Source organism: Eublepharis macularius, chromosome 12 (assembly GCF_028583425.1).
Source record: "Eublepharis macularius isolate TG4126 chromosome 12, MPM_Emac_v1.0, whole genome shotgun sequence".
Taxonomy (NCBI): domain Eukaryota; kingdom Metazoa; phylum Chordata; class Lepidosauria; order Squamata; family Eublepharidae; genus Eublepharis; species Eublepharis macularius.
In genome coordinates, this window is record NC_072801.1 from 70,635,204 (window position 1) to 70,706,893 (window position 71,690).

At 43.4% G+C, this 71,690-nt stretch overlaps 3 protein-coding genes and 1 non-coding gene across 4 annotated transcripts; 2 read left to right on the forward strand and 2 right to left on the reverse strand.

Moving 5' to 3' along the window:
- Positions 1–5,384: 5,384 nt before the first annotated feature.
- Positions 5,385–17,598, reverse strand: LOC129339760 (vomeronasal type-2 receptor 26-like). Its single transcript, XM_054994343.1, has 6 exons — positions 17,471–17,598; positions 13,885–14,062; positions 11,682–12,530; positions 8,971–9,198; positions 7,137–7,263; positions 5,385–6,286 (listed from the first exon to the last, which is right to left on the reverse strand). The coding sequence occupies exons 1-6, from the start codon at positions 17,530–17,532 to the stop codon at positions 5,385–5,387; spliced, it is 2,346 nt and encodes a 781-aa protein (XP_054850318.1). The 5' UTR covers positions 17,533–17,598.
- Positions 17,599–18,905: 1,307 nt separating this feature from the next.
- LOC129340748 (U6 spliceosomal RNA) lies at positions 18,906–19,012 on the reverse strand. Its single transcript, XR_008598053.1, has one exon. It is a non-coding gene; the product is annotated as a U6 spliceosomal RNA (small nuclear RNA).
- Positions 19,013–24,441: 5,429 nt separating this feature from the next.
- On the forward strand, positions 24,442–36,264 carry LOC129339761 (vomeronasal type-2 receptor 26-like). Its single transcript, XM_054994344.1, has 4 exons — positions 24,442–24,729; positions 29,412–30,281; positions 30,458–30,667; positions 35,317–36,264. Exons 1-4 carry the CDS (start codon positions 24,442–24,444, stop codon positions 36,262–36,264), a joined length of 2,316 nt encoding a protein of 771 aa, XP_054850319.1.
- A 7,807-nt stretch (positions 36,265–44,071) lies between these two features.
- On the forward strand, positions 44,072–54,362 carry LOC129339762 (vomeronasal type-2 receptor 26-like). The gene is made up of 6 exons (XM_054994345.1): positions 44,072–44,103; positions 45,367–45,658; positions 48,016–48,873; positions 51,160–51,387; positions 51,733–51,859; positions 53,458–54,362. The coding sequence occupies exons 1-6, from the start codon at positions 44,072–44,074 to the stop codon at positions 54,360–54,362; spliced, it is 2,442 nt and encodes an 813-aa protein (XP_054850320.1).
- Positions 54,363–71,690: the final 17,328 nt, after the last annotated feature.

Here is a 71,690-nt window from a genome sequence, read left to right on the forward strand (position 1 = left end):
GACTGAAGATTGGGAGCATCATCCATTTTGTTTCTTGTTTTCATGTACTTTCATGTACTTTCATGTACTTTGTCAAACCCAGGAACTGACCTTTGGAGTCTTTGTTTTAATGGCTAGGTGGGTTATCCCACCTCAGGGCACGGTTTACCTATAAAGATAGGGCCCTGGCCCATTCAAATTGTGCACGCTTCCTGAGTCCAAGCACTGCTCCCTTAGTGTTGCTTCCTTAAGTCTATCCCTCCCTCCTGGCCGAGAACACTGGTGTTTGAATCTCTCTTCCTCCATGGACCACGCTGCTCCTCTGATTGGTAAATATACTTCCCCCCCACACACACAAACACACTCTTTTCCAACTTCTGGCTAGCTTCCTAGGACTGTGTGTGTGTGTGTGTGTGTATCAACCATTTTCAATTAACTTCTTGTGTGTATGTTAGTTTTTCCTCTTTAAATAAAATTATTCTTTGACCTTAAAAGCACCAGTCTTGTCTGCTACCTTGGGGAGGGGACCTGGTAGAAATTGGTGGAGATTTCCCGCTTGTTACCCTTCTCGCATTGCCATTTTCCTTGCTGTTAATTCCCCACTCGTACTCACAAGGAGGCCCATTCCAGGTAACAAGCCCACCACCTCCCGAGGAAGCCCATTCCACTGAGGGACTGCTTTATATGTTTGTAGTCCACACGCAGTTTTTCTTTACGCCTGTGTTGAACAGTCAATGTAAGCACAGCTGTATGTGTGTTTTAAATCCCCTATTTATCTACATACTGGTCCTGAGTTGTAAAATGAACACATAATGGCTCCTTCTTACAGACAGGCATGCGTGTTCAATCTGACATGTGAACAAGGCTAGAATAAGGCAACCTCTTGTATGCATGGGTCTATGTGGAAACCAGAGCCACTGCCAAACAGACACTGCTTCATGGATCGCTTCGGAGTGCTTCATGGAGTGCATGGACCAGACTGGTTATGGCTAATCAGCAGGGAACAGCCTGACTCCTTCACGTGCTCAGAGGAAACGGCTGCCTAGGTTTCTGAAAATGTATGAGGATCCGTGTTGCAATTTAGGGTTGCCATCTCCAGGTTGAGAAATTCCTAGAGATTAGGAGGGGGTAAAGCCTGCAGAGGGCAGTTTTGAGGATGGGGGAGGACTTCACTGAGAGATCATTCCATACGGTCTATCCTCCAAAGCAGCTGTTTTCTCCAGAGGCTTGTATTTCTGTGGCCTGAAGATCAGTTGTCATACAAGAATAGCTCCATCCACCACCTGGAGGTTGGCAACCTTATTGCAAGAGGAGCCGAGTCTTTTGCCCCATGGTAACTCCCCTCCCGTGCAGGTCCTAAACAAGAGCAGGTGAGGAGGAAGAAGATAGCAACGTGGAGGCGGACAACTAGAATTCTGCTGAATTTGAGCAGGTCTTGATTTCCCCTTTTTTTTTTAACAGAACCCCCCAAATCCAACATCAAATCACAGATTGCAGCCTGGTCCTCAGACTGAACCATGAAAATCACTTATTCATGTCTTCGTGGCACTTCCACGGCACAAAAACGTAGTTCCAAAGCACAGGTCCTCCAGGATCCTTAGGAATTTTACATGAGTTCTACATGTGGCATTTGGGGGTGTTCTGCTCTAAACAACAGAATATCCATGAGGATCTTTGTAGATCTGCCTTTTACTGCCCCCCTTTTGATTGATTATTCTAGAGTATTACTGGGGGTGGGCAGAAACAGCACCACCTCCTGGCCTGGACCTGGGGGGAACTTGAGCTCCAGTGGAATCCCTGCATGGAATGCTTGAGGCGAGTCAGAATGTCAGGAAGAGTCTGTTGTGAGATCACCATAGAGATGTCAGTTGACGGAATCCCTGTGTCTTCTGATGGTCTCCAGCTATGGCAAAGGTAGGAACCCCTGACTGAAGCTCCCCCAAGAACAAGGACAAGCTGGGGGATAGGCTGAGTCCCCCCAGCCCCAGGAGTGGTCTGGAGAGTAAATGGAGGCAGGAAACATGGGGTGGAGTGGAGAGTTGAAAGGAAGGGTCACAAAGTGGACCCCAGCAGCCTCCTTTTCATTTGGAACAGCCACTGCCCAGACCGCTCATCCTGACCCCCCCCCCTTCCTGGGGTTTTGCCTCAGCCAGAGCATTGCAGCAGGTGGCTCTGCCTCTTTTCATGCTGTGCTGATCCCAGGAGACCCTTTCATTGGGGAGGGTAAGCAAATGGGCCCCTCTTCCCACCTGGCGGACCCTGCTCACTTTGGGGTGCTGTGGAGACAACATGGGGCTAAACCTGGCCCCATCTTGGCTCCGGATAAACCGGGCCCCATCATTTCCCAGGGTGGCTCTCAGAACAGAATTTTGGGGTGCCCCAGAGTTGCAGGGGAAAGGGGAAAGATTCCGAGATCTGCCCCCCCCCCAATAAAGCTTAGGGCAATCCAGAGTATAAGGAAGAGGCAGGTGCATCTTAACAAAAGGGGGGGTGCATGGCTAGAAAGAAAAACCCCTATTCAGGGATGGATTCTGCTGTGCAAAGGGAAATGCTGGAGGTATGGTGGCCATTTTCCAGTAGAGGAGGCCCTGGCAAGGAGTCTTTAGAATGAACTTTAAATTGCCCCACCTTTTCCCCAATGCCTGATGGCAATGCTGTAATGCTCTCAAAGCGATGCTGAGACCCTGCTCTGAAATTCCACAGGGAAGACCATCGCTTTGGAGGAGGTTCCTCAGATTGTTCTGCTGCTGCATGACAATGAATCATGTGAAAGAGGGTATGTCCGCTAGCACACACTGGGCATTGCCTCCTGCCACTTGTCATCAGCAGTGAAAATGAGCAGCGATACCACATCTATTTCTTTCTGTTTGTGGCCCAACTTGCTGCTCCAAATGGGCAAACAGCTTCTGGGCTTCCTCACTAGCTGAAATCACAATTCATTTTTTAGACTTCTAGCATTGGCATGCTTGGCTTGGAGTCCTGTAACCCTGGAATACAGAAACCTGAAACATGTTTCCCACTACCAAAAACCTCAGCCCCTTTGGATCCACACGTGGCCCTCCATTGCTATTCTCCTTTCTCTCCCAAGTTCTGTTTTACTCCAACCAATATTGCCTCATGAGTGTTTACGCACTTGTCCCTTTGAATTGCCTTGTCCCAACCGGAAACTACCCAACTCAGGTCAGCTTTCTCTTTGGGATTAGTTGAAAAGTTGCCACACACCTCTTTTGATATTCAGTGGTAGCACTGAGGTTCCTTTTTGGTTCAATGAAGCTGGTCTCTTTTGCACCGTTTTTGCAGTGTCAGGTGGGTGGTGGGGGGAGGCCATGCCGCGCTCCTGTTCTGTGGAGGCAAAATGTTCTTCGTTCCAGGCCGAGTGTTACAAACGTGGCTCAGAGCGTCCCCCTCTACCATCCCAAGCTGTCTGCCACTGCAAGGCTGCTGTGGAGACTGAAGGCTGGAATCCTGCCTCCTGTCACACATCTACTGGGGTCTCTCCCACCCCTCTACTTTTTCCCAGTGTGTCATGAGCCTCCTCCCTTTGCACCACTTTGGTGTAGTGGTTAAGAATGACAGTACTCTTCTCTGGTTAGGAAGAGGACCCCTCCCCTTGAAGCCAGCTGGGTGGCCTTGGGTCAGTCACAGCTCTTCCAGAGCTCTCTCACCTCCACCCCCCTCACAGATTGTTTGTTGTGGGAATAATAATGACATGCTCTGTAAACTGTTCTGAGAGGGTGTTCAGTTGTCCTGAAGGGCACTGTATAAATTGAATATTGTTATTTTCAAGTTTTTTTACCTGCTTTGAGAAGAGATGGAGCTCTTCAAGACACATCCATCACCATCAGCTTCGGCGCCACGCCCCCCCTACCTACCCTATATTTTATCTATTTATAGCTCACTGTATACTTTTAATCTATTAGTACTGCTTGTTGGTTTTTAGATGTAACTTGCACTGGCACACTGCCATAATAATAAATTTGAATTTGAACCCTGGAAAGTCTATTTCACCGACTGTACTTTTATGTGTGAAAAAGCACCCAGAATGAAATTCCACAACCCCAGGGTAAGGGTCTGGCACTATCACAAATCATGTCCAGTCACAAAGCTCTTCAGCAGCTGTTCGATTCAAACAGAGAAGAGACGAGCACATCCAAGGTGTGGCATATGAGTGACCACAGCTGTTGAAGACGGTCTGTTGATCTGCCAACTCCTTGCTATGAGGTTCTCTGCATTCCTAGTCATAGGACAACTTGCGTGAACAAATACAACAGACTCTAGAAATGGATTAGTGGCTTCCTCCAAGCAGACCAATTGAAAAGCAACACAAAATGCTTCAGTGCTGTACTCAGAGTTGCCAGTCTCCAGGTGGTGGCAGGAGATGTCCTGGAATGACAGCTGATCCCCAGGCCATAGAAATCAGTTCCCCTGGAGAAAATGGCTGCTTTGGAGGGTGGACTCTATGACATTATACCCCACTAAAATCCCCAACCCCAACCCCACCCCAAACTCCACTCCCTCCAGGCTCCCTCCAGACTCCACTTCCAAAATCTCCAGGAATTTACCAACCTGGAGCTGATAACCCTGGATTTAGGGGAAACTCTATTTCCAAGAGCAATTATTCTACATTGCAACCCAGCATTCCAGTCCAAGAACACTTCTGCTACTACTACCAGTCCCAGAGTAGTCTATCTGGGCTCAGAGATCTTTATTGCATTCTGGGCTCCAATTTTCTCCAAAGGGTCTCTCTGTGTACCTCTTTTGGAAGCCTGCTTTTAGTCCTAGGAGTTCAGACTTGTATGCATAGAATCCTTTCCCCCACTCCCAATTTTATCCCCGCAAGTTTCACAGCAATGTTAGTAATATTGTTGCTTAAGGGGAAAAAATGAGTGAATAAATCCAGTTTCAAAGCCAGGAATAGTCCACCATGTTTATTAAACTGAGAAATAACATTGTACCATACATTTTGCATTTGTAAGGAAATCTGAAAAGATTATGTAGAAATATATGATGCGTTACTTTATATTCCTTCCCAATTAACATCCACTTTTTCTTTGTCTATCTCTGATGAAGGGAGCTGTGTGACTCTCAAAAGCTTATACCCTGCAAATCTTTAAGATGCTACTGGACTAAAATACTGCTATTTCTACTATGTTTGTACTCTAAAGAAATTAATAATAGACTGGAAAAGATTAAACTGAAATACAGAAAAATAATTGATAGGGCAATGGAACAAGGTAATAAAGATTAGATTCAGTTGCATTGCCGAATGAGGAGCAGTATATTAAAAAAAAACATCACACAGAAGTAAATTCCATGGAATATAATGGGATGTGCCTATAAGTTTAACATTTCACCATTTATTATGATATATTTTGTAAGTTTATGGACATACCCTTTAAGATTGATTAACACTTTCTCCTTATTAGTTGCCCTCTGCTGTTAAGTTTAGGTCTGAGTATAATGATATAGCATTTAGGGGAAAAGATGCAGACCAATAACCCAGCACTGGAGGTTAAAATGGAGAAGATCTCCACGGCCACCATGTATTTTCCTTTTGAGCTCAAATATGTTGGGACAAAGGACAGCCAAACACTGCAGAAGACCAACATGCTGAAGGTGATGAACTTGGCCTCATTAAAACTGTCTGGTAACTTCCTGGCTAGGAAAGCCACAATAAAGCTGACTATGGCCATGAATCCCAAGAATCCCAGGACACAGTAAAACATGGTGACTGATCCTTCGTTACACTCCATTACAATTTTGTCAACCACTGAGCTCACGTCAAAATCTGGGAATGGAGGAGAGGTGGCCAGCCACAAAGTACAAATTATGCCTTGGACAAGGGAGCAGGAAAGAACAATGCAATTGGCCAGTTGCTTCCCCACCCATTTCCTCATCCTGGATCCTGGCTTGGTGGCCATGAAAGCCAGAACAACAATGATGGTTTTGGCCAAAACACATGAAACAGCTACTGAGAAGATGATGCCAAAAACACTTTGTCGAAGGAGACATGTTAGCTTTTCAGGTTGACCAATGAATAGAAGAACACAGAGGAAGGAGAGGAGGAGGGAGATTAGCAGGAGGTAGGTGAGGTTCCTGTTGTTGGCTTTAACTATAGGAGTATCCTGGTGCTTGATGAAGATTCCAAGCACCCAAACTGTGATGAAACAAAGAGAAAGGGCAGAAATAGCCAGGCTTATCCCCAAAGGTTCTTCGTAAGACAAGTAGCTTATAGTTTTGGAAATGCATGAGTCCTGCTTATCATTTGGATACTGACCTTCTGGGCACGGAAAACAGTCGTCCATGTCTGAAAAAGAAAACACGTGAACTCAAGGTAGTAATAAAGCAGTGTTTCAGAGTCATGATGAACCAAACCATAACAGAATCTGAAGGGCAGTTTTTCATACTTGTCATGGATTTATCTTCCCAAGAAGTGTACTCAGGGAAAATCCAGATTTAACTTAGTTCTTAAATTTCTTAAAGTTCTTAGAGAAAAGCTTAACCCCTTAATAGAAAAGATGATGTCTCGTCTTTCCTACCAATATCATGTTTTTCAGGACAGGGAGCACATGGCAAGCTGGCTGCCCCCTCAGCGGGACAGGCAAGTGGCATGGGCAGTCTCCCAGCTCTTTCTGCCATTCACCTGCCCGGCTGAGGGGGCGGCCATCTTGCCACGTGCTCCCTGACTTCCTGGGCAGGTGAATGGCCCGGGCAGACGCTCAGCCGCCTGCGCTGCCGCCAGCGCACTCCCGGCGGCTGGCAGCTGCTGCCGGCGCCCCCTCTTTGGTGGCACCGGGAGCAGACTACCCCCCACCCCCCCTTGATCCGGCCCTGCTGCCATGAGCTCAGTAGACGGCCTTGGGTAAGCCACTCCTCTCAGCCCCAAATCCCCAGCTATATTGTGGGGATAATAACAACACTAACTTGTTCACCACTCTGGGTGAAGCACTAATCTGTCTAGAAGAGCACTGTAAGTGCAGTTATTATTATTAATAATAATATGGCACAGGATATAGAATAAGCACATCAGTGGTGCTTTTATCATTACTAAATTGAGTATGACTTTCTGAACAACATTAGGGAATGTCTGACCTAGTGATGGGCATGTGTTGGATCACTTCCAATGCTTTAGACAACTCCATAGAATCATCTCTTACCTTTTTGGTTTGAAATCTTCCCTTGGGGGCATGGATGGCAATCATAGCAGCAAAATGGCTTCCCCTCCTTCTTTGTTTTACGATAACCCAAATGGCATTTGTCATTGCACAGAGAAAGAGGCCGTGTCTGTCCATAAATGAGGCAGGAGAATGTTTTAACATAAAGGACTAGGTTTTGAGAGGTTGTACCTCTCTTGTAAAATGGCAATTAGAAAATACATTGCTTCTAACCTAATATGAGCCCCTTGTGCAGAGTAGTAAGCTGCAGTACTACATCCCAAGCTTTGCTCACAACCTGAGTTCAATCCTGGCGGAAGCCGGGTTCAGGTAGCCAGCTCAAGGTTGACTCAGGGTGAAGCTACAAGTGACGAATGACACTTGAACGGCAAGTGTATTTCTCCCTGTTCACTTGCGCTCCACTCAATCCACTTGCTGTTCAAGTGTCATTCATCACTTGTAGCTTGGCCCTCAGTCTTCCATCCTTCCAAGGTCGGTAAAATGAGTACCCAGTTTCCTGGGGGTAAAGTGTAGATGACTGGGGAAAGCAATGGCAAACCACCCCATAACAAAAAGTCAGCTAAGAAAACGTCATGATGCGACGTCCCCCCCATGGGTCAGTAATGACTTGGTGCTTGCACAGGGGACTACCTTTACCTCACCTAATATGTTGGTGCTGCTGCTTCTAGAAAGCACTTGGCATGCAACTTCCAACAGGAAGTTCTGAAATTCTTGGCTTGTTTGTTTGTTTGTTTTAACCATGTACTAAAGACCTTGAGTTTCTCTACAGGATTTTTTTTCCAATTTTGGTTTACTACTATTTTCTAGTCTTTGATGCAATCTGCTCGTTTCCTTTAGGGATGCTGCAAATTTCACCACAAACCTATTCACCTCTTGAACTGATCATGTTAGAAGGTGTCCATAAGGTGTGAGCTGATTGCCTGATCTGTTGTTTTTATGCCAAACGGCCTCAAACGCTTGCCAAACTGGTTAACATCACGTTTTGGCAAAACTGCATATGCAAAGATGCTGCCAATTCAAAATGATTGTTGGCAATTTGAATTACTTAGATGAACACCAAAGATTCAATTTCATATTAAACGATAGCATTTATTTTCAATTGATTTAGATGCTTGCGGGGAAAGCAGAATATAAATTTAATTTATTAAATAAATAAATAAAATGATTTGTGAGTGGTCTAATTGTCTGCTTAAACAATTTTCTGCTGAATAAAGCAATTATACAGCAAGGCTATGGCTTAGTAGAATTTGGGCTTTGGGAGAACTTGCAAACACAAAATGTCAATTGTGCTGTACTGGATGGTTAGGAAGGAATAGAGTAGAGGACTATAGTAAAGCAACCTAATGAACACTAATTAACAGAAATACTGAACTGTAATCATGTTTGTGACTGGCGAACAAGACACAAACCGAATCGGTGGATGTTCAAGCACCCCTAATTTTCTTTGATTATATTTCAGTTTTTGGTTGAAACATTGTTACATGTAACTTTATTTACTCAACATACTTGTTCCAAATTAAGTTCCACAGTTTTGTTCACAATGAATTTGCTTCTTCATAAGAGTGCATAATGCATAAGATAATGAACAGGACTATACACTGTGCACAGTATCATAACCTCAAATGCCACAATTTAATAAAATATGTAATATAACTTAAGGATTTTGCCAGGAGAAAATGTGCAGTAGAACATCATGATTTGAATAAGTTTTATTTCATTAATGTAACAGAATCTCTTTCTGTGTCTGACCAAAAGCATCACTTTTTTAAATACCAAAGAAGCCAATTGATATAATAAAAATGTGTCCGGACACTACCTGGTTAAACAAGTGGGGCCATATGATGGCGTCTTCATAGATGGTGAACACTCTTTCTGGTGAAGTTTTTGGTTCTATTCTTCCAACTCTGGCTCTAAGAAAGGACCGGTTTGGGAATGTGACCCAGTTGATAATATCAAATCCAGATAACAACTCCCCATTTTGGTCAAAGGAAATCTTTTCCTCCAAGCTGTTGTTAAATGGGATGCTTCTCAGAATATGATGGAGCTACATTGGGGAGGGGGCAATCAGCTAACAAAAATGTACAAAGAGATATATATATATAACAATCTTTCAGAGTTGCCAGCTGTGAGAAATGATCCTGTTTTCATAAAAATGCATGCGCAAGAGAGCAGTAGGGTTGCCAAACCCAGTTTGAGAATTTTCTGGAGATTTATTTTTGGGGTGGGAACCTGTGGGGGGGATTGGGGGGAGGAAAGAGACCTCAGCAGGGTATAATTCCATATTGTCCGCCCTCCAAAGCAACCATTTTATCCAAGGGGACTGATCTCTGCAGTCTGGACATCGTTTTTAATTCCAGGAGATCCCCAGGCCCAACCTAGAGGCTGGAAAGCCAAGTTAGTAGCAGTAGTAAAAGCATTGATTGTTTCACTATATTGATTGCTTCAATATATTGTTCATTGTTCAATATATTGTTCATTGTATACATTACACTAGTCCTTGCGACCTTCTTTTAATAACTGTAATCCACTTTGAATCTCAGTGAGAAAGGTGGATGATAAATGATGATAAATGATGTCAATGAATAGATACGGTAGCATTAGGAATTTTAAAAAATACTCTATTTACTCAAAGGAAGACAACTTTTATTACTTCTCTCGGCTTTCTAAAAAAAGGGGGAGGTCGTCTGCTACTTGGGTATCCTCATGATTAGCTCAGTGGTGCTATGCTGAGATGGTGAAGGCTTGATGGGAGAGGCAGTTGCGCATTTGGACAATATTGGAGAAAGTGCAGCACAGAATAGCAGTGAAAGCCGTGGCAAATACTGCCTTCCTGGATGCTTTGACTTACAAAGGGAGAGGAGTCCATGAACTCACTGGCTTTGGCAACTGCAGCTCCTTGCTTGGAAAATTGTAAGAAGTGGTAGGAGCAGAGTGTGCGTATATGCTCCCAGGTTTTCCTCTGTTTGTTGTTCTATTTTCCCTTCAGCCTTTCCTTCTATTCTCCCTTATCTTTCTCCCTTCCTCCCCATGGGCTTTCCTTCATTTCTTTTCATTCTCCTTCTATGATTCTTTTGCAAATTGAGGAAGGAGATATTATGTTTGGCTCCACATCCTTGGTCAGCTCTTTGGGGTTTGGATCAGCCTCCAATGGAAGCCATTTTGTAGTGGTGCTCACCACCCCCTCAAAATTCCAATGGTGTCTGCTGGCTCAAAAAGTTGCTGAGCTAAGCTTTTGACTAGTAATTCAGCTCTTTAAAAGGTGCTGTTGAAAAAGCCAGGCTCTTAATTTTAAAAAAACAGACAAACATGATCTAATACTACTTATGGACAGCTATAACGTAAAGTTGTGTAAAAAGTGAAAGCAATGGTTTTCTTCTCTTGTTTATGTTGCTTATTGTATATGGGTTATGTCACGTGTGTGCCGTCAAGTTGCAACTGACTCAAGCCAACCCCAGCAAGGGGCTTTCAAGGCAAGTGAGGAGCAGAGGGGGTTTGCCATTGCCTTCCTCTGCAGAGTCTTCCTTGATCATCCCCATCCAAGTATCAACTCTGCTTAGCTTCTGATTTGACAAGATCTGGCTATAACAGGCCACCCTCTCTCCCATTGTATATAGATTACTACAGGACTTTTTTTCAGCAGGAACATGGTGGAACGGAGTTCCGGCACCTCTTGAAAATGGTGACATGGTTGGTGGCCCCGCCTCCTGCTCTCCAGACAGGGGGGAGTTTAGATTGTCCTACATGCCACTCCAGCAGCATGGAGGGCAATCTAAACTCCCCTCTGTCTGGAGAGCAGGGGGCGGGGCCACCAGCCATGTGACCATTTTCACCAAGAGCAATTTAAACTTTTAAAAACTTCCCCCTTGTTCCAGCTGACCCAAAGTGATGTCATTGTGCGGTCCTGGGAGCATGTGCGCACTTTGTGCACATGCTTGTAGTACCAGGGGTACTACCTCCCGCCAAGAGTTGCCCCCTGTGCTGGCAACCCACTGAGTTCCACCACCTCTTTTCCCAGAAAAAAAGCCCTAGATTACTATGCAATTTTTTTTAATCCTTTGATTACATGGCTATCTTTTTCTTAGGAGGGTTCATTTTAAATTCAGGGACATCAGCTTTTATGTATAATCTCTCTCTTCTTTTTTTTACGGGGGAGAGTCTAATATTCTGGGTTGTCTTCCATTTGAGTAAATGCAGTAGGTACTATATCATTATGATCAGTATAGTACCAACAATATACCAGACAATTTACCAAGTAAAACAAAAGAAAGGGGTACAGATTTGCTATTAATAGGAGTGGTGTTGATATACAACATTATGCATGTTCATCCTTTTTCCTATCTCTGCTGCTAAACAACAAGATGAGTAACTTGAGTTTCAATAACCATGACAGAAATAATTTGGCAATAAATTGGCTCTAAATATATCAGCCAAAACCTTGGATTTCAACATTCCAAGCTTGACAGTACTAAAGACCTTTCTTCTTGGTCTACAGGCTGCTGTCCTACAGAAATGTGCTCAGAATATTACCTGCCACAGGTTTGGAAGCTTCCATCGGTCTCCGGCCATCATTCCTCTATGTCTGGTTGAGAATGAATTCATGGCATGCAAAGCTTGTGACACGGCATAAATTGCATTGTAGATGTTGTGGCTATGACTAGTCATGATCAGTTCAAAAACTGAACTAGGTAGAGTCTCTAGCTTCTCCCGCCCGGTGCAGGTGTTTTGGTACTTCTTCTCTCCTGCGGAGTTGGGGAATGAACATGCAAATACCTGCTCCCAGAAGACATTGATAAAACTGTCTTCTTTTGCTGAAACGGGATTTCTCATATGAAGAAATTCCCTGAATCCTAATGGCTCTTTGAAATGAACTGCGAAGGACAGAGCACCATGGAGGAACTGTATGTCCCAATTTCTTTGAAAAGCAAGTGATGCAAAATCCATCTGCACTGTCAAAATCCAGACTTTTGTCATGATCGGCACCTCCTCAGATTCTGGAATCTGTAGCAACATTCTCAACATTATCATGGTCTGAACTTCACCATGCACGACAACTGCATTGGCCGTGCTTCGCAGGATAGCTTTGTATTTTTTTAACTCCCCTTCTGCTAAGACAGTTATATCACCGGAAAAAATTCCTCCTGGGAATTTGTCTATGAAGTCAATGCAGATACCCCATTGGGGAAACATGGGGAGCACATTCTGTGCAAATTTTTCTCCGTTGTCATCATCCAAGTAAAGGACACCGATCCACGTCCACTCAAAAAGCAACAATAACCGACATATGCCCTCATACTGAAGGGCCCCATTTGGGAACATTGGATAGAAGAAGCCTCCGTGATCTTTGCTGTTCCATGCTGGTGCAGAACCATATATAAACTAAGGAAAAAAATTGAAAAGAGATACTTCCCTAGTAAAACACGTTTTGTTGGAAGCGGTTCTACATTTGCTATATACTAATTTTTGACTCAAAATGAGATGCAATTCAAATTTCATTTTTTTTCTCAGTGAGCACTTCTGATGACCAGATAGTGTTTAATCCTCATCTCTACCAAGCCAACTCTTTGAGCTATTTCTTATGACACAGCCTTGTAATCTAGGGCTGCTTCCACACACGTTGGATAATCCACTTTCAACGCTCTTTAGTGAACATTTGGAATTGCTTTTCCATGTGTGAAACAAAAAATCCACTTCCAAAGGATTGCTAAAGTGCATTGAAAGTACATTATTCAACGTGTGTGGAAATGGCCTAAGTAGAAAGCCCTCCTGAATAATTCAGTTTTGCATAGATTGTGGAAAGCCAGTAGAATAGGATCTTTCCTGACCTTCTCAGGCAGGCCATTCCATAAGGTGGGGGCTACCATAGAGAAAGCACGTGTGCGGGCAGCTGTTGATTTTGCCCAACTGCAGGGTGGTATCTGCAGAAGGCCCTGACCAGATGAGTGAAGACGCCATGTTGGAACATGGGGGACAGACACAGATATGAGGGACCAAGGCCATGAGAAATGAGGATATGTAACCATACTTTGCGACCAGATCTATTTAAAAATCATACCCCACCCCACAATAAAAATTGTACACCTACCTCCAGCCCTGTTATAACTGTATAATCACACACAGTTCTTACCAAAAGAAGATAGTTCTGCCAGGAAAAAAAAACAAACTAGAATGGAGGATTTGCTTAGCCTTCTCTTCCATTCCTCCCATTAGCTACCCTGTAAAGATAGCTAACTTGGCTTCTGCATCCCAGAACCCCTGAAATGAGGAGAGACAGCTCCCAGCCCAGAAGGGAACAAAATCAACTTACCAAAAGTTCAGATGAATCCCAACGGTTCTTTTTCTTGCTGTTCAAATTTTGCTTAGTGTAGTGGTTAAGAGCAGCTGGACTCTAATCTAGAGAACTGGGTTTGATTCCCCCCTCCTCTGCCTGAAGCCAGCTGAGTGACCTTGGATCAGTCACAGCTCTCTCAGAACTCTCTCAGCCCCACCCACCTCACAGAGTGTTTGTCATGAAGATAATAATAACACTTTGTAAACATTTCTGACTGTGACATTAAGTTGTCCTGAAGGGTGGTATATAAATTGATGTTATTGTTGTTGTTGTTTGTGAAGAGTTATGCAAGGTATGCTACAATATTTTACTTGTGTGGGTTTCTTTCTCTGTGCCTTAAAACCGCATCTGAAAAATAAGAGCATACAAATGGCTTGTTCTGGTCCCATCTGTACATCTTACCTGAGGAATCTTGTAGGTAGATAGAATAGTTGCCATATGGAGGCAGATATCAAAATTAGGCCCTCCAATGACAGTGACCAGATTGTTCTGGGTGTCACACTTATAGTTAGGGATGAATTTTCCCCGTGTGGAGAGAAGTTCCATGGAGGCCAGATAGGCATTGTTTGCACTGAACCGGCTATTATAGATGTGGAAGCCCAGGGTGATATTGGATAAAATCCAGGGATTTTCATTAATCTCCTTAACGGCAAATACCAAAGCCAGAATGTGCTGGTAGACTTGAGTTAGGGATCTGTAATGAAAGTTAGATTTTGTATCACAGGGAATGTCCTTCAGAATATAGCTTTTGGCCACATTACAATTCTGTATCTCTTTCTTCAATATCTTGTCCTGAAATAGATTACATGGTAGTAGTCCATGCAATTTGGGTAAACGTGCTTGGACTTCAGCTTTCTCTTAATAGAAGCTCAATAGCAGCACTTATTTGCTATTCAACAAACAAAAGAAATCTATGGTGTTTGTTTGCTCTGTCCTATCTTGTCTTGCACTCATTGAGAAGGATGTTCAGTAACCCACCAGCTAGATGCACATCCAACTTGCAGGTCACAATTAGGGAGCTGATTCTGAACTGAGCTGTTTGGATGCATCGGAATATATTTGAATGCAAGAACAAAATGTAGAGCCTAAGCTCAAGGAGGCACGTATAAGGTTACAATAAAGCAACTATTATACTCACAATGATATATTGTTTCAATTATTTATCCGGTTTATTACCAACACCTCTTATCCAGTGTCACTAGCATGAAGAGTCCCATACACAAGGATTTTTACAACAGTCCATTCATAAATCTAATTCACAGAGTTAGTTCCATTAGTATCTAAATCCTTGTAGTAAACAGTTGTTCTAGTGTGGTACAGTGAAGGCGGCCACCCCACCCGAAAATAATCACACTGGAGAAGGTCGTTTGCTAACTGTTTACTACAAGGATTTAGATATTGGCTGGAAGAAGATTGCTGTCGAAACGAGCTGAAAGAAATGGGGCCGGCAAAGCTCGTAGCCAACCACTTGAAAATGCCGCCTTCACTGTAACACACTAGAACAAGTGGTAGTGTCAGACAGCATGCTGCAGGATTTGCTTTGTTTCCCACAAGGCATCCAGGATAATAAGAGTACTAATAAGAGTACAGGATAGTAAGAGGTGTTGGTAATAAACTGGATAAATAATTGAAACAATATACCATTGTGAGTATAATAGATACTTTATTGTAACCTTATATGTGCCTCCTTGATCTTAGGCTCTACATTTTGTTCTTGGTTATTAGGAGGATTCCCCCTGTGTTTTTGCTATATTTGAATGCATACATTGACAACCAGTGTGGTCAAGTGGTTAAGAATGTTAGACTAGGATCTGGGAGACACAGGTTCGAATTGCCCCTTTGCCATGGAAGCTTGCTGGGTGACACTGAGCAAGTTACACACTCTCAGCCTAACCTACCTAACAGGGTGGTTGTGAGGATAAAATGAGGAAGAGAGAAATGTCAGTATCAAGGAAGGAAGGAAGGAAGGAAGGAAGGAAGGAAGGAAGGAAGGAAGGAAGGAAGGAAGGAAGGAAGGAAGGAAGGAAGGAAGGAAGGAAGGAAGGAAGGAAGGAAGGAAGGAAGGAAGGAAGGAAATTTATAGGATTAGAGATAATATCTGCAGCTGCTGTCCCACTCCTTCACAACTCATCCATTGCTTCTAACACCTAATATTGTTAAAAAAGACTCCCAGACAAAACAAACACATTGGAGGTTTTTTTAAAAAAATATGAAACTTACTTCCTGACTGTCCTTATTGCCTTCAGTGTCTGCTCATTAACCTACCTAAATGTACGGTCAGTTCACCCAATACATGCTGGCAACAAAAATAGGAAATGTATCATTTGTAGGATTATTTAAAGGGTGTACTATTCAGCACAGATGCAAAGAGGAGATGAACTGTGAGTGATCCTTTGCTTATCAATTTGCCATTTCATTGATTAAAGGGAAAGAAAACATGAAGCAGAAACTAAAGGCTTTGTCTCTGCTGTCCAGGACGAAACAACATTAACTTTATCCCACTCACTGTTAACTATCAAAATATGTAAGAAACCACAGATACCAACTGCAAATACAACTACAAAAGTTTAGAACATGTACCATCTGGTTGCTCATTCTCATCTAAGGAAAAATATTCAGTACATAATCAGATTGCCAAAATCATTGACCTCAAATGAACCAATCCATTCAAAAACATCTCCTATCTACTAATATAGTGCTGCTGACCTACGTCTTGAGAATTTTGATTATCGATGATTCCATATTTCCACAACAGATCTGAAGCTGTTGAAGTGGCACCCATTTCTAAATTTCCTGTATTTTTGGAAAACCACTGTCTAAGTTATTTTTTGGGTTGTTTTATAGCCCACCTTTCTTTCTGAGACACAAGATGGGTCACCCAATATAAACCATGTAATCAGGCAGCATAAGACACCCAATAAACAATGCAATAGGACTAGGATTACAACACTAGAGAAACAGCATAAAAGAACAGCAGGCACCTTAGAGATCAACAAGATTTGCAAGGTGTAAGCTTTTGAGACTCAGAGCTTGAAAACTGACATCCTGAAAATCTTGTTGGTCTCTAAAGTGCCACTGGACTAAAATCCTACTGTTCTATTGCAGAGCAACACAGATACCCACCTAAAACATAAAAAGGTATCAGATGTGATTTATGTTAAACAGGAAAAGAAAGAAAGAAAGCAGAAGACAATGTAGTACAATATACAATAAACATCGAAACAGACCACAGTGCTATTCGTTTTATGCCGAAGTGTCCTCATGAATTCTGTTACATTAGATACAGCCCGGTTCCTTTTATAGAAGTGCCCTCCTGAACAATTCTGTTTTACACAACCTGTGCAACGATAGACTTACCTCCTCCCCGACGTAAATGTAGGACTCTTAGAGCAAATGTATATTTTGTTTCCATTTCTAGTGTTTAAGAACATACAGCATTTCTGAGCACCAGGTCACATTTCATAGCCGTTTTGCAGAGGCCAACAAATGTACCATTGAACCTCTCACAGCCTCCTCTCTCATCTGAACCCTCCCTCCTCCCCCACCCCCACCAACCTTGCAACCAATTTGCAAGAGCATCAGTCCGAGAACTGCTGAATTAAGAGAAGTGTATTGCATTATATAAAGAACTAAGTTACAGTAGCATCCCCCCCCAAAAAACCTAGTGAACAAATAAACATCTCAAAGATCGAGAAAAGTGAATGTTATATTACCTTTCCCTTCTAGCTATGATTTTTAGTATAATAAATCTTAATAAATATCAAAATCTTAGAAATAAAGGGTGCCTTGAAAATCATACGGCACCACTGTTCATGACTGCCACAGAAGATTTTGCAAATATCCTAAAACTAATGGTGGCTTGAGAAGAGGTATGATGGCTTTATGAAAGAAAGCAAAAGGAAGAGTGTCGCTTGTTCTTCACTCTGCTGACATTAATGCAACTGCTTAGGACCCGACAATATGATTTTTAAAATTCCAAAACTCTTACATGGGATCGTCAAAGAGTTCATGAAAAGGGTAGTTTTGAAAGGTGATTGCATCGGAGAACATATAGATCTGAGAAATAATGCCACCGACGATAAGGTCTCCTGGCTGATAATACTTGTGAAGAACAGAGAGAGGGTCCTTGGCATTGCACTTAATAACAGGAACCACGCACACTGCCTGAGGAAGTAGCACAAATACCACCATCACATATACTACCATGCTGCACAGAAAGCTTCCTTCTAGGTGCCAACTGCCCTGTTCCTACATTGGAATTTGAAGTTCTTGTGTAGAACAACTGGAGTCGAATGGACACTCACTCCAATGATGTGAAGGCAAAATTGTTTGGCATGATGTCCTGGAGGGTCAAACTGATGGGTCTTTTTGGCAAACACCAACTCTGAACAATGCAGAAGATACTAATAACATCCTTTAGTCTTAGTTCATTATTTTGCTAGTGACCACTAGGATACGCTGGTGGGGACCTATTAAAGATGTAGCTATAATCATCGGTGATTTGACAATTACAGGGGAGATAATGACCTTTCCTAAGTTCCAAGTTTTCTGTGATATTGCAGAAGAAAACATGTTGATTGCATCTTGACAGAAATTTTCTTTGATGTCTAGGGGGAATGCAAGAGAATAGGGTTGTAATGAACCACAGCAAGAAAAGATCATGAAAAAACTGAGGCCTTCGGAAGAAAAGTTTCAACAAAAGAAGATACATATTGCAAAATCTGTATTTGTAGAGGAGCCAGAAAAATTACATGTTCCAACGTGGGCCCATCTTTCAAAACTCAAATGTCTCAAAATCCTCAAAGAAAAGAGAGGTTTGCTCATGAGAAGCCCACAAGAACAGGCAGCAAAAGCAGGAGAGTAGAAATGTCCCCTTTCTGATAAAACAAGTCAGGTTTAAAAATCTTCCCCGACCTATCAAAGCCTGTGCAGTGTAGTGGTTAGGAGGCTGAACTAGGATCAAGGGGATCCAGCCTGGAACCCCCAATATGCCATGGAAGGTTGCTGACTGATGTTGAAAAGCTGCCCATATACATCCCAATTTTCTTCCAGAAAGAAGGCCTTTCCACACGCTGTTATAGGGACGGCCCACTCACCGAATGCTGGTGGCTTTTCCCCAGGAATCAAGATGGCTCCGTTTTCAAAACAGTTGGGGGCTGTTTGGCTTCCCTTTTTTGCAGCCTTTTCTACAGGTGTGTGTTCCAAAAAAAGGCGCAGAAAAAACGCCTTTTCTTGGAACACAAATAGAAATGATCTCCCAAACATTTTACAACATACTAATCTATCTTAACAAAAGGATTCGTCCATCTTATCCATCCAACCATTTTCCCAGCAAGGGCAGACATAACTCTTCCAAGAATGAAGTTCAGCTGCTCAAAATTAGCCACCATCTACAAGATAATTGTGGGGGTTGTTTTTTTTTTTTTAATAAGGAATGCTTCACGAATTTGTGTGTCATCCTTGCACAGGGGCCATACTAATCTTCTCTGTATCGTTCCAATTTTAGTATATGTGCTGCCAAAACGAGCACGATAATTGTGGTTGTTGCAGGGGACGGAATGAAAGGAACTAGAACATCTTGGCCCAGGTAATCATGAGAAACCCACCTACCCCGGCATTTTGCATTGGAAGCTATGGTTGTTTGTGGCAGACATATCTCATCAAAACTAAAAATAAGGAGGCTCAAAGTAGCTCTCTGATGGGAGTTGTTGAGCCCAGAGCAAAAAGAATTGGAACATACTACGTCTGGTTATTTCCAGACACACCGCCCTAAATTATTTGCGTACACAGACTTGCACACACACACTATCCTTTGTACTGGAAGCTACAGTTAATTGTTGCAGCCTAACTGATCTAAAAATAAAGATAGGAACATCAGCATTAGCCACTGGTTTCAGGATGATCATGCGATTTGCAGTTATAGACATAACACATAGGAGTTTTGTAAGAATAAAATGGTGCAAAGAACAATTTACGCCACTTTGGGTCCCCATAGCAGAGAAAGATATTTGTTCTAAACTGAATTTTGCCCACAGATCTCCAACCAAAGACAGTCATTCTTGATATTGCTTCATCAAGTATTGCTGCAACTCTTTTGTCAGGAAGCAGAACTTCTCATTCAGTATTCAAACAACAATTAAATATCACAAGAGCATCAAACTATGAAAGAAGAAAGAAGTGAAAGAAGACAGCAGGGGTAGAGCCCCTGGTATCAACAGACCTGCCAAAATGAGGTAGGAACATATGGATTCCTCTGTAAACCTGAAGGAAGTTTCAGATTTGCAGAAAAATCAGAAATCTACCCCCCCCCCCTAAAATTTAGGAAAAAATACCTTGCAGAATTTAAACTCTTCCAAATAATAGAAATGGTACTTATAGCTTTAAGAAAATAATGCCCAGCGAGCTATCAGCGGCTACTTTGCTGAGCCTTCCAAGTCTTGACTTCTGGGAGATTAGGGGTGGACCTGAAGGCTAAAAATAGCCCTGGAAAAGGTCCCACCCTCCTCTACTGTCACATCCTCTAATGGATAAGGACTTGCTTGGGACAGACCCAGCAATGACCATCAGGGACTCTACATATACATCTTAGCTCATGAGGCCAACTAGGTTTGCCAGGTTCCTGCTTCCAGCAGAAGACCTCACCTTCACTTCCCACTGATACTCAGTTAGGGGTGACAGGAGAAAATGACAAAGAACTGGGACCTCCAGTTTTGCCAACAACACTCTAGCATTTGGAGAGGTCTCTATTGTTAGTCCTTAGAATTTTGGCTAAATGCTACAACGTCACCAGAGCTGAGTGACCAGAAGTGACATTATCATATTGCTGGGGACATGACTACAACAGTAGCAAGCCCCCCCTCCCCATGAGTCTACCACCAGTAACCAGTCTACTGACTGCAGTAGCCACCATGCAGCTGGGAGAAGCCCAGTCTGATGGCAGTGATCACCGAGCAACTAGGCCCTGCCCTGTGGTTACCATGGAACTGGAACTGGCCTGGTGGTCACAGCCACCACCCAATAGCAACTACACAACTCCGCCTGGCAAACTCTGCTGGTGGTGGCCACGGCACACCTCAGCTTTGTTGTCACCATACAACTTGTGCAAGTTATGCATCATTGGACACCACAAATAGGGTCACCACCAACCTCCTAGAAGCACAACTGATCTCCAGACTACAAATATCAGTTTCCTTGGAGGGGATGACATCTTAAGAGGCAGTCTCTATGTCATCACAATCCCCCTTTCTCCTAAATTCTGCTTTCTACAGGCACCACCCCCAAATCTCCAGGAATTTCTTAAAGCTGTGTTCACAACCATAACCATGAAAGTCCATCCAGCCTGGCACTGGTGGCCACCACACAACTTGGCCATGCCTAGTAGCAATGGAACCATTTGACCAAACTTTTCCTGATGAGATGATTCTAGATGAAGGGAAGGAGGGAAGGTTGAAAGATGGGAGGGCACACATAACTGTAAGTTGGTGGGTGGGTGGGAAGGAGAAATGGGAACAAGAAAGGGGGGAAAGACTTTGGGGGCTTTTAGGGAAGGGAAAGGGGAAACAGTGGGGCAGGGCATAGAGGAGGAAATGAGATTCCCAACACAAGTCCTTGTGGGTTCCTCACTTTCAGCATTAACTTTTACTGATCAAAGAATGATCTCTGCCTGTCTGATTGCAACCTTGTATGTAATTAATTCATTTCCTCACTGCAAGCCCACAAGGGAGAAATAGTATGTCATTGTAACATCTCACAAACATGTTTACCTTAGAGTTTTATTACCAATAATGATTCAAGGAGTAAGGAACCTTGCAGGAAATAATTATCTCCCAGGAATTATCAAAATCACTGTGATCTATACACTTGTCCAAAGCGTCAGTGAGTGGTTTTCCACAGAAATATATTCAGCCAGCTGTCTGAAATTATTATAACCCACCCACCCCCCACTTGAGTAGGGGCTCAGGACTGGTATGGCTTTTCTTGTTTAATCTCTTTTACCCTTGTGTTTTCTCAGATCAGACTTTGAATCTGTGAGCGTCTATTCTGCTTATGTTGTTTAATTTTGGAACTCTTTTGGTTGAAGCCAAAAACGAGGCAGATGTTTCTTGAGGAAGTTTGTGGTACAGATTGAGTTGCCATCCAAATCACTTTAAAGAGATCCGCATAATTCTATGGAAAATCCTGTAGAGAAGTTCGAAGAATCCTCATCTAGAGAGAAGTTTTCCCATCAAGATGGTGTATGCTAAGATGTTGCTTCTGATACTAACGCCATTCTGTCACATAGTATGCCAGTTACATGCCAGTCTGTGCACCAGAAATGATCCCATTCCGATTCAACATGAATGGTATTTTCCTGGCAAAATGATCATAGGAGGAATTGCAACATATAGTACTGTTCTTTTCCCAATGCTCTCCTTCAAGAAACACCCTTCTCAGGAACCAAGTAATCCTTTCTTGTAAGAAATTATTTTACCCCTACATAAAGTGGTATTTAATTTATTATTTGTGTTTCAGTGGATGCAAACATTTTCTACCTGTTTCGGAATAAATGGAGGGATTTTATTTTTTTTAAAAAAATGAATGCATCCTAGATATTATTAATATGAAAATGAAATTCTTAAAAAGGAGCCCACAAAAATATATACATTATGCAGTGAAGGGTATAAATAAATACTCTTCCCAAGCAGTGGTTAAATATTGTTCTGGGTGAGGTTTTCTGCAGTGGAACAACAGGTGAGGTAGGGAATAAAGATTGCCTCCCCTTTTATATTTGGAAAAGAAAAGTCTCTAAATACAGCCTTGGAAATGAGCTGAACATCTATTTCTCACAATAGATTAGCAAAACCATATTTAGAATCATAATGCATTGATGAACTAAGGGCCCTCTTCCAACATTACAATTTTTAGGGTTATAGTATTCCCATAACTGAAGGGAACTAAAGATTGTGTATCTTTTTTTTGTAATGAATTCAGATAAGTGAAGCTTGTTCCATTTCTAGTTATATCTGGAGAGTGGTGCTGAACGCACAAGAGAATGAAACATTCCAAGTAATAGATGGAGGGATTTTGTTTTTTAAAACAAATATGAATGCATTCTAGCAATTATTAATATGAAAATGCAATTCTTAAAAAGGAGCCCACAAAAAGCAAATATATACATTATGCACTGAAGGGTATAAAAAATACTCTTCCCAAGCAGTGGTTGTTTTGGGTGGGTTTTTTCTGTAGTGGAACAACAGGTGAGGTAAGGAATAAAGATTGCCTCCCCTCTCGATGTGTTTCTTGTGCTCAAAGAAGAGCCCAGATGCCTATATTTGGAAAAGTCTCTACATATAGCCTTGGAAATAAGCTGAATATCTATTTCCAACAACAGATTAGCAAAACCAAATTTAGAATCATAATGCATTGATGAACTAAGGGCCGTCTTCCAAGATTACAATTTTTAGAGTTATAGTCTTCCCGTATCTGAAGGGAACTAAAGATTGTGTAGCTTTTTTGTAATGAATTCAGATAAGTGAAGTTTATTCCATTTCTAGTTATATCTGGAGGGTGGTGCTGAATGGACAAGAGAATAAAACATCCCAAGTAACTTTGAAAAATTGCCTTGTGATGAGATGACGGCACTCCCGCATGCCTCGTCAGTTACCAACTATCTGAACCCCACCGGTTGCTTGCATTGCAATGCATGCATCAACTGAAATTGCACAAAATGTTGCAAACTCCCTTTTTTCTGGCAACAATACAGCATACGATGAAGCATTCAGCCCTCACAGAACTGTACTTGTTGCGCCAGTCACTAGAATGCAGACATGGGCAATGGATAGATGGGTAGGTGGGTTGATTTTGAGCATTTTACCATACTTTTCTAGGGGACATGCTTCCAAGACAGATTAGCGATCATTAATTCTGCCATAACATATGGCATAGGATTTGAATGAACAATGTTGTGCTAAAAGCCAATGTGTGTTTCCTGTCCATGGACATGAGAAGTTGCCTTGTACTGAATCAGGCCTTTGGTCCATCGAAGTCAGTATTGTCTACTCAGACTGGCAGTAGCTCTCCAGGGTCTCAGGCAGAGGTTTCACATCACCTACTGCTTGGTCCTCTTAAATGGGATTGTTGGGAATTGAACCTGGGACTTTCTGCATACAGAGCTGAGGCATTTCCACCGATCCATGGCCCTTTGTATATATCATAACCAGTATTGTCTGTTCTGAAAGCAGCAGCTCTCCTGGGTCTCAGGTAGAGGTCTTACACATTATCTGAGTGGTGGACAGTGCCCTCAATACATAGCTAACTTATGACGACCCCTGCTGCGGTTTCCACAACAAGAGACTAACAAAGTGGTTTACCATTGCCTGCCTCTGCAACCCTGGTCTTCATTGGAGGTCTCTCATCCAATTACTAATCAAGGCTGACCTGGCTTAGCTTCTGAGATCTGATGAGATCAGCCTCACCTGGGCTATCCAGGTCAGGGCTTCACATTATCTACCATGTAATTTGTTGAAATGGAGATGCCAGGGATCTGCAACATTTTGAAAGTAAAGTAAATGCTAGAACTCTTCCCCATCCTCTTGATTGGTATAGCAGAATTCATCAGAGGAATTATGCGACGGAACTGTTGAAAGTAAAAGAACTGATATTAAAGAGAATATGTTAGATGTTCTATATTTAATGTAACAGCTATGCATGTGTTTTGATACATTATAAATATGATTTGACTTGAACGAGCGGGTATTTTTCTTCTGATACATTACTAATCTAAATAAATCCTTGGGCATAATTCAACACAAGGTAAAAGTTACATCTAGTTTCCAATGCGGCTTTAATCATGCCTAACCATCCTCAGTTATTGCTTCACCTTTCATGCAGATAGCAAGCATGAATGGGTATTGTTATAAAATGGTTTTATACATTGCAGAATTCTCCAATAAAACAGCCACTTGTTTGGTTTTCAGAATAATGACAAAATTCTACCAGCACATCTTGGCCTTGGTGTTTGCCACCAAAGAGATAAATGAGAATCCCAAGATCTTGACCAACATCACACTTGGGTTCCACATCTATGACAACTACTATGATGCACTGATGTCCTACCATACCACTGTGGACTTGCTGTTCAAATCACAGGCATTGTTGCCCAACTACAAATGTGACACCCCCCAAAATCTAATAGGAGTCATTGGCGGACTTACCTTGTCTCTCTCTTTACACATGGCAGATATCTTAACCCTTTACAAGATTCCACAGGTAAGGTTTATGGATAGCAACTAAAGCTCATTCTTCATTCAAGCAATGTCATGTTCAGGAAAAGGGGAAATCAGGATAGGATAGAAGAAACAATGTCTCTACTGAGTCATAAGCTGCACAATTATTAGGGTAATTTGACATCTGATGGTTCGAAGAGTTCAGTGTCATTTGTGATGATCCCGCTTAGTTCTTTGTTGATAAATTCTCTCAGACTCTCTCTAGCTTGGATGCCAGCAGATCATTCAGAGCTGTGAAGTTTCTGAATTGTGCAGGGGGTGGACTAGATGACCCTTGGCTTGTCTTCCGGCTCTATGTTTCAATGTGTCTATAATTTAGCCTGTGAGATTATGTTCCTTATCTGCATTGTTGCCCAAGATTTTAAAATATCTATATAAGATCATTAAGTTCTGGAGTTGGAGGTCTTGGATATATCAATAACACAAATCATATCCTTTTTGAATAAGCGTCCACAGTAAGTCGTGACTGTCCTTCATAATTCAGGCAAAAATGACATATTGATCCATGCTAGTCTAACCTTGAGGCTAGAGTAACATGATATGTATGAAGCTGCCATCGAAGAGAATTCAAAAGTACAGACATGATTCCCATTGAAATCAATGAAAAAGACTATTGGGTTGATTTGCTCAAAAACGGAAACTTACATTACCTACAGTAGAAGATTGGCTGGAAAAATTGATGGATTATGCCGAAATGGCCAAATTGATGTTAGATAAGTCTTTGAGCATTTGGAAGCCCCTTATTGACTTTTTGCAAGAAACAGAAAGAAATGAACTAATGATCAGTGCTTTTGAAGATTAGGGAGAGAGGAGGAATGGATGGATGGAAAAGAAAAGTAGTTACTTATGGTAACTTTAGAGTTTGTGCATAATATGTAATATTGTTAGACCTTATCAAGTAGAAAATTGGTATGTATTCCTATCTTTTGTCTATCTGTCTGTGTGTCTGTCTAGTTTCTTCTTTTCTATTTCTTTAGTTTCTTTTTTCTGTTTGTATTTTTTATATCTAATTCTAAAATTCTAATAAAATTCTATTTTAAAAAATGATAATTGGGTTGATTTGCGTCTTTATCTGACTCAGCTGCTGATAAAAGAAATTGCCACTCAAATTATGCATTTATAAAGAAGCAACTTGCTTCCACATAAGCCATTTACAGTGCAATCCTAAGGAGCATTACTCTGGTCTAAGCCCATTGAAGTCAATGGGTTTAGACTGGAGTAACTTTCCATAAGATTGCAACTGTTAATACATTAGCACTAGCTGGAGACTTTGAGGCAAGAGAAAAGAGAGGCTAAATGAAAAGATTCCAAATAGAGATTCGTGGACCTGTGTCCACTGTTTTTTATTGCTTTATTGCTTAATTTTAATTGTAAATGTATGTCCTGCTTTTCTTCCCTCATCAGGGGCAGCAAGATGGCTAACAGGTTAAAAACATACATAATAAAATTACATCTTAAAAATCATTAAAACCAAGAAATAAACCGACTTCATTAAAACGATTGAAATGAAACCACCATACACATACAAAAACATAAAAACAATGATTAAAAATATGTCAAAGAGGAAGAACCGTTGAGGGAGTACCAAACAAAACCAAGTCATCTACCCTGCTCCAAGACAAGCCTCTGAAACTTGTCTATTGTTATTGAAATTTCCTGTGTCCTGGGTAAGCTTCTTTAATAGTGGATACACTACTTTCTTTTGGGAAAATAGGGATTTCCCCCTGCCGCCTGCCAGCTGATAGTTTAAAGGGTCCTGTCCTGCCACTTGCAAGCGGCAGGGTCCTTTAAACACCCCCCAGCCCTCACCCCCCCTGCCCCACCCTAGCGCTGCCAGGCTTCTTCTGCCTGGTGCAAGCGGGGTGGGGAGATTCTCCCTGTCCCTCTTGCACTGGACAGAGCCGGCACTGCGGGGCTGCTTCTGCATGGTGCCAGCGAGGAACGGAGATTCTCCCTGTCCTGGTCACACCCGGCAGAGCTGGCGCCACAGGGCTGCTTCTGCCCAGTGTGAGAGGGACCAGGAGAATCTCCTCATCCCTCTGACACCGGGAAGAAGAAGCCACGTAGCGCCAGCTCTCCCAGTGCTAAGAGGGACGGAAAGATTCTCCCTGTCCTGCTCGCACCCGGCAGAGCTGGCATCTTGGGGCTGCTTCTGCCCCATGCAAGCGGAGCAGGGAGATTCTCCCTGTCCCTCTCGCACCCGGCAGAGCCAGCGCCACGGGCCTGCTTCTGCCCTGTGGGAGTGGGGCAGGGAGATTCTCCCTGTCCCTCTTGCACCGGGCAGAAGCAGCCATGCGGTGCCAGCTCTCCCGATGCTAAGAGGGACGGGAAGATTCTCCCCGTCCTGATCGCACCTGGCAGAACTGGCGCCCCAAGCTGCTTCTACTGCTGCAGAGCCGGAACTGGGGGCTACTTTTGCCCCATGTGAGTGGTGCAGGGAGATTCTCCCCATCCCACTTACACCGGGCAGAGCTGGCGCCCCAGAGCTGCTTCTGCCCCATGCGAGTGGTGCGGGGAGATACTCCCCATCCCGCTCACACTCAGCAGATCAGGAGCCTCAGGGCTGCTTCTGCCTGGTGCCAGTGGGGCAGGGAGATTCTCCCCATCCCGGTTGCACTCAGCAGAGCCGGCACCACAGACCTGCTTCTACCCCATGTGCGCAGGGTGGGGAGAACCTTCCCATTCCTATTAGCACTGGGAGAGCCGGCGCCGTGGAGCTGCTTCTGCCCTGTGCAAGCAGGGCGAGGAGATTCTCCCTGTCCCTCTTGCACTGGGTAGAAGAAGCCATGCAGTGCCGTCTCTCCCAGTGCTAAGAGGGACGGGAACATTCTCCCCATCCCGCTCACACCTGGCAGAGCAGGTGCCCAGGGGTTGCTTCTGCCCTATGCGAGCGGGGCAGGGATATTCTCCATGTCCCTCTTGCACCGGGCAGAATAAGCCACGTGGCACCGGTTCTCCTGTTGCTAAGAGGGACGGGAAGATTCTCCCCCTCGCACTCACACCCAGCAGACCTGGAACCCCAGCACTGCTTCTGCCCCATGCAAGTGGTGCAGGGAAGATTCTCCCTGTTCCTCTTCCACTGGGCAAAAGAAGAAGCTACACGGTGCCAGCTCTCCTGGTGCTAAGAGGGACAGGAAGATTCTCCCCTCCTGCTCACACCCAGCAGAGCTGGCACCCCGGGGCTGCTTCTGCTTCTGCCCTGTGCAAGCGGGACGGGAAGATTCTCGCCATCCCACTCGCACCAAGCAGAGCTGGTGCCCTAGGGCTCCTTCTGCCCCATGCAAGTGGTGCGGGGAGATTCTCCCTGTCCCACGCACACCTGGCAGAGGTGGTGCTGCGGGGCTGCTTCTGCCCCATGCAAGCAGGGCATAGAGATTTTCCATTGCTCTTGCACCCGGCAGAAGAAGCCATGCAGCACCAGCTCTCCCAGTGTTAAGAGGGAAGGTAAGATTCTCCCCGTCCCTCTTGCACCCGGCAGAGCTGGCGCCCCGGGGCTGCTTCTGCCCTGTGCGAGCAGTGCGGAGAGATTCTCCCCATCCTACTCGCACCCGGCAGAACCAGCACCGTGCGCTGCTTCTACTCCATGCTAGCAAGGCGTGGAGATTCTCCCCGTCCCGCTCGCACCCAGCAGAGCCGGTGCTGCGGGGCTGCTTCTACCTCATGCGAGCTGGGCAGGAAGAGTCTCCCCCGTCCCTCTGACTCCAGACAGAAGCAGCCCAGCGGCACCGGCTCTCCTGGTGCTGAGAGGGATGGAGAGATTCTCCCCCCTTCCACCAGGAGAGCGAGTGTGCCGGGCTGCTTCTGCCCAGTGTCAGATGGTCAAGGAGAATCTCCTAGTCCCTCTGACACTGGGCAGAAGAAGCCCAGTGGTGGCAGCTCTCCCAGTGGGGAGAATCTTTCCGTCCCTCTCAGCACCGGGAGAGCTGCCACCGCTGGGCCACTGCGACCTGGTACGAGAGGGGTGGGGAGATTCTCCCCATCCCTCTTGCACCAGGAGAGGGGCAGCTGGAACTCAGCCACTCGTCGGGGAAGCCCCCGACAAGCGGCTGATTCAGGGGTTTAAATGCCCCTTTCCATGCCACTGAGCAGTGGCACGTAAACTGGCATTTAAACTCCAAAGCTTCCGGAAGCTATACAAATAGCTTTGGGAATCTTTGATTCCAGGTTTCCAGGGCAATAGCAGGAGTTCTGACAATCCCTGCCTGAGTTGCCATGGGAATTGATTGCAGGTGCCAGACTGTCTGGTTTGACGAACAGCAACGAACGAGGCTTGCAAGGACCACCTGTTTGTTTAGAATGGGGCCTCACGAACAGCTTGTTCAAGAACAGCCGAACAGTCTGTTCGTGGTCTTTTTTGCATTCGTAATACTATTCGTGCCCATGTTTAGTGCCAATTTCTACTTGCAAAGTTAAATTACACTTTGAATTCAATATAAGGCACATATTGTGATTCCTTCTAAAAATAAAGTCACTCACTAAGTTATTAAAAGAAAGATACCTTCTTTGCCCCTATCTAATTCAAAGTTAAGCAAACTTAAGGTTGCTGTTCTATTCAGATTTCAATATCCTTAATGTATTGTAGTACTGTACCAATATATGTGTAGAATTCCCAGATACATCTTCTATTCCCTCTCTGAAATGTAGATCCTGTCTTCTTTTTTAAAGATTACATATGGATCTTTTAAACCAGAAGAAGATGAAAGGACCCGTCTCCCTTCTTTTTACCGTATGGTCCCTAATGAAGCCTTCCAGTATCGGGGAATCATCCAGTTACTTCTCCATTTCAAATGGAAATGGATAGGAGTTATAGCTTCAAATGACGATGGTGAACATTTCTTGCAAGCCATGGAGCCACTGCTTTTCCAGAGTAGAATCTGTCCAGCCTTCATAGAACTAGTCCCTGAAGCTTTTACTTTATTTAACCCTGTCTCCATTATTTCTTACATGTTGAGTAATATTCCAATATTCTTGGAGAAGAAAACCAATGCCTTTGTTATATATGGAGAAATGGCATCCATTTGGTGGATGGCAACCATTTTATGGGTGACAACAACATGGATTCCTCTATCCAATTTTGAATATAAGGGCCAAATCTCTTCAGGGAAAGTATGGATTACGGTGGCCCAGATTGATTTCATATTCCTAGCTGTACACAGAAGCTGGGACATACAAATGTTCCATGGTACTCTTTCCTTCAGCATTCATTCAAACAAGGTTGCAGGCTTCCCAAAATTTCTCCAGGTTATTATTCCTTCTGGGATAAAAGGGGATGGTTTCATCAAAGACTTCTGGGAGCAAGCTTTTGACTGTACATTCCTTCTGAATTCCAGTGTATCTACAGAGGACAGTAAATTATGTACTGGGGAAGAGAAGCTGGAGAACCTTCCTGGACCATTTTTTGAAATGAGCATGACTGGCCATGCATACAGTATTTATAATGCTGTGTATGCTATTGCACATGCTTTGCATTCCATGTTCGGCTCAAGAGCCAACTATAGAGCAAAGGAGGATGCAGGCAGTGTGACCCCTTGGCAGGTATTCCTTCCTCATTAGCAACAGTATGATGACGTATTTCAGTACAATCTAGTTTTCTGATGCACAACTATCAGTATGCTATTGCTTTAAAAATTTCTATATAACATGAACACGAAATGTCATCAGAATATTACTCATTGCAGCTTTTTTCTCTTTAGCTCCACTCATTTCTTCAGAGGATCTCATTTAATAGCAGTGCTGGAGATACAGTTGAATTTAACGCATATGGAGAATTATTAGCTGGCTTTGACATTATAAATCTGGTCACATTCCCAAATAACTCCTATATAAGAGTAAAGGTTGGAAGCTTAGATCCTCAGGCTTCTCCGGGCAATGAGTTTACCATTGATGAGAACAAAATTGAATGGCATAGAAATTTCACTCAGGTAAGAAAAGAACTTTTCTGTCTCTTAAATGGGAAAGATGCAGGAAATGCACTGAAATGTGAGAACAGACGTAATGGGTAAAACAGAAGTTCTTTTTCATACAACTCATAATGCAGGTAACACATCTTGGCAGATCAAGTATTAGTATGCAGAGGGTGGTTATCATGCAAATGAGAGGCTAGGAAAGTGAAGAATGTGTAACTGTTAAAGGAGATTCTGACAGCCCTGTATTACTGGAATTGAAAGTATCAAAATCAAATAGATAAATGCAATGGAGTGTTATGTTCAGGTCCCATAGAAATGCTGTGGGAAGTATAGTATATTGCCTACTATGCCTTTAGTGTGAACTTCTGGGAGATCTTCAAAGCAATTAATATAGCAAGACTATTGTTTCTAGCCACGTGCTACAGGTTGTATAATCTGAGCAAGTCTGTTAATGATAGGACATTTGGGAGGTCTTCATTCATGGGGTCCCCATGAGTTGGAGGCAACTTGACGGCACATAACACATAACATGGAGATTTCAGCATCATGACTTTTTGTAATCTTTACGGTAGATGCTCCACCCTCTGATCATTTCATCTGCAGTCTACTTAACATTCCTATATAACCAGTCTTTAGTTAAGAGAAGCAAAATTCCACAACCATTCTACCACAGCTAAATTCATTTCCTCAAATACAGATGCCGCCTATTTCTCTGTGCAATGACAAATGCCCCCCTGGTTTTCGCATTGAAAAAAAAGAGAGGAAGAGATTTTGCTGCTACAACTGTATTGCATGCCCAGAAGGGATGGTTTCAGAACTGGAAGGTATGATATTTGCTTATCTTCTAGAATAATTAAAGGCCCCATCTCTATCGGGCAGGCCTATTCTCTCTGAGAGCCAGTTTGGTGTAGTGGTTAAGATCACGGGACTCTAATCTAGAGAACCAGGTTTGATTCCTCACTCCTCCACTTGAAGCCAGCTGGGTGACCTTGGGTCAGTCACAGCTTCTAGGAGCTCTCTCAGCCCCACCCACCTCACAAGGTGTTTTGTTGTGGGGATAATAATGACATACTTTGTAAACCGCTCTAAGTGGGTGTTAAGTCATCCTGAAGGGTGGTATATAAATTAAATGTTGTTGTTGTTATAAAATAAAACTTGGCGGCCCAAAATTAGCCACCAACTTCCAGATTATTGTGGCTGTCACAGTGCCAAACATTAAATGAATTGGAATGTCACACACACAATTCCCAGAAATACCCCGGACTCAATTTAGGGGGCTCAAAATTGGTCTGTAGCTTCAAGATGATGATGGGAGTTGCTGAGCTGAAAACAAAGAGAATGGGAACATCCTGGCCCTAGGTTCTGTCCAGATGCCCTCCTCTCCACCACTGCTTCCATTGGAAGCTATGGTTGTCAGTGGCAGGCATAATTTGGCCAAAAATAAAGCTAGGAGCCTCAAAATTTCTTCAGTATTTCTCCAACTCTCGATCAGATTCTTGCTAATGCCATATCTTTGTATACTTGTATTTATTTGCCCTATGGAAATGTCCTTGATATTGACTGTACTATTCTCACACTGTGTAATCCGCCTTGAGTCTCGGTGAGAAAGGTGGACTGTAAATGACATAAAATAAAATAAATAAATACTAAAAATTGGCCACTGGTTTTTGGGTCATCTTGGGAGTAGCAGTGTCCACAATGAAGGAAAATAGGATATTGTGGCACAGATTATCTCCCAAACAAATCTGTAGTATTTGCAATGGAAGCAAAGCTTTGCTCCTGAGAAGCCAACAAGAGCAGGAGGCAAAGACAGGAGGGTGGAAATATCCCTGCTCTGACAAAATAAAGCAGGTTTAAACCTGCCCTGACCTGTATGGTGTCATGGTTAGTAGGCTGTGCACTTAGAAAATTTAAGGGCATCAGTATTGCACAAAACACAGTCCTCCCTTTAAACCATCAACCCACTGAATTTGAGTACACATAACGACAAGGTTCAATGTGCATGGACACCAAAGAATCCTGGCGGAAGGCATCCAGGTGACTGTATGGTGACTGTACACTGTTCTTTGGGGGGGGGGGGTTGGGGAAATTAGGCTCTGGGGCAGAAGTTTTCATGCTTAACCAAAAACTACATCAGCCATTAATCACCCTCCTAGTCTAAACTAGACATGGGCATGAACGTAAAAAAACCCAAACACCCTGTTCATCATTCGTTGCGATCCACGAACAATGAACAACAAACATGGATGAACATGAACTGTTCCCGAACATGTAAGTTGTTCATTGTTTGTGGGGGCCAGAACCAACCCCAACCCCCCCCCCCCGCTTAGCCCCCCTCCCCTCAAACCCACTTACCTGGCCCTTTAAAGATCCCTTTAAACTATCAGCTGGCAGGCAGCAGGGGGGGTTCCCCCCTGCCACCTGCCAGCTGATAGTTTAAAGGGCCTTGTCCTGGCAAAAACAGCAGTGTCTGCTGGCAGCTAGTTTGAGGGGTTACAAACTGACCTTCCCAATGTCCAATGCCCACCAAATTTGCAGGGGACATAGTCCTCACTGTCCTCTGAAGACTCTCCAAGCTTCAGAGAGATTGCACCCCGGGAAAGGCATGATCCACGGGTCTCCCCATTGGCTGTCATTTTCTCTTCACAGTGGCAAAAATGGGACTCTCTGCTGGAAGTACTTTGAAGGGTTAAAGCCAGAAGGAAAGCCAGAAGGAGTTCAGACAGAGTACAGTCCCTGCCTCCAGTTGCCAAGGGGATTGATTGCAGCAGATGCCAGACCGTCTGGCTTGACGAAGGGCTGCAGAAGGAGGCTTGCAACGACCACCTGTTCTTTTAGGATGGGCCCTCACAAACAGCTTGTTTGCGAACAGCAGATTGGGCTGTTCATGGGTTTTTTCTGTTCATAATGCTGTTCATGCCCATGTCTAGTCTAAACCATAGATCCACCAAGTTTTTCCTCAAGTACAATAACATGCACAACAATGGACCCTGAGTGTTGGTAGACTCAAACTATGGTGGGAAACTGACTGGAAAGAGGTAGCAAGGTAGCTCCCAAGCAAGAGAGAGCTTCCACCTGTGCAGCACAACAACATTAAACACAATTCTGCTTCATGTTCATTTTTTTTCTTTTTTCTGTAGTGCCAGTAAATGATTACCTTTGCCTTCTGCAGTTGCCTGTTGCTGCCAAGTTTCCTTGCACTTAGTAGTTTTGTTCCCACAATGAGGGGTGAATCCAAATACTTTGTTTTGATGTTCAGCGTTCCACTTTAAAAGGAGACATTCTCATATTAATCGACACTAATCTTCTCTATTGCCCAAGGGCAGGCAGGCAGGCAGGTAGAATGATATTCTGAACACCCAACCCTCCATGTTTTATTCATAAGTTTTCCTTTTGCTGTGGGACAGGCAGGATTGTTTCTGAAAGCTGTAGTAAGTACATGTTTGCCATCTGACTCAAATGAGATAGAGCCCCAAAAGATTATGGGTCTACTCATATGTAAGTCCCATGTTATGCAATAGTGCTTTCTCTCAGCAGCAGATGCTAGATTGGGTGGGGGTCACAGTGACAGACCACCCAAGTGCCTTGATGGGGGTGGGGGAGACAGATCAGTGCTTGAGTAGTGCCGCAAAAAAAAATGTTCACGTTACCTCTTTCCTCCAATGGAGTTACGTAACGGCTCTCTCCCCTTGGCATCCGATTCGTAGAATACTGTTAAGGAAAACAAGATGCGGCCTGCTTGCCTTCTGCCACCACTTGGAGGTAAGAAAAGAAAATAAACACACGAGCTTTTCAGTGGGAAGGTGCCGTTATAACTTGGTTTCCTGGATCTGGTTCACTATACCAGAAGCTGCTTTAATGAAACGAAACAGGAATTTCTGGGTAGTTTTTTAGCTCGTTTGTTTCATTTTCACACCCCTATAATAATAACAACTGTGCTTTTATATTGCTCTTCTAGACAGATGAACAAAATCAGTGTTATTAATATACTTTTCATAATACAGCTGGGGAGCTGGGGCTGAGAGGAGCAGCTTACCCAAGGCCACCTGCAGCGCTCATGGCAGTAGTGGGATGTGAACCAGCAGAGTGCTGATTGGCAGCGCAACCACTTAACCACTATGCTAACCTAATAGTTAGGAGGATGTTGGATTAGGATCAAGGAGAGCCATTTTTGTATCTCAACTCTGCCACAAAATCTTGCCAGCTGACTTTGGGCCAGTCACACTTGCTCAGCCTGATTGACCTACCTCATAGGATTGTTGAGAGTATAAAATGGAGGACAGAAACAGGTACAGTTTTTATTCTCCATTGAGGAGTATGGCTGGGAATACTATTCTTGGGAATTGATTGAAAGACTGGCTGGCAACTGTGTTTAAAAAGGCTTTCAGAAAGCGATTTCCTCATGTGTCCAGTAATCATAATCATCAATATCACTGCAATTTGCAAGTGAAGTGGGTGACTATATTTCAAAGAAAATACTGTATTGCATCTTTACTTTTATCGCTTCCAGAAATGGTCACATTTTTCTTCCAGAAAGGATCTGGTTTGATATCTGGACAAAGTTTATTAAAGAACCTCTAGATGAAAGTTGTCTGCAAATCTGCATATCAAGGTGGTAAGCACCGATCTGGTAGATTCCTGCCCAAGTGCATCATATGCTATAGCCAGTCCAGTATTATTCAGATCCATCTCTCTCTCTCTCTCTTTCAGACATGGATAAATGTGTCAGTTGCCCAGAAGATCAATTTCCAAACAAGAACCGAAACCAGTGCATTCCCAAACTGAAAAATTTCCTCTCCTTTGTGGAACCTCTGGGTATTGTTCTAACTTTCCTGGCTCTTTTCTTTTCTCTGAGCACAGCTCTGGTGCTTAGAATCTTCATTAAGCACCGGGATACTCCCATAGTCAAAGCCAACAACAGGAGCCTCACGTATATTCTTCTCATCTCTCTCCTTCTTTGCTTCCTCTCCTCTCTGCTATTCCTTGGACAACCCACAAAAGTCACTTGCTTCCTTCGACAAACCGTTTTTAGCATAATCTTTTCCACTGCGGTTTCTTCTGTGCTGGCAAAAACCGTTACAGTTGTGGTGGCTTTCATGGCCTCCAAGCCAGGAAACGTTTTCCGGAAATGGATGGGGAAAAGACTGGCATATTCTATTGTCATTTCTTGTTTCCTTGTTCAAGTCTTCATTAATGCAGTCTGGTTGGGTACTTCTCCTCCATTCCCAGATTTGGACATGCATTCCATGAAAGGAAAAATTATAGTGGAATGTAATGAAGGTATGGTTGCTTTCTTTTACTGTGTCTTGTCCTACATGGGATTATTGGCCATCATCAGCTTCACTGTGGCTTTCCTAGCCAGAAAGTTGCCAGACAGTTTTAATGAAGCCAAGTTCATCACCTTCAGCATGCTGGTCTTTTGCACTGTTTGGCTGTCCTTTGTGCCAACCTACCTCAGCACACGAGGAAAAGACACGGTGGCTGTGGAGATCTTCTCCATCTTGGCCTCCAGTGCCGGACTGCTGGGCTGCATCTTTTTGCCCAAAGGCTACATTATCATGATGAGGCCTGATATGAATACAAGAGACCAACTGATAAGGAAAAAGCATTAAACTAGCTAATAATCAGCTTGTTTGTTGTGATTTCTCTATAGAAGGCATGGCATCAATGAACCTGATGAAAGACTGATTGAGGAGGGGCTTTTACATTAAATATTTCCACTTTCCTCTAATCTCACACTTATGCAACAGTTGTGGTATGATAATAGAATGACACTCCTGCATGTCTCTTTTATGAAGGCATTCTTTAGGAATAGATGATATTTGCTCTTGATCACACTGACAGGACACTATTGTGAAATTTGGAAGCAGATCTGTGATACAGTAATCTTCTACACTAATAAGATACTTAACCCTGTTTTTTGCAATGGAAAAATGGATGTTGAAACAGAAATGTAAGAAAATTTTAAGATGGCTTCTTTCAATTTAAGTGGAATGGAAGGTTGTGGTAGTATATGGAGTTTAAAACTGCAATTCAAGACTAAATCTTTAAAATCTTCATAATTTTTTTTGACTTTGTTCTTGCTATGTAATACAAACTAATTATGTAGAATTGAGAGCATCTGTGTAGTTTTTGTTTGTTGGTTGGTTTTGGCATCCCAGCTTTGGAGTTTCCATTCCACTGGCCACCTTTCCCTCCAAAGGAAAGCACCAAGTAACAAAGGAAGGGGCTCCTAATAGCTGAAAATAATTTTTACGTCTAAACAAGCATTGTGAGTGGTTGGTTGGTCAAAATGAAAAATTTAAAATTTAGAATTTTAATAAGATAGATACACCACTCACCCCAGATTTAGTTTAGCCACAAAATATCTACAAAAGAGGAATAGGGCTGAAGTGAGAACTTAGAATCATAGAGTTGGAAGGGACATCCAGGGTCATCTAGTCCATCTAGCACAATGCAAGAAATTCACAACTACCTCCTCTTCCCCCACTTTGTCCCCTTTCAGCAAGGGATGCCTTGCTTCTCTAAAATAATTCATCTCTGACTCAGTTTCCCAAAAATAGCATGCATAAGAGAGACTCATCCCAGCTCCTATTGGCATCTGATACAGCATAATATCCTTTTTCACTGAGCCTAAACACAGGAATACCTTTCAGATGTCTCCCAGGAAGACCTCAGCATCCCAGTCCAGCATTTCTGGACAGGGATCCAGTAACACCAATAAGACTAACAAAATTTGTGGTAGGGTATGAGCTTTCATTAGTCACAACTAACTTCAGATATAGCTAGAATGTGAGTCCATCTGTCCTTGTATCTTGGAGAGTGGAGGGATTCATCTGAAGTCACTGCTACTGGACTTTTGCTCTTTTCTACTGCTACAGACAAACACAGCTGACCATCTTGGACAGGTATCAAGAGGATACTAGTCAGATTCAGAGATTTCTTCATGATGACCTGTAAAGCAAATTATCTCCTCTGGAGCCAAGTTAACCTAAACTTCAGACATCTTCCACATGATCCTGTCAATAGCCTCGTTTGGGCCTTACCAACCTTACTGAAAGCAAGCCTATTTAAATATTTCTATATCCAAGGTTGCCCGTTCCCCCCCCACACACACACACACACAAAGTAAAAATGATTTTTCTTTCCTGTTTTGAGAAACCATTTCCCAGAGCTGCTATGTGGCTGTGGGGAACATGAGTTGGGTCCATAGTGAACTTGTGAAAACAATGGTGTGTGATTTGGTTCATTGCTCAATGCAGCTTACAAGTAAAAACTGTTTCAAAATTTAAAAGTTTATATGAGCACTAAAATCTTTAAACCACTGAAATATGAAAACCAAAAGCAGCAGAACAACAGTTGTTAGTCACAAGAACAGCAATGTCAATAAACAGCAACCATACAATTAACAGTCAACGCTAGACATGGGCACGAATTGAAATACGAATCAAATTTTGTGACGAATTGGACCAATTCGTGTTTCGCAAAACGTGTTTTGTGGGGCCGCAGTTTTGGCCCAATTCATTCGATTCGTGAACACTTCATGATGCCAGATGGGCTGGTGCCGATCCATTGATTCCCTAGGCAACATAGGCCCGGAATGGCTGCAGACCATTTGTTGCCATTGGAAACCCCAATCTTTGCTCACATAACCTTGATAGTCAGCTCTCCTTGCCAACTGGAGAGTTTCCATTCTGCCCTAGACAGCGAGGAGCAAGGGGGTTAATCCTCTAGGCAACTGAGGAAATGGACCTTCTGTAGCCATGGGAACACCAATCTCATCCCTCCGAACCCTGTTAGGCAGGTCTGTCTGCCAACCACAGACCTCCTGTTCTGCTCTATGTGAGTGTTTGTTCTATAAGCCACCTCTCTCTGCCTTGTGCTTTTAGTTCCAGTAGACAGATGGGAAGGATCTGTTGCTGGGATTTGGAGTGTGAGAGAGTGGAGTTGGGAGCTTTTGCCTGGATTTGCTGCTGCTTCAAAAGAGACTGAAAAGCCTCTTTCTTATTTTCCTCATTTGTCCTTGCTAGGAAGGTCTTTGGGTGAGGGTGCCTTTTTTCGTCCACCCCATCTCACCCTAGTCTCAGGCTTTTGCCTGGCTCTAGGGCCTAGCTTGACAAAGGCCTCTCTTATTTTTTTCTTTGCTTGTCTTTGTTTCTTCTTAATTCTTTCTCTGCTCTTTTGAGGGCTCACACTCTTGTTGTTTCCTTTGGTTTTATGTTGTGCACCTCTCCTGCCTTGTGTGGTGGTTTTGGGGCCCTCCCCCCAAGCCCAGTCTCAGGGCCATAACCTGGCTCTGGGGCTCAGCTTTGTGGGTTCTGGTCAACGTTTTGCAATCTTGGCCAAACTGGGAGGGTGGATGGAAGGGGGCCTGCTAAAGTCTCCCTGTGAGTTTGGCATCTTTGGATATGAAGGGGGCCATTGAAGTGCCCCAAGTTATGACGAATCATGAAACTAATGAATCGTATCAAGAAACAGGACAATTTCATGGAAATTCATGTTTCGTGATTCATGGAATGTGATGAAACACGAAACTCTCATTTTGTTTTTTTCCCATTTCGTGCCCATCTCTAGTCAGCGCTAAACATCAGTAAGGTTAATGGGATATATAACTCATTTCAGGAATTCAGTTTGACCCAGAAATGCTTATCTGAATAAAATGTCTAAAAAATATCTGGAAATACAAAGTATCTTGAGGTAAGGAGTTCCAAAGTCTAGAAGCCACAGACAAAAAAACTCCAGTGATTCAGCAACAAAAAAGACAAACACAATTTTCAGACGTATCAACAAAGGTATAATATCCAAATCAAAGGGTGTAATTATCCAACTATAACGTGTTGGTTAGACCCTACCTGGAATATTGTGTGCAGTTTTGGAAGCCTCACTTCATAAGGGATGTGGACAAATTGGAACGGGTGCAGAGGAGAGCAACCAGGATAATCAGGGGCCTGGAGACCGAGCCCTACAAGGAAAAATTGAGGGACCTGCGAATGTTCAGTTTGGAGAACAGGAGGTTGAGGGGAGACATGATTACTTTCTTTAAGTCTTTAAAAGGCTGCTACTTAGAGGAGTGAAGGGAGCTGTTCCTGTTGGCAACAGAGGATAGAACTCGAAACAATGGGTTTAAACAACAGGAGGGAAGGTACCAGCTGGACGTTAGGAAAAACTTGATGCTAAAAGGAATTCAGCAGTGGAATTGGCTGCCTAGGGATGTCATGGGTTCCCCTCATTGGTGGTCTTCAAAGAGCAGCTGGATGAATAATAGTGGGGGATGCTTTAGGCTGTATCCGCATTGGGCAGAGGGTTGGACTAGATGGTCTATAAGGTTCCTTCCAGCTCTAGAGTTCTATAATTCTGTTTGTGTCAAATAATCCCACTTCAGTTCTTTTAGGCAGGTGATAGACCAGTAATCTTAGGTCATGGGCGGGGTGGGCCTCATGTTTACTTAATTTGTTTATGGTCTATCTTTCTCATTGAGTAGCTCCTGTCCCTCCTGTATTCTGGTCCTAACTTACTAAGGGCTTTGTAAAATTTGTCACTCAGCCATAACCTTGTGTCCATTGAAATTTCCTAACAGACTTAAAAAGAAATCCCAAAGTGATGTTAACACTTCTTTTGTAATACATTTATTTGTGTCAAGAAAATTCCCTTTCGTGTGAATGGGCAAATGAGGAATGACAGAGCCTGGAAATATCTGAAATGAAAATGATAGAATGACAATAACAGCAACATTTGATTTATATACCGCCCTTCAGGACAACTTAACACCCACTCAGAGCAGTTTACAAAGTGTGTTATTATTATGCTCACTTCAATCACCCTATGAAGAGAGTGATCACTGACCCGAGGTCACCCAGCTGGCTTCAAACAGAGGAGTGGGGAATCAAACCCGGCTCTCCAGATTAGACTCCTGTCACTCTTAACCACTACAGCAAACTGATAGAGTTGAGTTATAGAAATGGTTTTGTCAAACATTACTGAAGAGATTTAGGGCCCTGTATAATCCAGAATATCTACTGTGTGGCTGCTCCCTGGGAGTAACCACTATTGAATAACATGGAATTTACATTTGAGTAGACTTGTTCAGGGGGAAATAAGCATCTTGGTGCCATTAACTGCAAAAACAGCTGCCTCAAAGAGCCTTGAAGGTCTCATTGCAAAGAATGGGTCCGAAACTCATGATAATGAAAAAGCTCAAACTGGCAACACCCCACCCAGAAAGCACCAACAATGACAAATAGTTTGTCCAGAAATCCCAGATTCAAAACTGAAGAAAAATTATCTCAGTGCATACCTCAATGCCTACTGGTAGCTGGAGACAAGAATTCAGCGTACCTGGAGAGGGATAAAGTCCATTGTTTGTAACATCTTAATAACACTAAGGTATTAAAAGGATACTGTTGTAAAGAGCTTTTGCCCGTGTCTGAAACTAAGCTTCTACCAGCCAAGAGAAAGATGTATCTCTCTCCGGGAGAGTTTACAGCAATTAGTTTTCAGACCTGTCAAACAGATAAGTTCTTTGAACCAGCTGTTTATCACTACATTTATTTATATAGGGTTCAATATTGCTTTGCAACTCTTTATCAAACACACAGACACCTGTCTAGAGTTTATTTCACTTTATTGAAAATACACCCTAGTTTTTTAATGAAGCAAGTAATCAAAATATAAATGGCTATTAATATAAATCCTATAAAAACAGAACACAGAAAGGCAATAAGAAATAAGTTTGCTAACATTTCTTAATAAATCCCAAGTTTAACATGCTCAAAGTTTCTATGAAATACATAGGTAAAATAAGTTATCACCTAAATTCTCTCAAGAGATTTCTTCCATCAGGACCCTGCCATTCTATCTGTGTTTGAAACTTTATACCTCATAATATGCAAATATTTAAGGTCTATTCACATGATAGCACAAACAAATAATTATTGGTTTGATGCTTCACTGAATATTCATAATTTTTGTAGTACAGCCTTCCAATTAGTAAAAAATTACGTTCTACTCAGATCTGCACAACAAAACTACAAATCTCTGAAAAGTGTCAGGAAAAGTTAAGTTGAACAATCACCATTGGTTGAATCTCTGATAGAGGAACATTAATCTTGATAGAGTCCACTATTTTAATTAACTGCCAAGGATGAAAGCACACCTGTTAGAATTACCTAACACATAGAAAAAAATACACAGACAGTTCATGCAAAGTTTAAAAGTTCATCTAGCGAACACAAGAGCTTGGCCTAGTATTGTTCAGTATTGATTATTGTCATGTGATTTTAATCTATATTGGTATAACACTGTAACTCAAAAAAGGGCCTTTTAACTGAAGGGCTTCTTGACTTCCTTGGTAAGCAAGAAGGATTACGTTTACACAATACGCATACATCGGGGGACGGGGTGTGCTATTGAGTTCACCATTGATACCTGTTTGTGAGATTTGATGTGTAAAGGCAAGTGTTGTAAATAATGCCAAAGGCTCTTTTCCTCCCATACGACTCAGGAGGAGTTAATTTACATCAGTCGCCGTGACAAAGCGTAACAAGCTTCCATCCTCTAAATCAAAGCAGAGTCCCTGGTTCAATTGGGGGACAATGGCATGAAAATCCTTTAAGGTTTTTTTGAATAAAATATCTAACAACCTAAAATTGCCAGATTAATCTTAGTGTCCTTATAAGAGTTGTGGGTTTTATGACAGACGGAGGGGGGTAGATCAAGTACGTGGCTGCATCATTGTTGGATCTTCTTTCTGTGCTTGCAAAAAGCATGAGGTTTGAAATGGTTCCCATTCTCTTGGCTGCCTCTCACATTGTATTCCTTGGACCTTCATGGTCCATTTGGATGGTGGGACTGGGGGAGGGGGTTGCTGCAAACATGCCCTATCTTCCCTTTTCCCCTTGTCCATACTGGTGGACTATGTTACCCCCTGGGAGAATCTGCTCCAAAGGGCACACTGGAGTGCACATAAAAGGTAGCTATGACATACCAGGGAGAATCACTATGGGTTATTACTGCCCTATTCAGAAAATTTGCAGTGAACTTGCTTCCCAAGTTCTGCCACCAAGGATTCTATACAGAGCTTTAAAAAACCTTAGAGAAATGGTAATCTGTTTTGTAATGATCAAAACACTTCAGTTGATTTAACTACTCAGATCTCCCATGTCTATCTAAATGGCATTGCTTAAACATTCAGGGAAAAAAACGTAAAATATATGGTTGTAAAAACCCCGCTGGATAATTCCTAGTTAAATGAGAGACGAGAAACACAGGCACTATCATTAAGCAAGGGTAATTGCATGCTATATTTCACTTTCTTAACCCTGTTCTGTCCAAATATAAGCCTGGTATACCCATGTCTTTTCTAAAGTGTATTGAGAGCACCAGCTGCAATGCTGTCCAGCCAATTTAAGCCCTGTATATACTGTAGAGAAAACTGGGAGTGTCTATATCTAGAGGGAAGCTTTATCATCAGCCTAGTGAAGTCTTTGATGTTGTTTTTGCTGTTCCATCACATGGTATACAACATGCAGCTTATGAAGTGTGCACAGATTGAACCTCTTCCGATCCCACACAAGTGGCACCAGCCAGGAGACATCCTCATTGGTGGGCTTGTAACTCATATTGGTCCATTTTTCAACAGACTTTCGTTTGAGAATCGCCCTTATCTTGGATTTATTGGCATTCCATTGTAAGGCATCCTTTTCTCCCTCAGTATTATGATGTTAGACTTTACATTAATGATTCTTTTTGATTGCATTATTGATAAGATGAAAAAGAGGGGTATAACTTTAAACATCTATGTGTGTATCTGAGTGCATGGCCACACAAACACCCGTGTATCTATGAATACCAATAATTAGAAATATTTAAAAATAAAATGCTGAAAACCAGCATACGTCGACTGACTCCAGATGGGCAATATCAATATTTTTTTTTACTTTTATTGATTTCACTTATTATAGCCTGCCTTTCTCACTGACGCTTAAGGCAGATAACACAATGCAAGTCAAAACGAACAACAGAGTGTGTAACATTTAATCAGCACTGCAATAGGACTAGGATTACAAAAATTTAAAACAAAGCAAAAAGTATTAGACATTATATGTCAAAGCCGAAAATGGTATTACATACATATCAAAACAATGCAATGAGAGCAGGATAATACATACTGCAAACAGATAATAAATTCTAAAAAATAACGTGCACTCCCCTTTCCCTTTATAAAAGCACCTTCCTGTTGTAATATAACCCTATTACTTTCATAACATTTCCCACCTGATTGAGCCTGTTATACATGGTTTGCAAAATGGCAGAAGAATGGAAGTTTCCTGCATTTTTCAAGCAGGCCATTGCATAAAGGGGGGGGGGGCAAAACCAAGAGTGCATGTAAACAGGCAGGTGTAGATTTTGCTTATTTGCAGGATGGCACCTGCAGATGTTTTTGGAATCCTCAGGTATGTGCTATTTTAGAAAGGTTGTGTGTGTGTTCCTGAACGAGCCAAGGGAGATTGGACGGCAGCTCTGCATTTCAGGCACAAATGGAACACACCTTGATTCCCCCGGCATCTCTTTTTTCAGATAGTTGAATTTAGTTCAGCCAAGGTGTTTCATGAAGAGGTTATTCAGCAGCAGCAGCTGCCTGCCCCTCCTTTACCCCATGAATTACTAACACTTAATTTTTATCATATTCCCTAAAAACTTTTTTTTTCACTTTACTTTCTCCCCAATGGGGTTTCATAAGTCATTTCTTCTGTCTCTAATTCAATGTACAAATGCTGAGCCCTCTAGGGGCATGCATTATGAAATTCTAAGAGTGAAAAGATACACAAATATCACTGGTTCTGGCTGTTAATGTGATTTTTCAGAACAGTGACCTAAATTCTTGGGAATTAGGAAAACCCCTCCCTGAAAAATCTGTCATTCTTTTTGCAAGTTCAAGTGCTTAACAGCAATGCAGTAGGCACTTGTGTTTTATTTTGATTCTACTGATTTTCCAGGGAAGATAAGCTCCCAGCCTGATCAAACCAGATTTAATGCTCGGCAGAACTGTAGTTCTGACTTGCCCCCTTCTCCTTCCCTCTCTCCTTTGTGAGGAAGGGGTTTTTCTCCCACTCCAAGTCCTGAAATGCAGCCAGACTTTTCTAGTATTTCAACTTGAAAGGATTCCTTGCTTTTCTGCATGGCAAACACTGCTTTGTAATATTCTACTGAAATGTAATTCTACAAATGAGCCATCACTATATTTTAAATTTAACAGTAGGAGTGAAAGAGAACATCCTTGTCTCATGACTCCTTGGTATACTGGAAAGATTGATGAATGACTATTCACTACTATTATATGTTGCTTTTATCCAGCATGTGTGTTTTTTTATCTTGATGATGGACTGTTATATGTTTTTTTTGCAAAGTACTGCTTCTTTGACTTAATTTATCTACTTATAGGGATATAAACATTTAAAATAAATGAATAATATGATGTCATGCATTATAGATTTTTCCTGTGTCGGTCTGTAGTAGAAGAGCAAGATTTAAGGTCCAGTAGCACCTTAAAGACCAACTAGATTTCCAGGGTGTGATCTTTCGAGAGCAAAACTTTGACAAGGAGAGGTTTGACTCTCAAAAGCTCATACCTCAGAAATCTAGTTGGTCTTTAAGGTGCTACTGAACCAAAATTTTTCCTTTCTTTCCTATGAGACAAGAAGTTACTTTATTTGCAGTGTGGCAACAAAGTTCTACCAAAATATCCTGGCTTTAGTGTTTGCCATCAATGAGATTAATAACAATCCTAAAATCTTGCCGAATGCCACGCTGGGATTCCACATCCTTGACAACTACTATGAAGCGATGACGACTTATCGTAGTACTTTGGACCTACTTTTTAAATCGAATAGGTTTGTTCCTAACTACAAATGTGGTTTCCAGAAGAATCTAATTGGAGCAATTGGAGGACTTGGTTCAGATGCCTCTTCACGCATGGCAGACATCTTAAGGCTTTACAAGACTCCACAGGTAGGATCGGTGCATAGGAGCCAGGAGGTTTTTTCCCAATCTCATTCATAATTCAATCTTTCCTTTACTTACAAGTAGTAATTTTTAAGGTTCAGAAAGCAGGTGAATCATGGGTAAAATAAAAAAGAAAAGAAGGTGTAATATATTGCTTTAGAGTTTGATACACATTACTAAATGTACATGGGGAGTGGACAGAATATATATGTTTAAAGTGTGTGATTATGCCAAAGTAATTGGAGGAATAGAGAGGGAAGTGTGTGAGTGTATATTAACAAGGGGAGAGAAGCATTCTTATAAGAAATGAGGAGGAATGTGGTTCACAAACGGGCTGTAAAATAAGGTGCTCACAGAAAAAACTGCAGTGATCATCCTTCACTTATTTCCCCTGGCCAAAATCCAAAGGAGAAAGCAAGTCCCTCATAGCTGGGTTGTAAAACTCTCACATTGATGCAAGAATTAAGGCTGCAGTTCAATCAAAAACATGCTCTTTAGATGCACATGCTAGTAAGGTTAGCATTAGTGAATTGTAAAATATATATTCACAATTGCAGCTCTAATATGAAATTGGCTCTGTTCACAGATTACATTAAGCACAAGTTCCATTATTGTATAGTTCTTCATTTGTGCATCCACTTCTCCAATGGGTGGATTTCCCTACCACCTGTCAGCTGGCCAGCAGGGGCAGAGCAGTTGTGGAAGCACAGTGGTAGGGAGTGAAGCAAGCTTCCACACACTCGGTGTCATGCCAGGAATAACGTCATTTCTGATGAGATGCGGAAGTGACAGGTCATGATGGGAGTCAGATTGACCCCAAATACTAAATTGGGCTGTAATTGCCCCACCACCATCCCCCACTCCCACTTTCGCCTCCAGGAGACCTGGCATCACTATCATTCTGCCAAGTTCACTGAGAGCAGAACCACAAGTGACAAAAGGCACAGATTGGACACTTGTCAGCTTCCCTCAAGTTTTGATGGGAAATGTAGGCAGCTTGGCAGAATGTTGGACAAGTGACAGTTGAAAAGTCCATTGGACAGCAGTCAGAGAGCGAAGCTGCGAGACCAGGATGCCTACATTTCCCATCAAAACTTGAGGGAAGCTGACAAGTGTCCAATCTGTGCTTTTTGTCACTTGTGGTTCTGCTCTGAGTTCCTGAGTGAGTCTGTGGGTTTCTCAGAGAAAGGATTCCGGCAAGTTGTGTGGAATTATTTTTCCTTTCTGAGGAAGAAATAACCCTTTCCTTTAGCTGGAATGGGAGTCTCCACATACAACCCAATTCCCTCTGAGCCAAAACCCCACCACCACCAGGTCTATTGTGGCTGTGTAAAAAGGTTTTATACTGGGAATTCTTCTCCCTCAAACAAGGTTGTTACAGTAGGGTAACTGAAATGCATACACCCTCTTCAAATCCCAACCCCTAACTGAACTGCTATATCCTGTCAACAACTCTTGCATTCTGAAGGTGGGTTCTGACCAACCAGTCAGAGGGAAGGGGAAAGCCAGCCAACCCAGTTCTTATTTCAGTCCACTCCTCCCTCTCCAGCCTTCTGAGTGCTGCATGCTGGAAACCCCTCTAAATTGCTTCTGTCCCACCTTCCTGTATTACCAGTTAAGCAGATGAGATCTAAGGCAAGCACCTTGGGTGGCAATGAAAAACTTTTTAGGAGGGAACAATATTTTCATGGAAAAAGAGCTGGAGGAACTAATTAGCATAGCTCATTAGTATATGCCACACCCCCTGACATCACCTATCCTGGCTGTTCAGGCTGAAATTGGGCCCAAAATGGCAAAAAGGGGCTGAAAATGGCCCAAAAGGGGCCCAAAATGGTCAGGATCAGGCCACTGCTGAGCAGGAGAGTGATCCACCACCCATCAGAGGCCCAATCCGGGCCATTTTGGGCCCCAATCCAGGCTGAAACGGGCCCAAAATGGCTGAGAGTCAGGTGGGTGGGGCCACCTGTCATGTGCCCTCTTTGGGGAACAACTGGAACTGCGTTCCTGAGCGTTCCCCCTCGAAATGAGCCCTGTAGGTCACCCAAACAAAAAAGGGACGGTGTTCTCAAAGTATAAGCCTAAGTAAAGTAGATAATACCTAACCTCTGTGTGAGTGGAATTAAAAAGTGTGTTGGTTGTGTGACCTGGGCCCTCCTGAGGTATAACTTTAAGGTAATGTAGGAGGAGCTGAATTTAAGGTCCAAAGCTAAAGGCTATAGCAACATACAACAAATCATTACAGGGTGGGTTCAAAACTAAGTAAAATATAACACATTGGATCAACATTTGTGATAAAACAACAACAAAATAATGAGCAAAGACATTCTCAAATAGTTATTCTTGCACAAATGTATTTCTCTTAGATTTCATATGGAGCATTTGAAACGGCAGTCAATGATGAAACCCATTCCCCTTCCTTTTACCGCATGGTCCCCAGTGAAAGCCTTCAGTATGTGGGAATTGTCCAGCTGCTTCTGCATTTCAGTTGGAAATGGGTTGGGCTCATCACTACAGATGACCAAGATGGAGAATATTTCTTGCAGACCTTGGAGACGATGCTTTCTAAGAATGGGATCTGTTCAGCCTTCACAGAAAGAGCTCCAAAGAAGATTCGAACTGATAAAGTAATTGAAGCAATCCAAAACTTTCACAGTAATAGTTCGGTTTTTTTGGACAGCAAAGCCAGGGCTATTGTTGTACATGGAGAAATGGCAAACATCATATGGCTGGCAGTCGTTATATGGCTAACAGCTCTAATAGGTTCAGGCTCTCCAGGGAAAGTGTGGATTACAACAGCCCAGATTGATTTCAACTTCATAAATATTCAAAGATCCTGGAGTGCTGAAATGTTCCATGGTGCCCTTTCCTTCACAATTCACTCCAAGAGGATTCCAGGTTTTCAAAGATTTGTCCAGATTAGAAAACCATCCTGGGCAAAAGAGGATGGTTTTTTCAAAAATTTCTGGGAACAAGCATTCGACTGTTCATTTCTCAATCCCAGTGTGCCAACAGAGGCTGATGAAATATGTACTGGAGAGGAGAGACTGGAGAGTGTTCCAGCAACATTCTTTGAAACGAGCATGACTGGCCACAGCTACAGTGTCTACAATGCCGTCTATGCTTTTGCACATGCCTTCCAGCTCATGCACTCATCTAGAGCCAACCACAAAGTAATGGCAAATAAGAATGCACTAGCACCTCTGGATCGAAAGCCCTGGCAGGTAATTTACCCCGGTTACCGTTTCCTTGTACTGTATCTTTGTATGAAGCAAATGGCCATAAAATTACTAAGAAGCATATGTGCCGCTCCCCCATTTCCAATAAATGATTGGGGGGGAAATGATATTGATATTTTTGAAGGCTATTTCAGAAGCAGCATCAAGTAATGAACTGAAGCTGATTTACTCTGTAATGTTTCTGTGTCCACAGATAAATAGTACTCTGAATGAGAAATAGCTTTTAAATCTTTAATACAAAGGGCAACAAAAGAGCAAAAGTCTTTAACCTTTGTCTGGGTATAGAAAATGGTCCTGTAATCTTAGGCCATGCCAACTGGAGTTGCAGAGGGGGGGGGATTTCTTTCCAAAATTTTCTTTTCTAGCAGTTGGTTCCTCCTATTCTCTTTTCCTCTTTCAGAAGAGGCATTCTCTTTGATTTCTCATTAATTTGTCTTACAAGTTTTCTTCGGTTTTTTTAACCATGTGACAGTGTAGTTTCTGTTTATACCACATTATGTTGCTATATGTGCCCTTTTTAACTTCAGCCCTTTCACAAGGTTGTTGTAAGGATAAAAACAGCGACAGTGTGGTATATTGCTTAAAACGTTGGACTGGGTTGACTCCCTCTTCTGACTCAAAAGTTTCCTGGGTGACCTTAGCCAGTCATCCCATCTCAGCCTATCTACTCTTCCAGGGTTATTGTGGTGATAAAACAGAGGAGAAGAGATCAATATAAGCTGCTGGAGGGAAATACAGCAATCAGAAGGTGTGTGCACGTGTGTAAGAACTTACCTGAGCTATCAGAGAAAGTGTAGTTTAGAGATTAGAATATATGATTTCTTTGAGATCTAACTGAATCTTCTTTTTCATGAGAAAAGGAATTGCTTCAAAACTGACTCAAATTCCTAAAAAGAGGAATAGAAACAGGTTTCTGGATTTCAGAGAGAAATTTAGCAAAGAAGAATTATGAGAATTGCACTTAAAAACCCTAGTATCCATTAATTTCCAGTTTCTTTCACTATAAAATATAAGGGAAAGTTTCTCAACTGAAAATTCCTGTACTACATAAAGTTCTCTATTCCTTCCACTTGCTTTCCCTTAAATAGGGTTGTTTTCTATTATCTTGAATCTTTAAATGCAAAAGGGAAGATAGAGATATTGAAAAAAGCAAATGGATTCAACTGGGATTTCTTTATTAATAACTGATTTGAGCCTAAATGAAACCCAAGCTCCAGTACAAGCACACTACATACCAGGAAACTTGAAGCATGTCAGTATTACATGTCCATTCCTCCTTGGCTTCAAGTGCTGACTAGAGATGGGCACAAACAGAAAAAAAACGAATATGTTTGTTGTTCATTGCCATCCACGAAGAGGGACTCACGAACAACCACAAACATGGCCCTGTTCACGAACATGTTTGTGGTTGGCTGTTCATGGGGGCCAGCAAGCTCTCCTCCAGCCACCATCCAAGTCAAGATCCTTACTGCACCACTCCCAGAAACCTGACCTGAGAAAGCACCCAGGAAAGGTACCAATAATAAATAATAGCTTGGCCCCAGAGCCTGGCAGCAGCCCTGGAACTTGAAGGGGTAGATCCCTATCCCACCACACACAAAGAAAATTCAAGCTCCAATGCACTCTGTCAAAAGGCCAACAGCAACTGTCTCTCCCTCACTGTCTGCAAAACCAGAGCTGCGAGCCCCCTTCCCCCCTGCTCTTTGCTCCCTTGTTGTAACAAATTTGGAGCTCCACAATTGAAAGGAAGACCTGCCTATCAAGGTAAATTGGGCTTAGATTGGAGTTTCCAGGGCAACAGCAGGAGTTCAGACAGAGTTTAGACAATTCCAGCCTAAGTTACCAAGGGAATTGATTGCAGGTGCCAGAGTGTCTGGCTTGACCAACAGCAACGAACAGCAACGAAGGAAGCTTGCAACGACCATCTGTTTGTTTAGAATGGGGCCTCATGAACAGCTTGTTCACGAACAGCAGATTGGGCTGTTCATGGCTTTTTTTTGTTCGTATTGCTGTTCATGCCCATCTCTAGTGCTGACCACACAGAGTTTTTACTAGCCTGCACTGGTATTGTGGAAATCGATGCTGGGCGAGGGTTGCTCCTGAACCTCAAGAAGCAAGAGCTGATCTTACTTTCTTTCATAAACTTGTTCCCTCCTAGATGAAAAACTCAGAATATCTCTGTGAAATTGGTTTGAAACATCCTTTTGAGAACAATCCAAAATCTCGTTGAGAACAACCCTATCCCTTTGTCTTCTTTCTCATTTGCCCTAGCTCCACCCATTTCTGCAGAGGATATCATTCAACAATAACGCCGGGGAAGAAATTGTGCTCAGAGATCATGGAGAACTAGCAGGTGGATTCGATATCACAAACTTGGTCACTTTCCCAAACAACTCCTATGTCAGAGTCAAAGTTGGAAGGCTGGATCCTCAGACTCCTTCAGGACAAGAGCTCATCATTCATGAGGACATGATTGAGTGGCACAGAAGCCTGACTCAGGTAAGAGGAACCTGCAGCATCTCTCAAATGATAAAAATCATAGGCATCCATTCAAACAGATTTTGGGTGGAAGAAAGATAATCCCTTCACCACGCAGTGCATATTTAAACCATAAAATTCACTAAAACTACCTTTCATGATCCAGCATAGATCTTGTAAAATGCAGAAAGTTCAATCTTCTTGGTTTTCTTTCATGCTTTAAATAGTATTTATCAAATTGTTCCCTCTTGATAATCAAAGATTTCTGTATTGTCAGTTCTCTTGTTAGTAATTTGTACGTCCATTGTAAAGTCAAATCCCTTCAGTATCTTGAGAAGTCTAAAATCTTCTGTTGTCCAAAAACAGGTGCCTCCATTCTCTGTCTGTAATTACCAATGCAAGCCAGGAAACAGCAAGAAAAAGAAGGAGGAAGAGAAATTTTGCTGCTATGATTGTGCTTCATGTCCGGATGGGAAGATGTCAGACCGGGAGGGTAGGAGTTGTACTGTTAAAAATACCCATATAGTTAAACAAAAAGAAATTCTGAAATAATTGCTGAGAAATGATGTAGGGATATTTGTCCATTTGGCTGCTCATTTTCTTACAGGCACAGTTCAAAGTGCTGGTTTTTATTTTTAAGAATAAAATGGCTGCAGGTCAGGGGGTACTTGGAGTATCAATACCTCCCATGTTGTCCAGCCCACCTGTTAAAAGTCTGCCTCACAAGGCCTGCTATCCATACCCCTGCCTTCAGCGGTGAGGTGGGTGGCAACGGGAGACAGGGATTTTTAGTAGTGGCATCTGGCTTTGGGAATGCCCTTTCCCCTTCAAGATTCTCTGGTGCTTCATTGCTTTCTTTTATGTGCTGAGCCAAAATGTTTCTGTTTACCCAGACTTTTAATTAAGGGGTTGTTCTTTTAACACTAGTTTAATCTGGAAACTGTTCTTTTAAGCTATAAATTGTCTTTTTTATGGTCTATGATTCTATGATGGACTGGGTTCTTAATGCTGGATTTTAATTAACATCTTTAATATTTTGTTGTTGTTGTTATTATTATTATTATTTTGTAAGCCACCATGGGCAGGTTCCTGGAGAAGCAGCATACATTTTTTCCTAAATAAATGAATATCTAAGTATTTGGAGAAAAAAACATGTTGAAGATTCTGTTCCTTTACTGTACATTCATTTTGGGACATTTCTTCAATGCTTAACAGCTTCTGCAGAGATACTGCAGGTTGTTGCAGCTATGCAGAATTCCACTCTTCTAAGTCAGATGGAAGACCATGGGCTTTGAAGGGTTAGGATTTCACTGACATATTATAAAGCATAAAAGTGATTGATTGGAATGGGTTGGAATTGGAATGGGCTGTGGGGAATTAGCAAAGAGATTTTAACAATGTCATTTAGCAAAGAAAGAAACTCTGTTTTGATGCAAATGCCTGATCAGCCAGGGGATAAAAATAGAATAAATGGAAATCAGTTAAATGTCAAAGAAAAGATAAAGCCTGGATATTGTAGCATTGTTATATGGAGGGGTATCCCCCCACACACACAAATCACTTATTAAGATACTAGTGCCAGAGCCCATTGTGTCATAATACAACAGGCTCTAGCAGGGCACTAGCCACAGAATAGCCTAGGAACTAACTCCAAATTCCTAAAAGGAAACAAAACAGACTGTTGGACTTCAGGGGAAAACTGGCTAAAGACACAAGAATTTCTCTTTAAAATGCTGAGGTGTGCTGAGACGGAAGTAATCAGCTCCCATTTATGAAAAAGAATCCCTTGGAATTGGGGGAGAAGCACCACTATGATCCCGCCCGTGAGTCACAAACATCCAACCACCATGACTGGCTTTATTATCTCACATCTATCTTTGACAGAGGAGTAAATTGTCACTGTAGACCACACAACGCTCATAGTTAAACACAAGTTCAGTCCTGGCATTACATGTTCACTACTGTCTGATTAGGATAATTTCTCAATATTGATCTCACTCAGGGGTCCAAGTGTTGAGTTAAATGGAGCCTTCCAACTCTGTGTTTTATTCTTGCTTAGAAACTTTAAATAGACTTATCTTCCTCTTCCAGACATGGAATACTGCATTGCTTGCCCAAAGGACCGCTATCCAAATACTCTACAAGATCAATGCATTCCCAAGACTCAAAACGTCCTCTTGTTTGCTGAACCACTGGGTATTGCTTTAGCCTCTTTGGTGCTTTTCTTTTCTACGACCACAACACTGGTGATCGGAATCTTCCTTAAACACCATGATACACCAATCGTCAAAGCCAACAACCGGAGCCTCTCCTACGTTCTCCTCATCTCCCTCCTTCTTTGCTTTCTCTCGTCTTTGCTTTTCATTGGACACCCTAATGAGATAACCTGCCTTCTCCGACAAGCAGCTTTTGGTATCATCTTCTCAGTGGCTGTTTCTTGTGTTTTGGCAAAAACCATTATTGTGATAGTGGCTTTCATGGCATCCAAGCCAGGAAACATTTTCCGAAAATGGGTAGGGAAAAGGTTGGCCTATTCTATTGTCATTTCCTGCTCACTTCTTCAAATGGGCCTTTGTGCTCTTTGGTTGGGCATGTTCCCTCCATTCCCAGATATGGACATGCACTCATTAACTGAAGAAATTATACTGAAATGTAATGAAGGATCATTGACTTTGTTTTTCTGTGTTTTAGGCTACATGGGCTTTCTGGCCACCACTAGCTTCATTGTGGCTTTCCTAGCCAGGAAACTACCTGACAGCTTTAACGAAGCCAAGTTCATCTCCTTCAGCATGTTGATCTTTTGCAGTGTTTGGCTGTCCTTTGTCCCAACCTATCTGAGCACCAAAGGAAAAGACATGGCGGCCGTGGAGATCTTCTCCATCTTGGCCTCCAGTGCTGGGTTATTGGGCTGTATCTTTCTGCCCAAATGCTATATTATGATACTGAGGCCTGAGTTGAACAGTAGAGAGCAGCTGGTAAGAAAAAAAGCACTGTGAGCTTTAATAGTCAATCCACCTGCTCTGTTGTTAGTTCAGCTTCTACTGAAGCATCTTGGGAATGTCCCTGGCAGTGCAGCTGTGCAAATATGATATTTAATCTAATCTATTGAAAGATCCAATGTATCCTCTACAGAGAGCGGCTGTAACATATTGGTTGGGCTGCGAATCAGCTCTCTGCTGATTCAGATCGCACTACTGCACTGAGCTCAGCAGGTGGCTTTGGGTAAGCCACTCCTCTCAGCTCCAGGTCCCCAGCTGTTTTGTGGGGATAACAACACCATCTTGCTTCACAACTCTGGGTGGGCACTAATCTGTCGAGAAAAGTGGCATATAAGCACAATGATATAATATCGTTATTATTTTTATTATTACTATTATTATTTATTATGCAGAATGTTATGGGTGATGAAGTAACTGAACTAAAATAGATAGTATAGAGTTAACTGGAACCTGATTATGGGATGGAAGAAAAAGCCAGCCCCTAGACTTACTTAATTTCCTTTTCCGTGGTAGTTCATTGTTGGTTGAGAATAAAGCTGAGTGCTACATACAGCAGCTCCTCTGAGTACAGTGATTTATTGCACTACCACAGAGTGATCATAAAAATAACACTCTCTGTAACAGGTCTTTTTCTTGATGCCCATGGTAGTAACATGTTCTGATGAAGCAACTCAAAGCCTTTTACAGAGAACCTGTGTTCTTTCTCTGCCTAATAACTGAAATTATTAATGTTTAATTATGATTTGACCTGGAACTCCTATATAAAATTTGTCATAGGAAATCTCCAAACAACATAAACTATTCTTAAGAAATTCTTTTATACCAAAGGTGGTCAACTCATCCTGCTTCTGTTAATGTTATATAATGCCATCATTCTTTCCAAATTGCTCTACACCGCCCCAATCTGGATCAATGGACCGCTGGACCCTCTTGATAAGCTCCAGAAAACTTTCTTTCGTAAGATTCTTTCTCTTCCTCCCAGTGAACTTTCAGCTGTGATGTGAACTCAGACTCCTTCAAATTTCAATATTAGCATAGTATCATGCCATTAAGTTCAGATCATCACTCTTGAATCTAACACTTTACCATCTCTACTGCAATTAGTAATAGCTTATTCTTGGTTCAAAACTTGGCTTAGCCCAATCGATTCAAAGCTTGCCACATTAAACCCAAGCTTGATTAATAGGGTTTCACTGAAAAAATCTTTGCAAGATGTATGAAACCAATTATTTTAAAAAGACTGTGCTATATTAAAATTCAAAGCTGATTGGAAATGCTCCACAGTTATTTTCATCTATCCTACCAGAAAATGTTTGAACCAGCTAAATATCTTTTCTACTTAACAGTTCCAAAATATCAATGCTCTTTCATGTTACTCAGATGCAACGTGTTACCTTCTGCTGAGAAGAAGGGCCATTTTAGTAGAATTCCTGCTGAGAAGCGCTATTGTATTCATTGTACGGATCAAGTTGATTCAACTGCCCATATCCTTTTTAGCTGCCCCCATTGCAATTTAATTTGCAATCAATATATTACTCCCTGGACTGAGTGTCTTCAGAATATTTCTGAACAACAGAAACTAAAGATCTTGCTTTCAGAGAAGATTTTAAAAACGTACAAGTGATCTAGCCATATTTATCCATGGAGTTATAAACTACTGATAAAATACTTGACTTATGGCTTGTAGGCTTTAAGTTACAGGAAAAGGATAATTGAAATAAGGCATTTTACAGTCAAGTAGGTCATGTCAGTCTGCAAAACAAAATTCTGTGCAGTGTGGTAAACTAGAGAAAGGCCAATTCTAGGGGTTTAAACCAGTCCTCATGCACTTTCCCTCTTTCTTCCAGAATCATAATACTTGGTATTATGAAAAGATGTTGCCATATTTCTGGGCCTGTAGGCCTCAAGGAAGCCTGAGGCCTACAGTAAATTTCCAATAGGCCAGACTGCCAATTCCCCCGCAGGCTTGTTTCCCACTTTAGGACTAAGGAAAATGGAGGGAAAAGTAAGGTCAATCAGAAGAACCAAGGAGGCTGGACCATGGCAGAAATAATATAAGGCCCCTCTGAAGGGGGAAGGCCTTCTTCTCTCAGATGCCGCAAGGCAGAGAATCAGCTATCATCAGGAGAGGATCCCTCACCAAGGGAGGGTTGGTTAGACCCAGGAAGGGCCAGGCACAGTATGGGTTAGCCAGGTAGACATGTTAACTTGACTTTATTGTTTTCTTGCCAGCTCCTTTATGTGTTAATTTTTCCCTGCTTGTTATAAATGTATCTCTATTAAATCTGTTGCTCACAAGTGTTCTCCTCCCCACTCCCAACTTGTTAGGTGGTTGCCCATCTTCTAAATAAAAGTTTGTTTTACTCTGTATTGTCGAAGGCTTTCACGGCCGGAGAACGATGGTTGTTGGGGGTTTTCCGGGCTGTATTGCCGTGGTCTTGGCATTGTAGTTCCTGACGTTTCGCCAGCAGCTGTGGCTGGCATCTTCAGAGGTGTAGCACCAAAAGACAGAGATCTCTCAGTGTCACAGTGTGGAAAAGATGTAGGTCATTTGTATCTACTCAGGAGGGGTGGGGTTGAGCTGAGTCATTCTGTAAGAGTTTCCCAGGGTGTGGAATGCTAATGGCGGGAGGCTTCACTGAATCCTGAGGAGGTTCTTTTGCATATGGATTGGTGCTTGATGTGCTAATCTTCTCTGCAGGGCTATTGTCGGGTGTGGAGTGTTTTGTTGGCCTGGTGTTTTTCAGAACTGGAGCCCATGCTCTGTTCATTCTTAAGGTTTCTTCTTTCCTGTTGAAGTTTTGCTTATGCTTGTGAATTTCAATGGCTTCCCTGTGCAGTCTGACAAAGTAGTTGGAAGTGTTGTCCAGTATTTTGGTGTCCTGGAATAAGATACTGTGCCCTGTTTGAGTTAGGCTATGTTCAGCCACTGCTGATTTTTCAGGCTGTCCAAGTCTGCAGTGTCTTTCATGTTCTTTTATTCTTGTCTGGATGCTACGCTTTGTGGTCCCGATGTAAACTTGTCCACAGCTGCAGGGTATACGGTATACTCCTGCAGAGGTGAGGGGGTCTCTGCTGTCTTTTGCTGATCGTAGCATCTGTTGTATTTTTCGGGTGGGTCTGAATACTGCTTGAAGGTTATGCTTTTCCATAAGCTTTCCCATCTGATCAGTAATTCCTTTGATATATGGCAAAAACACTTTTCCTGTAGGTGACTGTTTTTCCTTGGTTGTTTGATTCATCCTGGGTTTGATTGCTCTTCGGATTTCATTTCTGGAGTAGCCATTTGCCTGAAGTGCGTGGTTTAGATGATTAATTTCCTCATTGAGAAAGCGCGGCTCACATATCCGTCTTGCACGATCCACTAATGTTTTCATTATGCCTCTTTTCTGTCGGGGGTGGTGATTGGAGTTTTTGTGTAAGTAACGATCAGTGTGAGTTGGTTTCCTGTAGACCTTGTGACCTAACTGAAAGTTTGCTTTGCGGATGACCAAGGTATCCAGGAATGAGAGTTTTCCCTCACTTTCTTTCTCCATTGTGAATTGTATGTTCAGGTGGATGTTGTTGAGATGATTCAAAAACTCCCTCAATTCTTCCTCCCCATGGCTCCAAATGATGAATGTATCATCCACAAACCGGAACCATACACTGGGTTTTTGGGGTGCTGATTCTAGAGCTGTTTTTTCAAAATGTTCCATGTAGAAGTTTGCTATAACTGGGCTGAGTGGGCTCCCCATGGCCACCCCATCCATCTGTTCATAGAATTCCAATGGGACAACGAATTCTATGAACAGATGGATGGGGTGGCCATGGGGAGCCCACTCAGCCCAGTTATAGCAAACTTCTACATGGAACATTTTGAAAAAACAGCTCTAGAATCAGCACCCCAAAAACCCAGTGTATGGTTCCGGTTTGTGGATGATACATTCATCATTTGGAGCCATGGGGAGGAAGAATTGAGGGAGTTTTTGAATCATCTCAACAACATCCACCTGAACATACAATTCACAATGGAGAAAGAAAGTGAGGGAAAACTCTCATTCCTGGATACCTTGGTCATCCGCAAAGCAAACTTTCAGTTAGGTCACAAGGTCTACAGGAAACCAACTCACACTGATCGTTACTTACACAAAAACTCCAATCACCACCCCCGACAGAAAAGAGGCATAATGAAAACATTAGTGGATCGTGCAAGACGGATATGTGAGCCGCGCTTTCTCAATGAGGAAATTAATCATCTAAACCACGCACTTCAGGCAAATGGCTACTCCAGAAATGAAATCCGAAGAGCAATCAAACCCAGGATGAATCAAACAACCAAGGAAAAACAGTCACCTACAGGAAAAGTGTTTTTGCCATATATCAAAGGAATTACTGATCAGATGGGAAAGCTTATGGAAAAGCATAACCTTCAAGCAGTATTCAGACCCACCCGAAAAATACAACAGATGCTACGATCAGCAAAAGACAGCAGAGACCCCCTCACCTCTGCAGGAGTATACCGTATACCCTGCAGCTGTGGACAAGTTTACATCGGGACCACAAAGCGTAGCATCCAGACAAGAATAAAAGAACATGAAAGACACTGCAGACTTGGACAGCCTGAAAAATCAGCAGTGGCTGAACATAGCCTAACTCAAACAGGGCACAGTATCTTATTCCAGGACACCAAAATACTGGACAACACTTCCAACTACTTTGTCAGACTGCACAGGGAAGCCATTGAAATTCACAAGCATAAGCAAAACTTCAACAGGAAAGAAGAAACCTTAAGAATGAACAGAGCATGGGCTCCAGTTCTGAAAAACACCAGGCCAACAAAACACTCCACACCCGACAATAGCCCTGCAGAGAAGATTAGCACATCAAGCACCAATCCATATGCAAAAGAACCTCCTCAGGATTCAGTGAAGCCTCCCGCCATTAGCATTCCACACCCTGGGAAACTCTTACAGAATGACTCAGCTCAACCCCACCCCTCCTGAGTAGATACAAATGACCTACATCTTTTCCACACTGTGACACTGAGAGATCTCTGTCTTTTGGTGCTACACCTCTGAAGATGCCAGCCACAGCTGCTGGCGAAACGTCAGGAACTACAATGCCAAGACCACGGCAATACAGCCCGGAAAACCCCCAACAACCATCTTTGTTTTACTCTGCCTGGGTTCTCATGTCTCTAGCTGGACCGGTTATCTGGCAACACCCTCAGCAAAAGAGGGGCACTGTTTGAAAGGGGAGGTACTCTGGGCCCTAGTTGAACTCCCAAACCTGAGTGGTGATGCCTGTATAAGGCCCTAGCCTGCTCCAAGACTGAAAGGGCCCAAGGAGGGATGTATTTGTGGTACTAGACAGTGCCAGGGAGGGGATGCCTTTATTGGAGATGCCCCCACAACACCCTCTGCTCTGTGACAGATGCATTATATGACATCAGGACTCTCAGCATTCCCATAGCTATGAAACCGATATTTGGGAGTTGTGACCCCTTAACATATCCCCAAATATTTGTGACCCCAAAATAACTCCTTTTTTATACAGGTTCAGGATGTTAGCAGGTGAGTCAGGTACCCTTTGCCAACCTGTCTTGTCTCTATTTTTAAAAATATTTTAGTTATTGTAGTTAGTTATTGTATTTCTAATACATACAATTCTTCAGCTTGAGGTCCCTGTAACAATGTATCAACTTCACTAACATTGTGCTCTGCTGGCACTGCCTGCTGCTCTTCTAGTACTGTCTGTTACTCTGGAGCTTGAGGCCTACTTCTGGTAATTCTGCTTACATTTCTCACTTGTGCTGCCAGGTCATTTCCCAAAATAATAGGTATGTCTAAGTCTTTCCATACTCCCATAACCCAGTTCCTTTGGAAATCCTGGAATTTGATTGGGATTTCTGCTGAGGCTACTTTGAATTCAGGGCCTCCTATCCCCTTGATGCTGCATGTTTGCCCAGGCAAATACTGTTCCTGCTTCACCGATTCTGGTTTAATTAAAGTGATCTGAGATCCTGTATCTCTCAAGCCTATTATCTTTTCCTCATTTACTTCCGCTGCTTCCAAGTAATCCTTATTTAAATAATTTTGGGCTTTACATACTTGCATTACCCTTGCAGGGCAGACTCTGGCTGTGGGTCTGAAAGCTTTTCAGCAGTCTCCTCTGCCCTCTTAAGGATGTTAACAGTTTTAGCTTGGCTGTGGTAGGTTTTTCCCTTGTCGAGCTGAGGACACCTGGATTTTATGTGTCCTTCTTCCTGACAGTGATAACAAGTAATCACTCCCCTCCTGAATGTGGTTGGAGTGTCCCACCTCGCTGGGTTGGTTTTTGGTGGATCAATTTTCCCTTGAGGGGCCCAGACTTTATTCTTTTTAATGGGGGGTTGTAGTAAATCTCCTCCCATGTCCCCTTCAATTTCATCTAGCACAGTGGCAGCCTCTTCCACTGTCCGGAGCTTCTTATCTCTCAGGGGAAGGGACTTGCCTGTAAAACTGCTCTAGCCCCATCAAGTTCTTCAGTTCCTGGAAAGTGTTCACTTTGCTCCCTTCAATCCATCTATGGAGAGCTCTGTCTAACCGACATCCCAGTTGGGAATAAGTCTCCCCTGGTTTTCTCCTGATCTCTCTAAAAGCCTTTCTGCTTTGCTCTCCTGTCAGGCCAAAACGAATTCTGACCCTTTCTTTAAACAGCTGGTAATCTGAGGTTTCCTCATCCCTCATCTCTGCATAGATTTCACTTCGACCTCCACAGATCTGTGGGCGTAAATATAGAGTTCTAGCATCATCAGGAATTTGTAAATCTTTACATGTTCTTTCAAAACTAAATAAAAATGCTTCCACGTCATCTCCCCTCTGATAACAGGGAAATTTCTTTTGCTTTATTGAGGAGATTCCCTCACTTCTATGTGGAATTGGTAGTTCTGCCCGCATTTGTAACTCTTGCATCCTTAAAGTAAACATATCTTTCTCATGTTCTCTTTCAGCCTCTCTCTCAGCCATTCTCTCTTCTGCCTGAATTTTGGCTAACTGTTGTTCTTTTTCTGCCTCTATTCTTGCTTTTTCTTTTTCTGCCTCTACTCTGGCCTTTTCTTTTTCTGCCTCTACTCTTGCTTTTTCTTTTTCTGCCTCTATTCTTGCCAGTTCAACCTTCATTCTCATTATTTCCAACTCTTTACTAGGATTCTCTTCACTAGCCACTTCTGGTGCCTGAGTATCTCCCTGTGCCTCTTTATTCTTCCATCTAGTGGCCATTTCTGACAGAAATTTTTCAGAATTACTTCACAAAATATTAGTAAGGTGTTGTTGTTGTTTAGCGGTGGGAACAATTGTTGTGGGTCTGCTATTTGGATCATGCAGCTGCCACCAATTAATATGCCACAAACCCACATCCAAATCAGGCTTAGGCTGACCTTCCCCTACATTCCATCCCCAACTGCCATTTCAGGCTAGCCCCATGAGGGGGGGAAGGAAAAATGTCAATCATACTTTCAGTTCTGGAAATCTCAGCATCTAAAGCTGAGTCCATCACAGAGGGCATTACCAACTGCTCCGCTCCACCCCTGCTCTGCTCCCACCCACCTCACAGGGGTGGGGATAATAATGGCATACTTTGTAAACCGCTCTGAGTGGGCATTAAGTTGTCCTGAAGGGCGGTATATAAATTGAATGTTATTATTATTATTAATATCAGCAGGGTGAAGGCAGGGAGTGGGCATTGCCACCTGATCCATTCCTAATATCAGCTGGGTTAAGTTGGGTGGTTGGCATAGCCACCTGCCTTACTCCTAATACCAGCTGAGTGAGGGCGAGAGGCGGGCATTGCCACCTGCTCCCATCCTGCTCCCATCCTGGGCTTCCCACCATGGCACATTTTCTGGAGGGACATGGTACCTTGCCTAGGCTTCCCTCCATGGCAACACCCTCTGGTGGTGCACCAGGGTATAAAGTGAGTTGTCTGAAATACGCTTACTCAATTATATAGTAAGATATAAAAGAGACATGGAAAAGAACATAAGCATTTAAACATGGTGCAGAAATTACATAGTACGAGTAAGGGTGTGCTAAATCTAGGTGATCTGGATTTCAGAGATACTAAAAAAAATGGTCATAGATCCAGAGGAGTTAGCCGTGTTAGTCTGTAGTAGCAAAATCAAAAAGAGTCCAGTAGCACCTTTAAGACTAACCAATTTTAATTATTATAGCATAAGCTTTCGAGAATCAAGTTCTCTTCATCAGATGCCTGATCAGTTTTGATCAGGCATCTGATGAAGAGAACTTGATTCTCGAAAGCTTATGCTATAATAATTAAAATTGGTTAGTCTTAAAGGTGCTACTGGACTCTTTTTGATTAAAAAAAAATGGTATCCCTAAAATCTGGGTCCAATTTTCTAGTCCAGTTAGAGAATCCTGAATTTGTCCAGCCATTATTCCATATGGGGAATAATGAGGGAAACTATCTAGGAGGGCAGGGGACAAGGGTATAATTTATAGCCGGATCAGCATAAATCTGGATTATGAATCCCAGATTTTACACACCTAAGTAGGAGCATACTTACAACATTACAATCACAGACAGAACAGAGTAGTATAGTCCCTGTCCCCTTATTGAAGCAACTTTCTGGGCCATTTCATTACAATACATCCTTATTTCCAGTCAAAGGAAGTTGCAAGTATGCACATTTTCTGTTTGATTCCATGCAGGGGGGAGGTCCCTGTAGATTATTGCTGCCCTACTCAGAAAAGTTACAGTGAGATCAGACAAACATTTTTGTTTCCAAGATTCTGCCCCCAAGGATTCTGCACAGTGCTAAAAAAATCTTGTAGAAATCATCATCTGCCCTCTAATGATCAAAACCACTACACCTGAGTCAGCTGGTCAAAGCTCCTGAGTCTTTCAAAACAGCATTGCATAAACATTCAGAAAAAAACGCTGACATACATGGTTATAAAAATCCCATTGGATTATATCATGTGTTGTACTTCCTTTTTGTACCCTGTTCCACCCAAATATAAGGCTGGTACACATTCACCTTAGAACTCTATCGACCATGTCAGCATTCTTAATGTACTAAGAGCACAAGCTGCAGTGCTGTCCAGCCTGTTGGAGCCCTGCTGTAGAAAAAACTAAGAGAGTTTGCAACTAGAGGGAAGCTTTACCATCAGCCTAATGAAGTCTCTGATGTTGCTACTGCTATTCCCTCACATGGTGTACAACATGCATCTTATGAAGTATGCACATATGGAGCCCCTTCCAATCCCACACGAGTGGCACCAGCCAGGTGATGTCCTCATTGGAGGGCTTGTAAGTCATCTTGGTCCATTTTTCAACAAACTTTCCTTTAAGAATCGCCCTTATCACGGATATGTTGGCATTCCATTGTAAGGAATCCATTTTCCCTCCATTGTTATGATGTTAGATTTTACATGGTTTTTATTGCTTTATTGATAAGATTGATATTGATAAGATTAAAAAGGGATATAACTTTAAACATCTGTGTGTGTATCCACATATCTATGAACAGACAGTAATAATTAGAGATGTTTAAAATAAAATGCTGAAATCCAGCATACGTGTACTGAGTCCACATGGGAAATACCAATAATTGATTGATTTTGTTGATTTCATTCATTTATAATCTGCCTTTCTCACTGAGACTCAAGGCAGATAACACAGTGCAAGTCAATGCAATCAATAGGATGTGTGACATATAATAAAAGTGCAATAGGACTAGGTGTCAGGTCCAGTATGTATCTAAACTGTACTGACTCCATTTTCTAATGCTTCTAGTGTTTAAGTGCTTTCTCCCCAGGTGCACCAGTTCCCAGGCAGCATTCCCACCAGAGGAGATTGTTGTGTCTAACACCGTTCCACCAAGCATTGGCCTTGAAGGAGAGCAGCTTCCCAGGACTGAAAGATGTTGTTTTGAGAACTGTGGGGGGAGGCTGTTCCAGATGGGTATTGTTACTCTGTATCCTATGCTTGCTCTTCATTGGTAACAATGATCATGTACCATCCTGAGTCTCCTATTCAGGACAGTGGACTATAATGGACCTTTTCTGCAATAAAACTTCCTTTGCCAGACACTGGACTTATTCTTGCTTCTAAAGGGAACCTTGCAGAGAGTGCCTTATCTAGCCACAGTCTGACATTTTGTTACCAATCATGCCTGAGTCGGGCCCAGCGGAATCCAAGGTAGTCCCGGACAGGGATCCTTTGTTTGATCCGTATGCGTCCCCCGACAGTCAAACAGTGCAACCCCAAGAATCGCAGGTGCCAGCCGGGGCTGGTGCTTCGACGCCTACACCGCCTCTCATCGACCTCAGCAGTGAGGGGACAAGGCCGAGGGCTACAGCTCTTCCCTTGCTCTCGCTACCCACCCCGTCGGAGTGGGGAGCCCGACCCCGAGAAACACGGGAGCGCCGGGCCGGAGGGCTACATCCAAGAGTTTCGATGGACGGGCGCCGAAGCCTAGAGACGGTCCCTGAGCTGGACAGCAGCCAACCGTGGCTGTTTTGGAACCGGACGACCGAACGGACGGACGGGAACACATCTCACCGCGGCGCTCTGAGTTGGGATTATTCGGAACTTGCCCCGTGGAAAGAGCCAACGGAAGTTCCTGAGCAAAGTTGGGTGCAAATACAAAGCCGTACCCATGCTGTAGACTCCGGCATCTCGGCCGTGACGGGCCTAGCCAAAGGAATTCTAGCAGCGAGATCGCGAGTCGATCAAGGCGATCCTCCGCCCTGGGGGCCGTTTTCCCCGGTGAGTACAACTGAGGGAGGTTCCGTGATGGGGCAACCGGGTCCTAGCCGAATGCAACAGTTGGAAGCTAGGCTGATCGATATGGAGGAAAGTTTGGCTCATGCCATTCACCTAATCTCGTCAATGGGGGCAGGAGAGAGAATCTCGCCTGAAGAAATGGCGATACAAATTGCCACCCTTCAAAGTGTCATGTCCTATCCAGTGGAGGTCGACCCGCAGCAGCCGCTACCTTCGGGAGAGGAGGAATCCTACCCTGAAGAACCGGGAGAATCGCCCGCGGAACACCCTGGACTAAACGAAACTCCGCCGAGCGGGGATACTCCAGCTGAGGTGCCCGGAGGGACTCCAACGGAACCCCCTAAATTGGACGGGGATCCGTCTCCCGAGGAGACTCCAGCGGAGGAGCCAAGAGAAGGAGAGGAACCAACCCGTCCAACCGAGACGACAGTGATACACCCTCCCGCCTCTCCAACAACAGTTCGGCCGGGTCAGACGGAAGAACTCCCGGCCCCTTCTGAGGAGGAATTACCGCAACAACCGCTAGAAGTGGTTTCTATTCAGCAAACCCCGGGGGAAGATCTACCGGCGCCACAAGACCAGCCTGTGCGTCCCAGAGACAAGACACCAAGAGGGGCAAGCCCGCGCGGCCCACCACCCATTAAGCCTTCGCCGCTGCGGCCCCTTCCGCTTCGACCACAACTAACCCCGCCGCTGCAGCCGATACGTTTGCCACTGGAGCAGCCCGTAAGACCACCTCCGAACCAACCGATGGGGCCTACACCACTACGACCCCACCAACCCACCCCTCAGCGGCCAACCATTACTCCGCCGCACCGACCACCTCCACCTCAACCGCTACGGCCAGCACTTCCTGCATTGCCACCAGCCCAGCCGAGAGCACCACCACCAGCCCAGCCGAGAGCACCACCGCCAGCCCAGCCGAGGCCGTTACCCCCGGCTCAACCGGTGATGCCGCCGCCAGCGCAACCAGCACCGCTAGCACCCCCCATACCTCAAGTGCCATTGATGCTTCCGACGGACTTCTACCCAGCACCGGCTCCGAGGCAAGACCTCCCAATGGGTTGGGTGAAACTGGAAGCCACTTTTGATGGGGATCCCTCCAAACTGGGATTTTTTCTAGTGCAAGTCGTGCAATTCTTCAACCGGTGGGGACACCTCTTCGGCAGCGAGGCCAGCCAAATTGAACATCTCGGCTCCCGCTTACAAGGGAAAGCAGCGGACTGGTACGTAGGACTATATAATATCGGGGCACCAGAACTCGATACTCTCCAGGGGTTGGTAGATGCTATTCGAGCACAATATGAAGACCCCTTAGAGGAAACCCGGGCCCAAACAGAATTGCAAGCCATTAAACAGGGCAGCATGTCAGCGAGAGACTATATCACGAAATTCCGACAATTGGCTGCCAAATGCCCTAGGTGTGAGGAGTCCACCAAAATCATCCTGTTCAAGCAAGGACTAAACCCGAGACTTTTGGACAGAGCCCTCATGCAGGACAATCCCCCTACCTTGTTAGGTTGGATCCAACTTGCATGCAAAGTTGAAAATCGCATCTTGGAAGTCCGTTTGGTTGAACAACAACAACAAACGGGACAAAGAAGACCCTTGACTTTGCAGAAGGGAGGACGGGGAGCTGGGTACGCCACCCGTGGAGCGAGAGATGCTAGATGGCAACAAGGGCTGTGTTTGCAATGCGGACAAGCCAGTCACTTTGCAGCACAATGCCCCTACCGGCCTGTGCAAAGACCTCCGCTTCAATTAAGGCGCCCAACCCTTGCTCCATTTCCTACTCTCCAACGCCCGATTCCCGCACCTCGAGCGAACAGAGGCCGCGGCGCCTCCCAAAGGCCCGCCTCAGAGAGGGGACTAGAAGCGGAAGAAGTTATGGAATACGACCCCGCTTCCCCAAACGCAGAAGTCAATCCAGAGAGCCCCCAGTCGGGAAACGAGATGGATCTGTCGTAAAAGGGCCCAAACGACAGATCCGCCCCAAGCCCGTTCCTGCACCGAACCGGCCACCTGGGTCCATTTTATTCATGCCCGTGACTCTGATCAACCCAGAGAGGAAAATGCACATTCGGGTGCAAGCTCTAATTGACTCGGGCTGCTCAAGAGACATCATAGCCCCTGCTCTAGTTAATGGACTGGTTTTACCGACTCGGGATTTACAAAATCCAGTAATCTTTGAACAAATGGATGGTACCAACATGAATCCTGTTACAACTGAAACCATCCCGGTGATCACAGGCATGGGACAACATTGGGAGAAGAGGTCCTTTGTCATCAGCTCTACTGCCAAGTACCCGTTAATCCTAGGCAGCAAATGGCTATGTGATCACAACCCCTACATAGACTGGGCACAGGGATGCATTACCTTCAGTCACGCCAACTGTGAAAATCACCGTTGGAATCAAAACTGGGGCGAAGACCCTACTCAGAACGAAAAGGCCCTCCTTACCCAAGAAGAAGTCAACCAAATACCCGAACCTTACTGGCCTTTTCTAAACGCTTTCTCGGAGGAGGAAGCGGACACTCTACCCCCGCATCGACGAACGGACTGTGCGGTGGAAATCTTACCAGGAGCCTCGCTACCCAAAGGACGACTCTACCCCATGAGTCTCCATGAACGCGAAGAGCTCCGGAAATTCATCGACACCAACCTTCAACGTGGGTTCATCCGCCCAGCCTCTAGCCCCCACGCCGCTCCGGTCCTCTTCGTAAAAAAGAAGGATGGGGGACTCAGACTCTGCACAGATTTCCGGGGACTGAACGCAGTGTCCACCAACAACGCCTATCCTCTACCGCTCATCCGAGACCTTCTCAACGTCGTGGCCCAAGGTAAGATCTTTACGAAATTAGATCTAAAAGATGCCTACTTCCACGTTCGTATCAAGGCAGGGGATGAGTGGAAAACCGCGTTTAATACGCCCCTCGGACAATATGAATACTTAGTTATGCCTTTTGGATTGACGGGAGCCCCGTCTGTATTCATGTCCATGATAAACGAAGTTCTACACGAATTTCTGTACCAAGGGGTGGTGGTGTACCTTGATGATGTTTTAATTTATTCGGACACCGAGGAAGAACATGTTCAAATGGTACAAAAGGTCCTAGCCACCTTGATGAGGAATAAACTGCCCATCAAATTGTCCAAATGTGAATTCCATAAAACAGAACTCACTTACCTTGGGTATTGTATCTCCCAAGAGGGTCTGAAAATGGATCCAGCCAAAATACAGGCGATACAAGATTGGCAAACGCCCACCACCCGCAAAGAACTGCAATCCTTCCTGGGTTTTGCCAACTTTTATAGAGACTTCATAGCAAATTTCGCCCAAATCACGCTCCCCTTAACAGAACTGCTGAAAACCAAAGATAAAGGGGACCAAGCTAAGAAGCCCTCTTCCAAATTACAATGGACCCCCGATTGCCAAACGGCTTTCGACTGCCTAAAAGAGCAATTTGTAACAGAACCCATCCTCTCCCACCCCAACGAACAATCCCCCTTCATAGTACAGGTCGACGCCAGCGATACGGCGATAGGGGGGGTTTTGCTACAGAAGGGGGAGGATGGAAAATTGCGTCCTTGTGCGTTCTTGTCTAGAAAATTTTCTGCCGCGGAAAGGAATTGGAATGTGTGGGAGAAGGAGGCCTTTGCAGTAAAAGCAGCCCTTACTAACTGGAGACATTGGCTGGAGGGGGCGCGATACCCTTTTGAGGTCTGGACAGATCATAAAAATTTGGAGGCCCTCCGGAGCCCACGCAGACTGAATGCCAAGCAATTGCGGTGGGCGGAATTCTTTTCAAAATTCAACTTCACTCTAAATTATCTCCCGGGCAAAACTAACTTTTTGGCGGACGCCCTATCGCGCATGCCCCAACATAGGAGCAAACGGGCGGAGACGGTCGACACGGTCTTCTCGCCTAAACAACTTGGGGGCGTGGTGACTACTCGCAGCCGCGCCAAGCAGCCCCTCCCAGCCAACCAGGAATGGAAATCGAAACTTAATGCTGAAATAGAGAAGGAGGGGGATAGAGCTCCGCGGAGCAAACTGACCCAATCCCCACAAGGGGATTGGTTGGCCGGGGGCAAGTTGTATGTCCCAGACAGCCTCAGACTGGAAATTTTGCAGCGCTGTCATGATGCTCCCACTGCTGGACATTATGGGTATCTAAAAACTTTGCATCTCGTCCAAAGACAATTCTGGTGGCCGGGCATGCGCAAAGACATTTCCCAATACGTTAGTTCCTGTCCTGTTTGCCTCAGCGCCAAAACCAGGAAAGGAAAGCCTCCGGGTCTCCTGCAACCATTGGAAACGCCAAACAGACCCTGGGACGTAATATCCATGGATTTTATTACTGACCTACCTATCTCAAAAGGACATAATTGCATTTTAGTGGTGGTAGATCTGTTCTCCAAACAAGCACATTTTATCCCCTGTACTGCCATACCCTCCGCGCGAAAACTAGCGGATCTGTTTTTAAAACACATCGTGAAATTACATTCTTTTCCGTCCAAGGTGATTTCGGATCGCGGCGGACAGTTCGTTGCCAACTTCTGGCGGGAGCTTTTGAAAATGTTGAATATTGAACAAGGCATCAGTTCAAGCCACCACCCACAAACCGACGGACAATCCGAAAAGACTAACCAAATTTTAGAACAATTCCTTCGTTGCTACATTAATTTTCAACAAGATAATTGGGTGGACCTCCTCCCCCTAGCCGAATTCTCCTATAACAACAGTGTACACGCTTCAACGGGAGAGGCTCCATTCAAAATTGTGTACGGGACTCACTTCGATCCCTTCCCGTTAGACGCACCCCCTCTCCATTCCTCTAAACTGCCAGATGTATCTTCATGGTGGGGGGAGGCGGCGCAGCAGTGGACTCTTATTAAGAAACACCTTGAAAAAGCCAAATTGGATTACAAAAAATACGCAGATCGCCATCGTGTGGCCGAATGGGAATTACAACCTGGAGATCATGTGTATATTTCCACAAAAAACCTAAAGCTAGCTCAAACCAGCCGCAAACTCGCTCTAAAATTCCTAGGACCTTTTCCTGTGCGCAAAATAATAAATAAAGTAACTGTTGCTGTAACTTTGCCTAAAAACCTGCGCCATGTGCATGATACGTTCCACGTCAGCCTTCTAAAGAGAGTTCCCACCGACAACAAATGGCACATCAAAGCTCCACCCATTCCAACTTTGATTGACGACCAAATACACTATGAGGTACAACAAATCTTGGACTCTAAGCTCAAGCGAAACCAGCTTTTTTACCTCATTCGCTGGAAGGACTTTGATTCTGGTTACGATGAATGGGTGAACTCTGCACATGTTCATGCTCCTAGATTAACCAAAGCTTTTCATACTCGCTATCCATATAAGCCAGGGGGGGATCTATTTTAAGGGGGGCAGAATGTCAGGTCCAGTATGTATCTAAACTGTACTGACTCCATTTTCTAATGCTTCTAGTGTTTAAGTGCTTTCTCCCCAGGTGCACCAGTTCCCAGGCAGCATTCCCACCAGAGGAGATTGTTGTGTCTAACACCGTTCCACCAAGCATTGGCCTTGAAGGAGAGCAGCTTCCCAGGACTGAAAGATGTTGTTTTGAGAACTGTGGGGGGAGGCTGTTCCAGATGGGTATTGTTACTCTGTATCCTATGCTTGCTCTTCATTGGTAACAATGATCATGTACCATCCTGAGTCTCCTATTCAGGACAGTGGACTATAATGGACCTTTTCTGCAATAAAACTTCCTTTGCCAGACACTGGACTTATTCTTGCTTCTAAAGGGAACCTTGCAGAGAGTGCCTTATCTAGCCACAGTCTGACACTAGGATGATAAAAGTTGGAAACAAAGCAAAAATTATTAAACGGTACATTAAACAATGCAGAAAATTGTATTAAATAAATATAAAACAATGCAGTGAGAGCAAGATAATACAAGCAGCAAGCAGTTAATACATACTATATGCAGTAGGATAGTCCACAGTCACTTGCCCTTTATAAAAGTGCCTGTTGGAATATAGCCCGATTACCTTCATAATAATTCCCTCCTGAACAAGACTGTTACACAGTTTGCAAAATGACAAAAGCATGGAAGCTTCCTGCCTTCCGCAGGCAGGCCATTCCAGAAGGTGGAGACCACAACAAAGAGTACACGTGTATGGACCGTTGTTGATCTCGCCCATTTGGAGATTGACACTTGCAGATGTACTCACTGTCAGGCTCAAAAAACAGGCCTCTTTATATCAAACTGGCCTGGGATTTAGCTTTTCCAAGCCAGCTCTGGGAAAGTAGGAAGGAGAGGGCAGGGCGTTATAATGCCATCTCCTTGAGATGCTTGTGTAATGGCATCCTTGGGATAAATAATGAGATGTTGCTTTAGCCTTTTGGTACCATCATCAACTGACTTTATGGCCTATGTGTGCCAACGTGACCAGGGGACAGTTTAGCCATGGAGAAGGAAAGTATAAAGGAGCTCAACAGCCCTTTTGGGAGTGCTTTAATGGCTCAGGAGGAGGGAATGGAGAATGGAGGGTCTGAA

Coding starts and splice junctions, on each gene's coding strand:
- LOC129339760 (XM_054994343.1), bottom strand. CDS start 17,532: ATGTTCTCCGATGCAATCACCTTTCAAAACTACCCTTTTCATGAACTC. Junction 12,531..13,884: donor CTACCTACAAGATTCCTCAG/GTAAGATGTACA, acceptor TTTTTTCCTTAG/TTTATATATGGTTCTGCACC. Junction 6,287..7,136: donor GAAGATTTCAAACCAAAAAG/GTAAGAGATGAT, acceptor TTTCTTTTTCAG/ACATGGACGACTGTTTTCCG.
- LOC129339762 (XM_054994345.1), top strand. CDS start 44,072: ATGGCACCTGCAGATGTTTTTGGAATCCTCAG. Junction 44,104..45,366: donor GATGTTTTTGGAATCCTCAG/GTATGTGCTATT, acceptor CTTTATTTGCAG/TGTGGCAACAAAGTTCTACC. Junction 51,860..53,457: donor GAAGATGTCAGACCGGGAGG/GTAGGAGTTGTA, acceptor TTCCTCTTCCAG/ACATGGAATACTGCATTGCT.
- LOC129339761 (XM_054994344.1), top strand. CDS start 24,442: ATGACAAAATTCTACCAGCACATCTTGGCCTTGGTGTTTGCCACCAAA. Junction 30,282..30,457: donor GCAGTGTGACCCCTTGGCAG/GTATTCCTTCCT, acceptor TCATTTCTTCAG/AGGATCTCATTTAATAGCAG. Junction 30,668..35,316: donor GGCATAGAAATTTCACTCAG/GTAAGAAAAGAA, acceptor CATATGCTATAG/CCAGTCCAGTATTATTCAGA.